The sequence below is a fragment of the Lactuca virosa genome, chromosome 8 (genome assembly GCF_052849685.1).
Source record: "Lactuca virosa cultivar CGN04683 chromosome 8, Lactuca_virosa_CGN04683_v6, whole genome shotgun sequence".
In the NCBI taxonomy this organism is placed as follows: Eukaryota; Viridiplantae; Streptophyta; class Magnoliopsida; order Asterales; family Asteraceae; genus Lactuca; species Lactuca virosa.
Window position 1 is genome coordinate 48,973,922 of NC_136433.1, and position 72,089 is coordinate 49,046,010.

Here is a 72,089-nt window from a genome sequence, read left to right on the forward strand (position 1 = left end):
GGTATTTCGGGATTTTGACAAGTTAATCACATGATGATTGTAGGCAGTTGAGTTGGAGCTACGCGTGGGACTTATCTGATCTTATTTTATCAGTTCAACATTCTTGAGAGATGAGTCTTCTCACCATACCAATGGGTCTAAGGCACCAAGGCCGTCCCATTTTACGATATGTGGAATATTGATTGATTATGCATTATGTTAGTATGACTCTTGCATGGAAGACCTCGGGGGGTTCCCGTGGCAGTAGATTGAGACCATGTGGGGGTCCCCATGGCATTAGTGTAAGACCTTGGAGGGTTTCCATGACATCCTAGTATATTCGCATGTTTAGCTTGTATGATATTCTTGGCAGTAAAGACCATGTGGGGGTTCCCATGGCAGGTAGTTAAGACTACGTAGGGGTTCCAGTGGCAAAAGGTGTAAGACCTTGGAGGGTTTCCAGGGCATCCTTCTATGTTGTATGCATGGCTTATATGGTTTCTGTAGCTTTTATAGCTAATATGGATTATGTGATTATGTGGATTGTGTGGGGTATGCTTTGGAGAACTCACTAAGCGTTAGCTTATAGTTTGTTGATTTGTGTCAGGTACTTCTGAGCCTAAGGGCAAGGGCAAGGCTTGATGGCACGACATGCACTCTCCGGTATTTGTTTTGATGGGACACTCTGATGTTTGAATAAAATGTTAATGTTATGAATTTTGAAAACAATGGTCAATGTTACTTCATATTTTTATAGGAATGTTTGGTTAATTAAAAATGAAAAATTTATTTGAATATTTGGGTTGTTAGAATATGTATAGTTTTACTTTTTTAAATAAGGTTATTTATTTGGTCAACTTTTTAATTTATAAAGAATTTTATATTGGTTTTGTAAAACATGACAGATGTCTCCTAGTGGATGGGTTTAGCAGGTAAAAGCATAAAAGCCTTTTTTGGTATTCAATGATGTGCAAATACAAAACTACCCTTTCATTTGCTAAAAAAATACAAACCCTGAATTACCCTTGCTAATTCTCGGTGGGGCTGGTGCTAACAATTTGTGGGCCCTGTAAGTTTATTAAATTTAGGCCCTAAAGTGTAAAAGAGAATTTTTTTTTTTGATTTATAGGCTTCTTTTTCTATTATTTGTATGTTGAAATATGTTTGTCCATTTTGATTTTAACAGTTTTGGACGAAACTGCCCCTGCATACTATTTTTATACTTAAAAAAATTTGATTTTAACAGTTTTGTTTTGGACCAAACGGCCCCTACATACTGTTTTTCTATTTAAAATTTTTGATTTTAATAGTTTTGGACGAAACTGCCCCTACATACTGTTTTTATAGTTAATTTTTTTTTTATTTTAATAGTTTTGGACCAAACTGCCCCTGCATACTGTTTTTATAATTAAAAAATTGCTTTAAATAGTTTTAGACCAAAATGCCCCTACATATTGTTTTTATACTTAAAAAATTTTGATGTTAATAATTTTGGGCCAATGGTGCGGGTGACCTTCATCTAATTTGTAATGAACTAGTATAAATATGCTTTTATATATATATATATATATATATATATATATATATATATATATATATATATATATATATATATATATATATATATAACGAATAACAAATAAATCAAACATATGTTGATTTCCATATATAACAAATTACAAAAAATATGAAAAAAAATACTACACCATTTGAAAACGTAAAATCACTAAAACATCTATTATGAACTTTGTATTAAAAAAACGTATTGAACACTCATAAATCATACAAAAATAATATATAAAAATGTTTGATCGACTAAGAAAAATCATCAAATTTTCACTTTTTCCTAATAACTGAGGTTATTAGTTTTTTGTATTACCTCTCATCTCAAACACTATTATCGCTTGAAAACAAATTCAATTGCAATAATCATTGATGCGACAAAATTTATTTCCTCATCTCTTCTTATTTAAATCAATCCGACATCCTCATTTTCATGGCCCGAAAAATAATAATTATTTATGCTTATTTGATTCAGAGTATAGTTTTATTACAAAATTTATTCCAAAACATTATTTTAATGTGAGATAATATCAATATCAAAGCATTTCCGAAGAAATGGTTTTGATTAATATATTAAACTTGGGATGTCTTAACTGATACAAAACATAAGCATAAACTTGTTCATTACAGGCCTTACACCAATTTATTATACTAATGGCCTACAAGCCCATTAAATCTCTCAGTAGATTTAAACTCATCATTCATGTGCTTTCGTATTGTTACCTGTGATACAAAGAAACTGAGTGGATCAGGCTTGGTAGCCTGGTGAGCATATATGGTTTTCAACCCACAATAATTAAATCCTTTAATTACATTTGTCATATCAAACAATTAACCAGGTTATTCATTGCCGTTATTCTCACTTTCTGATCCTAAAATACTGATCTCAAGGGGCGTATCATAAGCATAATTGTAAGCAACAAGTTAGACAATACCAATTCGAGGATTCCTTAGCAATGTATGTCAATAAGGCAACTATGAAGGGGATAGAGTACATCATATGAAAATATATTTCATTAACACCTACAAGCTGCGAGCCTATCAGTGTTCCACTGAACTGCCTTGAATAGTCCATGGTCATCATCTATACTCTTGCTAGATGACTACATCTTTAGTAAAATAGTACTATATTAGTCATGGACTCTCATCATGATTTTCATTTTTCATAACCCTTCACTTCCCAATATATTATAAGTATGAAAATACGCATACGCTAAAATCAAGTAAAATCATATTATTTCATATAACACGGATATCATGAATACAAATAATAAGCACATACAACATTTAATCATCTAGATACTTTATATCTATGTGTAATATGAAAGTAACTATGCACTCACTTGTTAGAAGTGTATAACTTGGGATTTGGGCAACACTTCGCCTAACACCTTAGCTTTTCCTTTCAAAAGACCTAAATGTGAATATCACTAAGTTTTAGTCTTATATTCCTTGTGAGTATTATGATAGTCTAGATTCCTTAATCATCCCAATTTCTACATCAAGATCTATTAAGTAAGGAAAAACCAGGTAAGATCATATTGGATGTAGGGTCCATTTGGTATACATAATATACTGTTTGGAAATCTCACTTTAAACACCTCACTAGATCTAGCCTAGACATCACTCATAAATTTTAGCGTGTAATCAATAATAAATTTTATTTACAGGTTCATAATAATGATTATGAATATAAATATAAGTTACACTTGAAATAAGATAAGTGTAGCTTGACTTATAGAGTTTCCTGACAAATGTTAGGAAAGTTTGCAGGCAGAACTCCGACCTGAAAGCTTCTATTTTTTGGACTCTCTGACTTAGGGGTGAGCATTTGGATCGGACTGGCTCTTGGACCGGACCGGTTTCGGAAAATATTGTGGACCGTGGACCGGACCGAATGAGACTTACCGGGTCCATGTTCATGTCCGGGTCCAGGTCCGGGTTTTCCGGTTCTTGGACCCGTTTGGACCGGTACAACTTTATATGCATACGGTACAACTTGTTAAAACGAGTTTTTAGGTTTAATACGACTCGTTAAAACGAATATGTTGTTGGGTTTGATATGTTACAACTCGTTAAAATGTATACTTTTTTGGGTTCGATACGGTAGAACTCGTAAAAATGAATACGTTTTCGTTTATTGTGCCCTTTGGACCTTCCATGATTTTGTCGTTCTTTGGTTAAAGTAACGAATCTTTAATCATCACAAAAGAGTTTCATTGATTCCTAAATAGTTGAAACGACTCCAAGATCCCCGATGAAATTCTTCAACCAAGCTGCTTCCTTTGATTCTTCACTCGATACTATGTACTCTGATTCACAAGTAGAGTCATCCACCGTTTTCTGCTTGGAACTCTTCCACGTCACTGCTCCACTACTCAATAGGAACACCCAGACAGAATGTGAACAAACTCTATCTCTGTCTATATGAAATCTCATGTCACTATAATCTGTCACTCTCAAAGTATCATTGCCATCAAGAACTAAGAACATTTCTTTGGTTCTTTGCAAATACTTTAGAATATTCTTGACTACTGCTTGGATTATCCTAAAATCGACTAAACACGCTCAAAGCATAAGACACATCAGAACGAGTACATGTCATAGCATGCATGATCGATCCTATAGCAGATGCATATGGGACTCGTCTCATGTCATCTATTTCTTCAGCAGTAATGGGACATTGAGTCTTATTAAATTTAACAGTATGATGAATGGGTAAATCCCCATTCTTGGAATTTTCCATACTAAAATGCTTCAATATCTTATCCAAGTATGTACTCTGGCTAAGTCCAATAAGACGCTTCTTTCTATCCCTGTAAATCCTTATCCCAAGAATGTATCTCGCTTCCCCTAGATCCTTCATAGCGAAACATTTCCCAAGCCAAGATTTCACCTCTTGCAAGGTTGGAACATCGTTTCCTATAAGTAGTATGTAATCCACATACAACATTAGGCATGCCACTACACTCCCACTAGCTTTGACATATACACAAGACTCATATTCGCTTCTATAGAATCCAAAATCTTTGGCTTTCTCATGGAAATAAAGATTCCGATTGAGAGATGCTTGTTTCAATCCATAGATGGATTTCTCAACCTTACAAACTCTATCAGGAAATTTGGCATGTACAAAACCTTCTGGTAGACTCATATAGACATCCTCAGTTAACTTCCCATTTAGGAAAGCGATTTTAACATCCATTTGCCATATTTCATAATAATGAAAGGCTGAAATGGCAAGCATTATCCTAATAGATTTAATCTTAACTATTGGTGAGAAGGTCTCATTATATTCAATCAACTGGGTTTGAGTAAATCCCTTCGCAATCATCCTAGCTTTGAAAGTGTGTACATTCCCATCCATACCAATATTCTTCTTGAAGATCCATTTGCATCTTACTGTCTTTCGACCAGGTACATGATCAACCAAGTTCCATACTTTATTATCATACATGGACTGGATCTCACTATCCATTCCCTCTTTCCATTTGGTAGCCTCAGGGTCTGCTATTGCTTCTTTGTAGTTGGCAGGTTCATCTAAATTCACTAATGTATTATCACTGATGAACGTGTGTCCATTTGTAGTTATATGGAATCCATAAAACTTAGGCGATATGCTAACTCTAATGGATCGACGAAGAGGTAAAGAATTGTCAATGGGCTCAACTGGAATTTCATCCTCAGGTTGAGTGCTAGTGTCATCTAAGGTTCCTTTATTGGATGACTCTCGAATTTCTTCCAAATCAATAACACTCCTACTATTCTCTTTGAGTATGAGCTCTCTCTCACGAAAGACTCCCATTCGAGCTACGAAGACCACATTCTCACTAGGTCTTTAGAACAAGTATCCAAAGGATTTCTGTGGGTAACCAATGAAAATACACTTCTTGGCTCTAGGTTCAAGCTTGTCATGAGTTTCTCGTCTTACGAGAGCCTCACAGCCCCAAACCTTGATATGTGCAAGAGAGGGAGCTTTTCTTGTCCACATCTCATGAGGTGTTTTGACAACCATCTTTGTGGGAACAAGATTTATGATATGGGTGGTTGTCTCTAAGGCATACCCCCAAAATGATATAGGAACAGTGAATCGACTCATCGTGGAATGAAACATATCTAACAAGGTTTGATTGTGCCTCTCAGCCATACCATTAAGTTGTGGTGTTCTAGGAGGTGTCAATTGTGAAACAATTCCACATTCCTTGAGGTAGTCGTTGAACTCAATATTAGTATATTTTCCACCTCTATCAGATCGAAACATCTTTATCTTCTTGCCCAATTGATTTTCGACCTCGTGCTTAAACTCTTTGAACCTTTCAATAGTTTCTGGTTTATGTTTGATTAAGTAAATATACCCATATCTGCTATAATCATTTGTAAATGTCACATAGTATCGATAAGCATCTCTTTTGGCAGATCTGAAAGGCCCACATACGTTTGTATGGATCAAATCTAGTAGTCCTTTACCTATTCTTAAACTCTTTATACGATCTTTGTTCTCAAATGTCTTTATATTGACAGATTGGTATTTACGAGATCTTCAACTCTCTTTTACATTGTTTTGGCTAACAATCAACCAATCTAAATTTCGGTTTTTGTGTTGTACATTGTTGTCCTGAAACTTCGAAAAATCATAACTTCCTCATACTAAGTCAGATTTAGGCATTCTTTATATGCACGAGTTCGCTTTTATGATTACTACGACTTTCATTTAGATTATTTGTCCTAAATAATATTTTTTTTCCTAACACATATTTTAGCCCTATTTATTAAGTTTTACTAAACTTTATATACAGATAATACACACGCACACACACAACACACACACACACACACATATATATATATATATATATATATATATATATATATATATATATATATATATATATATATATATATATATATATATATATATGAAGGGTTTTAGGTAAAACAAATAAACTAGAAAAACAATTCCTAAGTTCACATGCAACCTACTTTGGATCTATGTTTTAACTATTGAACATACAACTTTGAATTGCAATACAAGAACCCTAGAGGAGAGAGGCTATTATCGAAAATAGTAAACTAGGGTTTAGGGTTTACATACCTTTCAATTGTTATAGCAAACAATTGATATTCCCTTGATCTTGATCTTGATCTTCTTGGAAGCTTTAGCACCACAAGTGTAATGCCTCTAATGGAGTCACACCCAAACTAGCAAGAAGGAAAGTAGAAGAAGAGAGAGGAGAGGGAGTATGCAATTTCGGACAAGGTATTCTTCCAAAGAATCAGTACACAAAATGTGAGCCAGGAGGCTCCTTAAATAGTTGAGGGATCTAGGGTTTAAGGGAAACCCTAGTTATCCTTTGCTTAGGGCCTAAGCAAACCCAAGGGCCTTATCCAAGCCCCTATGGACGAAATTATTAGGGTTTCCCCTAAAGATTTCGTCCACCCTCTTCCAAGGGGGTTCTAGAGCCTTCCACTCAACTATTAGATAATTGCAAACTAGTCCCTGCACCTTATAATTAATTCTTTTAACCCCAAAATCAATTCTGATTAGTTTCTGGCTAACAATTAATTAAACATAATGATTTCTAATTAATATATTAATCCATTAACATATTAATAAATCATTTATATATATATATATATATATATATATATATTAATTTATTAATCTTATAAATTAATATCTCTCCTTTCATAATTTCCTTGTCCAGTTGCTAGGTTGAGGGCAACCCAAAAGGACTGTGCTGCTGTCAATTCAAGTACATACCAATTATAGTTATGGGCTTAGACACCTAATCCAACAGTCTCCCACTTGGATAAGTCTGTAACTATAATTGCTAGTATGCCTTCTAAATTTGACCAGCAAATTGTAGCTTCCAAAAGCTGCTGCCGAACTCTGACCCAGTCAGTTACGTGTCCTAAGATAAGTGATCATATAACCCTTCGTTCTGCTTGATATCCCCAGACAAAAGACATGGAATGTAATCAATCTGTTTGTCCAGAATCTATGTTTCCCGATTCCTGATTTGTGATGATGTAGGACTTCTAATCGAACACATCAATTTAGTCCTGGCTGGGCCCAGCATATAAGTCAACACCAAATCATCGAGGGGCCCACAGATATCGCTTTTCTTGTTAGGGCAAAAGGAACGAATAAACGTTGACTCATATGCTTGTATCTTTTACTCATCAAATTGTGCATGACAATACGTTTTATAACACCAAGTTACTGATGCGTTTTCGTATCACCAATGCACAACCGACTTGTAAATTACAACTCATATATCTTCGTTTCAAGATTATAAGATATTATCGTCTCAGTATTACTCGTGATGAATTCCATGAAGTGATACTCTGAGCGAGGGTTTATCCAATACTCAAATCTCAATTTCTGAGTACTCATGAACATTGCAGCAATTCTATTGCCATGTCTATCCTTAGACAATCTGCAATCCAATTCATGACAGTCTTAATTCACTACTTACTTCCAAGAGTACGAGCGACTGTGGAGTTTGAATAATCTCATTATTCAGGAAGTAAAACATGCAAAAATGAAACACAATAATAAACAATCGACAAAAGGTAGTAGCCAAACTTATAAATAATACTTTATTATTTAATCACCAAAAGTCAATTACATTTACTTTGTTACAAGTTTCAAAAACTAATCTAACTACTAAAACTAATATCATCTTTCAGTCCTATGCTCCGAGCATGCTGAATATGCTTAGCCCTACTCAGACCCTTTGTGAGAGGATCTGCTGGGTTATCTTCAGATGACACTCTCTTTACTATAAGATGGCCTTCTTCTACTCTATGTCTGATGAAATGGTACTTTCTGTCGATATGTCTGGTCTTACCATGATCTCTTGGTTCCTTTGTCAAGGCAACCGCTCCTTCATTATCGCAGAACAGTTCCATAGGCTCCTGGATGGTTGGAACAACTCCGAGATCCCCGATGAAGTTCCTCAACCAAGCTGCTTCTTTCGACGCTTCACTTGCTGCTATGTACTCTGATTCACAAGTAGAATCAGCCGCCGTATTTTGCTTGGAACTCTTCCAAGTAACTGCTCCTCCATTCAGTAAAAACACCCAGCCTGACTGAGAACGGAAGTTATCTCTATCCGTCTGAAAGCTGGCATCACTGTAACCATCTACTCTCAAAGTATCACTGCCACCAAGCACAAGGACCCAGTCCTTTGTCCTTCGCAAATACTTGAGTATATTCTTAACTGCTATCCAATGAGCTCTACCTGGGTTTCCCTGATAGCGACTGACCATGCTCAAAGCAAATGCCACATCAGGGCGAGTACATGTCATAGCGTACATGATCGATCCGACAGCGGAAGCATAAGGTACACGACTCATGTCATCTATTTCAACATCTGTACTCGGGCATTGAGTCTTACTCAATTTGGTATTGCTCTGGATAGGTAGCTCTCCCTTCTTGGAATTTTCCATACTAAACCTCTTTAGTACCTTATCCAAGTATGTGCTCTGACTAAGTCCAATTAGTCTCTTCTTTCTATCTCTCAATATTCTAATCCCAAGAATATAGGCAGCTTCTCCAAGGTCTTTCATTGCAAAACACTTTCCAAGCCAAGACTTAACCTCTTTCAAGGTTGGAACGTCGTTACCAATGAGTAATATGTCATCGACATATAACACCAGAAAAGTTACTATACTCCCACTAGCCTTGATATACACACAAAACTCATCTTCACTTCTAGAGAAACCAAACTCTTTGACTTTCTCATGGAAGCAAAGATTCCAACTGCGAGATGCTTGTTTCAATCCATAAATGGATTTCTCAAGCTTGCACACTCTATTGGGAAACTTTGCATCAACAAAACCCTCTGGCTGACTCATGTAAACATCTTCAGCCAACTTCCCATTAAGGAAAGCAGTTTTGACATCCATCTGCCAGATTTCATAATCATGAAAGGCAGCTATGGCGAGCAATATCCTAATAGATTTGATTTTAGCCACTGGCGAAAAAGTCTCATCATAGTCAACCCCTGGGGTTTGAGTAAAACCTTTTGCAACCAGTCGAGCCTTGAATGTATGCACATTCCCATCCATGTCTGTCTTCTTCTTGAAGATCCATTTGCACCCAACTGTCTTGCGACCTGGTGCACTATCAACCAAATTCCAAACTTGGTTGTCATACATGGACTTAATCTCGCTGTCCATTGCCTCTTTCCACTTGGAAACCTCTGGGCCTGCCATTGCTTCCTTATAAGTGACTGGTTCATCTAAGTTTACCAGTGTTCTGTCACTTATGAATGTGTCACCATCTGAAGTAATATGAAAACCATACAACTCAGGTGGCACACTCACCCTAGTGGATCTTCTAAGAGGTAATGAGTTATCAATTGGTTCAACAGGAACTGTTTCCTCTGGTTGAGTGCTAGTGTCATCTAAGGTTCCTTCATTGGCTGACTCTTGAATTTCTTCAAGGTCAATAGTGCTCCCACTGTCCTCTTTGAATATGAGCTCTCTTTCAAGAAAGACTCCTCTTCGTGCTACAAAGACCACGTTCTCACTAGGCCTGTAGAACAAATATCCAAAAGACTGCTTTGGGTAACCAATGAAAACACATTTCTCACTTCTAGCTGCTAGCTTGTCGTGAGTCTCTCGTCTTACGAAAGCTTCACAACCCCAGACTTTAATATGTGCTAACGAGGGAACTTTCCCTGTCCACATTTCGTGAGGTGTTTTGGCAACCTTCTTTGTAGGGACAAGATTGAGGATGTGGGCGGCTGTCTCTAAGGCATACCCCCAGAAGTGAATAGGAAGCGAAGCCCAACTCATCATAGAACGAACCATGTCTAACAAGGTTCGATTGCGCCTCTCAGCTACACCATTTAACTGTGGTGTCCTAGGAGGAGTCAATTGTGAGACTATCCCACATTCTTTCAGATAGTCGTTAAACTCGATACTAAGATACTCCCCGCCTCTATCGGATCTAAGTATCTTTATCTTTCTGCCCAATTGATTTTCGACTTCATGCTTAAACTCTTTGAACTTTTCAAAAGTTTCTGACTTATGCTTGATCAAGTAGATATATCCATATCTGCTATAATCGTCAGTGAAAGTCACATAGAATCGATTAGCATCTCTTGTAGTTGATCTGAAGGGCCCACACACATCTGTGTGTATGAGATCCAACAGACCTTCACCTCTTTCACAAGACCCTGTGAATGGTGATTTTGTCATCTTTCCCAAAAGACAAGATTCACACATATCATCTGACTTTAGGTCAAATGATTCCAACACTCCATCCTTTTGGAGTTGGGCTATGCGTTTCTTGTTAATGTGTCCAAGACGACAATGCCACAAGCATGCCTTGTCTACACTATTAGACAAGTCAATATTAAGTACACTATTTCCTAGGCTATCAACACAAGTCACTGTTTCATACACACCATTACAAGGCAAAGCTTCAAACATAAAAACACCATTCTTATAAACAGAAATTGAACCATTCAAATCATTAAAAGAATATGTAAAACCTTGTCTGAACAATGCATGAAATGAAATAATGTTTCTCGTCATCTCAGACGAATAGCAACAATTTATTAAATCTAATCTAACATCATTACTAAGCAGAAGCTGATAAACTCCGATCTTGGTTACTGGTGAAGACTTTCTATTTCCCATGATCAGGTTTATCCTTCCTCGCTCTATCTCCTCACTTTCCTTTAGACCCTGCAAATCAGAACAGATATGAAAACCACATCCTGTATCAAGGACCCATGAACGAGAAGATAATGAGTTATTAGCAGAAATAGTGTAAATACCTGCCGAAGATGGCTTCACTTTGCCATCCTTGATATCTTGCAGATATTGTGGGCAAGATCTCTTCCAATGCCCCTTTTGGTTGCAGTAAAAGCAAACTGCCTCTTTTGGATCAGAAACATGGGGAGTGGAACCATTGGGCTTAGCCTTTGGGCCATTACTAGATGACCCAGCTTGAGCCTTGCTCTTCCAGTTTTGCTTGGGAGGACCTTTCCTCTTTTTCCCCTTTCCCTGTCCAATAGCCAAAACAGGGGCACTCGTAGGTGTGGAGGGTATACTTTTACCCTTCATCCCTGCCTCAGCTGTCTGCAACAAGTTGTGCAATTGGGCCAAGGTCTGCTCAGTATTGTTCAAATGGTAAGTTAGAATAAACTGACCATAACATTCAGGAAGTGAGTTCAAGACCATGTCAATGGCCAATTCCTCATCAAAGTGAATATTGAGCTTGACCAAACGCTCTATGTAGCGTTGCATTCTTTGCACATGTGACACAACTGACTCCCCGTCTTTCATCTTGCAAGCCATGAGTGACTTGACTACTTCGAACTTTTCTTGACGAGCTCGCTTATGGTACTTTTCCATAAGGTCCTTGTTCATCTCGAAAGGCCAGTAGTCCTCATAGTACCTCTGCAGTTCTGGGGACATAGTTGCCACCATGATGCATGCCACTTTGGTAGCATCATCGTAATGTTTCTTGTAGGCAGCAAGATCTTCAGGAGTAGCTTCATTCTCATCAAGCTCTTTGAGCTCCTTTTCAAGAACATATTCTTTGTTCTCGAAACGAAGAGCCATCTTGATGTTGCGCATCCAATCGTTATAGTTTGAGCCATCCATAACGACTTTGGAGCAAATATTGAGCAAAGAGAAGTTTTGGTTGGAGGAGGACGAAGCAGAAGTGTTTCCAGGAGTAGACATCTGAAAAGAAAGAAAGTTTTAGTTAGATTTCAAGATACCTTAATAAAATAACCCAAAGATATAATATCAAGGTTAGGATCCAACTATGAAGATTCACAACTCAGAAATGGGATGCCGAGATCCAAGTGCAAATTTCATAAAGGTAGGTGAATGACGATTCACCAATTCCACCATTAGACGAAACAAACGAAGTGAAATTCCTAATTCTTTTGAGATACATTGAAACTATTCAATGGCATGTTTTAATCTCAGATTATGCTCTTCTATTTGTGACTGGGATGCCGAGGATCACAAACAAGATGTGAATAACCATGCAAATGTGCTTGGTAACCTCATTGTCTTTATCATTAACTATTGATGTGCTGGTAAACCACACACGCTCCATCAAAATGACAATTATGAGATACCCATTACTACTCTTTATTAGTGCCTTTTAGTATGCTGGTTAACCACACACGCTCCACTAACGACCAATAAAGCATAATGTGCAATTTCATGGATTAGCATACTTTTCACATTTTTCCTAAAGTAACTAGAGTTGGGATTTTGAAAATAATGTTCTAGTACTTTCTTTAATATCATTATACTTTTAATGAGAAGTAGTTGTCCTATCAAATCCGTTCTGCTAACGACCCTCCACTAATCAAGGAAGCGGTGGGTGAGAGTGGACACCCATTCAACTACCATTTTATAGGCAGTTTCCTTATACCCCCCTTATAGATTAGCTTCGTGAATGAGGCATACTAACAATTTGACTGACCATATTCTTATACATATATAATATTAAACTTTTAATTATAATATATATATAAGGTGTGTTTTAAAACATTTTAAAACTTCAAGGGTTTATAAATTTCGAAATTTAAGCTATTAAATTTAAATTTAAATAAACCAATTAACTAGATTTAATATTTATCTTTTAATTAACTATTAATCAAATTATTAAATCTTGTAAGGATTATCTAATTAAATTAATCCATTAATTTAATCCTAATCCTTATCCCTCTAAATTTCGAAAAATAGGGTAAGGATAATTATCCAATTAATCTAATTAAGCAACAATTATCCAAAACAAGAAACCCTAAAACTTCTAAGCAAATTTCGAAATTTACAAGGGAGGAGGCTAGGGTTTTCAAAACCCTAACCCTAATTTCGATTAGGGTTCTTTGGAGGCTAGGGTTTTCGAAAAAAAAAACCTTTGATCCAAAACCCTAGAAATCGAAAATTTTGGCCTTTAGGGTTTAATAGCTATAAACCCTAATTTGCAATTCAACAATTGTAGCAATTCAATTTAAAACAACAATGGCTCTGATACCACTGAAGGGTTTTAGGTAAAACAAATAAACTAGAAAAACAATTCCTAAGTTCACATGCAACCTACTTTGGATCTATGTTTTAACTATTGAACATACAACTTTGAATTGCAATACAAGAACCCTAGAGGAGAGAGGCTATTATCGAAAATAGTAAACTAGGGTTTAGGGTTTACATACCTTTCAATTGTTATAGCAAACAATTGATATTCCCTTGATCTTGATCTTGATCTTCTTGGAAGCTTTAGCACCACAAGTGTAATGCCTCTAATGGAGTCACACCCAAACTAGCAAGAAGGAAAGTAGAAGAAGAGAGAGGAGAGGGAGTATGCAATTTCGGCCAAGGTATTCTTCCAAAGAATCAGTACACAAAATGTGAGCTAGGAGGCTCCTTAAATAGTTGAGGGATCTAGGGTTTAAGGGAAACCCTAGTTATCCTTTGCTTAGGGCCTAAGCAAACCCAAGGGCCTTATCCAAGCCCCTATGGACGAAATTATTAGGGTTTCCCCTAAAGATTTCGTCCACCCTCTTCCAAGGGGGTTCTAGAGCCTTCCACTCAACTATTAGATAATTGCAAACTAGTCCCTGCACCTTATAATTAATTCTTTTAACCCCAAAATCAATTCTGATTAATTTCTGGCTAACAATTAATTAAACATAATGATTTCTAATTAATATATTAATCCATTAACATATTAATAAATCATTTATATATATATATATATATATATATATATATATATATATATTAATTTATTAATCTTATAAATTAATATCTCTCCTTTCATAATTTCCTTGTCCAGTTGCTAGGTTGAGGGCAACCCAAAAGGACTGTGCTGCTGTCAATTCAAGTACATACCAATTATAGTTATGGGCTTAGACACCTAATCCAACAATATATACACACACACACATACAAATCACATAATACTCAAATAATTGTCTTTCATTTATTCACAAAAGGTTACAGTCGTCGACTAACGTGAATACATCTTGTATAACTAATGCCTAGCGAGAAACACGAGAGTTACAATCAACAACCCCTTGAAATAAATGGATGTCTTTTGTCAAAAAAACTTACTTACATATAATAATAATAATAATAATAATAATAATAATAATAATATTGGTACAAAATGAGAAAATTAAAAAGTCATTAGTAATTGTTATTAATTTTTAGAACATGAAAAGTCATTTAGTTAATGCCTAATATGCATTACTTATATTATTTTTATTGGAGTACTTAATAAGAAATAAGTTAAAAAACTCTTGAATGGTTGTGATTAATTTGGTTGAAAGTTGAATGGTTTTGAAGGTTTCAATTAAATATGGTGCAAGTATGTGAATATCTTCAATCATATTCATTTGAATGAGCTCCGTTATAAGATTTACTTGGTGAATTCCAACGCGTTAAGCAAGAATAACACTATGTCAAAAATATTAACAAACATGTGTTAAAGATAACTAAGTTGTAACCATTAACTATAATGTAACATCCTGATTTTCAACAAAAAAATTTCATTTATATTGATTCAAATATATCAGAGTATAATTACATTATACGTAAAACATGATGCGAATGTGCGTGTGTATAGTCGAGCTTTGTCCTTCTCATAAATCATGGAAGTACCTGAAAACATTTATAATTAACTAGGTAAGCACAAAGCTTAGTGAGTTCACAAAAATATCCTATACCACAATATATATATATATATATATATATATATATATATATATATATATATATATATATATATATATATATACAGTGCATACACATAATGGCTCACAACCTTTCGCCGATCCACCAATAATACACATAATGGCCTTCAGCATAAAGTTGGCCTGCCCCTTGGCCTTCAACATAAAGATGGTCCGCCCCTTGGCCTTCAGCATAATGCTAGTTCGCCCGAGTCTATTCGCCTTCAGCACGAGGCTGGTTCGCCCTCAAGTTCCTTATAATTTATCAATACATATCTAGCAGACAAACAGTTTCACACAACATGCAACTAACTATGTTGGTCTAATTGCCTAATAACATACTACATGGCAACTGTATCCTAACATACAGATGATGCATACTGGAGTATACAGTATAGTGAGAAAACTCACATGGACAATTACTCAGACGACTATCAGCTATCTTTCGGATGATCCAACTGGCGGGTGACGCGTCTATCAAGTATTAACCCATAATACTATAACTTATTAATATCTATGAAAATATGGTAGAAGTTAGATTCTTCATTAATTCCAAATATACTTTCACGGCTATCAAATAAGGATCGGCCTTACAGGATAGTTGGGAGGCAGGATCATTTCGGCTTATAGCTTTTCTGAAATCCAACAATCAAGCCAACCTTCCCATTTGAGACACCTCTCCCGTAAGTAGACCAATCAGAATATTTAACTAAAAAATGACTAATCTGGTACTTATAGGTTGCTAATAACGACTAAGGATATAAATATAGGTTACACTAAAAGCATAGCAAGCGTAGTTTTACTTACAAGAATATCTAGCGAAAACCGGGAAGTTACCCTAAAAAAGTCGGACTCAAAGTTAGAGAAGGTTTGAGAGAGATTGGGGATGAAATGGTGTGGGAAATGAGGAGAATTCGCAGCTTATTTATAAGGGTCAGACAAGTCGCGTCGTGCCCTATAAAAGGCGTGTCGTGCCCTTAAGGCGACGTTGTTCCTCATTCTTGTTGCTACATTTCGAAATCCGGGTGTCCCACCTTATAGAAGCCTTGCGCACTGCGCGTGCCGATTTAATTTTTTTTCTTCTAAAAATCGTATCTTTCTCATACGATCTCTGTTTTCGTCAGTCTTTATATCCACGCGTGGCTATCGATGAGTACTACAACTTTAATTTAGACTCCGTGGTCTAATTCTCACTTTATTTTTAATTTTATATTTTTAAAGGGCTTAGACTGTTAAAACCCGTGTAAAAATCATAACTACTTCATACGAATTCCATTCTCGATTGTCTTTATATCGACGAAATTGTATTCACAAGATCTTCGACTCTCGTTTACATTGTTTTGGCTACTCAACCAATTTTAATTTTGATTTCTACGTCGCACACTGCTATGTCAAAACTTCGAAAAAATTATAACTTTCTCGTACAAAGTCAGATTTAGGCGTTCTTAATATGTACACTCTCGCTTTTACGATTACTACGACTTTCGAATCGATTACTTAAGCTAATAAGCAACATATCTCCGATTAATTTTTGCTGACACGCTTTGCCATATAGGGATGAACGTGAAACTTCGAAGAATCATAACTTCTTCATACGAAGTCAGATTCAAGAGTTCTATACATCTACGTAAATTGTATTGATGTCTACTACATGTTTATGATGTTTATTTTGGATAAAAAGTAATATATATAATTTAAATTTTATAAACAAACAGTTTATATTGAACTCTACTGTAGAGTGAAAACGGGATGTTACATATAAAATGATAACTCTTATAATAATATAAAAACTCGATATAAAACATTGCCATTATGTTAAATCATATTACAAAAGAGACGTTTATTAGAAGGTTGAAATTAAATATCTATATTGTAATACTTAAAAGAGTAACATGAACACCACTTTGCATTTGTTAACCTTTTTTGGGTTATATTTTTATGTAAAGGGTTTTTGACACAACGTATTTGAGTTTTTAACCCATCTTTATCTTAATACTTGAGGAAGCATTGACTTGTCATATACATCTTCAACCGCCCTTGCATATTATGTCATATTATCCTTGCAAGACTTTCACATTGCACTATTTCATTTCTTTAATACTTTAAATGGTGAATGTCTCAAAAGCTGCTCCTTGAAACATTTTTATTGTTTTTGACAATGGTTACTATAATAAATATAGGTTTGCTGAATTCAGTAAAATAACCCAATAAATCAATGAAAATGTTTATGTGGATACTCTTAGTTTAACCATAAAAAAGAGAAAAAATCAGATGTTGTAATTCATTTATCAGTTGGTTTTTTTTTTTTTTTGAAAATTTTGGTTTTCTAAATTATTTATATGTGATCCAATATAATGACTCGGTACACCGACCATGACATTTATTCTTTTTATTTTCTATTTAACTTTGACTATCTTGTCTTATTAATGTTCCATAAATTCAGTACAGGTGTCAATTTAGCCGTAGGATGACATTATTTACCAAAACAATAAATATTGATAATTGACATTAGTTTCTTATCCTAACTCCTACGTCATCAACCAAAGGGCTTCTAGCCCAGCGGTATCCGGTGTTGCCCTCCCTCCTTGAGGTTGAGGGTTCACGTCCCGTCGTGTACATAAATGACTTTTAGGTGTAGTTTAGGAGTATGTATATATATATATATATATATATATATATCTATATATGTATATATATATGTATATATATATATATATATATATATATATACATACGAAGATTAAAAATATATTGTTAAAATATTAAAAAATATATGTTTAAAATGGTTATGTTATTGACATTAACTTTGAGATAATATTTTTACACTAATTTATATATATATATATATATATATATATATATATATATATATATAATCTCAATTATTTTGAACAATAATATTCATTAACATCAACCCACATTCTTCATTAATAGAATTAAATATAATTATCTATTTAGTATTATTTTTAACAATTATTATTATTGATTAATTATATATTTACTTATGCGATCATTTTCTAATTTCAATAATGATGTTCATTTAAAATACAATTTATTTATAGTTAAATGTAATTTATAATTTGATGTTATTATAATTTAAAATTGTTATTCATTAATTTTAAACCACTTATTATTAATAATAAGTTAAAGAAGACTTTTAAGAAACACTTAATATTATGATTAAAATGTGAAACATACACTAAATAATAAAGTGATAAGATACACAATTTGCATTTCAGAAGAGACTTGCATGAATAATATGACATATCCATGTAATTTAATTTTATTATTTATAATTATTGCTTATTAATTTTAAAACCACTTGTTATTATTAATAAGTGAATTTTTTTTTAAAAAGCACTTATTATTATAATTAAAATGTTAAACGTATACTAAAATATAAAGTGATAAGATTGGCAATTTGCATTTTAAAAAAGGCTTACATGAATAATATGGATAATATGACATATCCATGATATTTAATTAATTATTGTTTTGAAGCAACATGAACATACAAACATGTATACAATAGTTAATTAAATATTATATATATCATATTCCATAACATATGATCGATAACATGAATCTAATCTAATTTTCATTAAAATTTCAACCACAACATACAATGATATTATTAAAAGTATACTTAAATCAAAAAAATACAAAAAAGAATTAGTATATAACAAACTTACAAATTAAAAACTTCAACATAATAACATGACTCGAAAAATTGTTCAAAGCCCTCAAACCAACACAAAAAACTTTAAACTTGTTTTCTTTGTGAATTTTGTATGTGATTTGTATTTGTGTGTCTACTCAAAAAGATTGACATTTTTATAGTAGAGTATCCATTAATTGTTTATTAAATATATTATATAAGTTATAAAACCTTTGAATTGTTAATCATTATTAAGAGACTTTTGAGTGGTATTTATTAAAATAGGAGGTTTCAAATGCATGAGGTGTTTGCAAATTTTTATGGGGGTTTCAAATGTATCAGGTTCAAGAAAAAATGCTAGCTTTATAAGTATGTACTAGGCGAATATCTGCGCGTTGCGCGGAATAAAATTATATAGTTATCCTTTTAGTAATCATATGTCATTGAAAATATATTTGTCATTTATATTAACTAAAAAATAATTATTATTACATTTAGACATTTAGTTAATTTGAACCATAGATAATATAATGCTTACTAAAATCGAATCATTTAATGGTATCTACTCACACTTTATGTGTGTATAAAATTAGTTATATTTCTTATCTATTTTAATTATCTAATGTAATGATTTATTAACTTTAAAGAAAAATTGACGACATTTTAATTTCATGATGATGATTATTTAAATTATCAATCATTGTTTGTGATGTAACATAATTTAATTTATAACTTTATGTTATTTTAACTATTACGTAGTATTATTATAAATTAACTTTAAAAAAACTTAACTGAATTTTAGTTATTATAAAAAATAATTTTTGGAGATCTTTTAGTTAATTTTACTTTTAGATTTATGTTCTTTTATGTTTATTGAATTTAATATTTTCCATTTAACTCTTATAAAAAATATACATTGAGTTTTTTTAAAAACTTTATTTGATATTTTACTTTAAGTTTTAATTTTTACACTATATTTTTAAGTTTGAATGATATATTAATTTAGGCTATGCATTTAACACTATATTGAAGTTATTGATAATTCAAGAAGTCTTCCATTTATAATAATATTAATAGTTAATAACATATTTAAGTTAGAAAGTATATTATAGAGAAATATGAAAAGTTGGGAGTTTCAAATTGATGTGGTGAAAGGAAAAATGCTTCCTTTATAAGTATAGTATGATATATATATATATATATATATATATATATATATATATATATATATATATATATATATATATATATATATATATATATATATTAAGAAAAGAAATATATCAACACACCACAACCTATATACACATGTAATTTTACTACAAATTTCAAGACACATCCACATAATACTCATCTCCTATTTATTTCATTGATTCTAGTCAAATAAACTTGATACTGATTCACACTCCCATCAATAACGCCGACATCATCATCAAGCATGCAACATGTCTCTTGTCTCGCGACTTGTAATATGTTTTAGCTTCTTTATCTTCATCCTTCTAATTCAACATAAATAAAGATGCGCCTTCAAATTACAAAATTTTGTGTTATCAAGTAATCTTTTCCTCCATCTTATGTTTCAAACTCCAGCAACCAAATATACCTATGTGAACTATATACATCTCTATATCAATTCGGTGTTATAAGTATCAATTGAATATTATAAGTTAAAAAACTTTTGAGTTGTAGTGGTTGATTAATTAAAAATTGAAAAGTTTTAGCATTAAATAATGATATAGTTAATTATTAGAAATTTTAAGAGTTGGAGAGTTTCAATTAAATATGATTTAGATAACTTATCTTGAGTCATAATGATATTTAAAGACCTTTATAAAATTTATAGATATAAAGATTTTTGTATATAAGAGGCCATATAAGCTAATCAAATATTCAAAATCTCAAACTATGAGCATGGTATGACATAAGCCATTAACTCTGTAGTTTCCTCTTGTTATTGTTATAGTATACGGCCCATTCCAAGATCCAAGTGTAATACTAGATTTAAGAAGAAAGGGCACACCGGATTTTCATCCGGTTTGAAAAAAACCCATGCTTTAATCCATTTTTTTTTAGTTATTGCTAGAAAAAAAAAGTAAATTTTTATACCCAACAATTATATAGTCTGTTTATAGCTTTATTTTACCATAGGACTATATTACCGTTCTAGATTTTTAGACAACATTTTTTTTTATTATATATATTGGTTTCATCAAAGTTGAAAAGATTTTCAGATCCATATTCTTCTAATCTTCTTTGGATTTGAATTCTTGTTCTTTTAATTGTTCATTTTCTTTCTTCAATTACTGATAAAAAAAAAATAACATATTAACAATTTCTCGAACAATTATGTGATATGCTTGTCGTTTTTAAAGAAACATCTACTTAATTATCGGGTGTTTATTACCCAAAAAAGACCCCATGTTTGCCTGCATCACCTTAATAATTTGCACAATAGTTTTCAAAATTTATTTTACAATTATATCTTGTATTTATACAAACAAACATGCTTCAAACACTAATGTAACACATTTCTTTGCCACTCTCCTTGTTACAAACACAATTATTGAAAATTTAAACATTGAAAGTCGCCCATAGCAAAAGTCGACACCTTTTATTTTTTTTGGGAACCGGCAAATATATTAAAAAGTTACCTCCAGCAAGTAACTAGTGATAACAAGGAGTATAAGAACAGAAAATAAAAATATTTACTAGCAATTAAGGAGGGAAGAAATCCAAGACTTCCAATCTAAACTCCCATTTGATGATCTATGTTTCAACCATGCGAAGACCATAGATTTTGCTATATCAACAATAGCCGCCGGCGAGGTCTTGACTCCTTTGAATACTAATTCATTACGGGCTCTCCAAATGCACCATAAAGCACCAAAAATAATACTACATAACACCTTTTGCTTCTTACGATTTTGTCCCTATTTGCATGCAAATGCCACGATCTCCTTCACAGAATCGAAGTGTTGAGTCACCAGGCCACACTAGTTAAGAATCATATTTATCACTTGTTCCGCCATCGGGCAGGAAACAAGTAAGCGGTTCGAGCATTCCTTATTATTACCACACGCCAAATAGTTCAGTGAGTTAATATGTACTCCCCTTTTGCTTAACTCCATAGCACTCGGGATCTTTCCAAGCCTTGCACGCTACACAAAACACAACACCTTGAATGGAATTAACTTTAACCATGAGAAAACACCATCGCAGACAAAGTGGGGAGCGTGTTCAATTCTTTTCCGCAGTTCATCCATCACAAAAGAGTTTTTAACTGCAGAGTCTGATTCCTAACAAGTATTAGATACGTTCCACCTGATGATCTGCGAAGGGGTTATGCTTAGTTTTCCCAATTCGTGAATACTTTTTGATATATTCCACCATACACCATTTAAAACCATGTTCGATATTTTTTCTGGATGATTTTGATTTAACTTGTGGAGCCTGCTAACCACCTGGGCCCATAGTGAATTTTGATATTTTCTTAATCTTCAAATCCATTTTTCCATCAAGGATAAGCTCAGAGCTCTAATAGAACCTAATCCAAGTCCACCAACATCTTTTGGAGCAAGGATTTTTTCCCAGTGAATACTTCTATTGTTTTGAGAACCTTGCTATATAAAGCACCTCCTTATTTTATTGATTTCCTCCACAACCCCAATTGGTGCCAAGAATATTGAGAGGAAGAAGTTTGGGAGACTACCGAGCACCGATTTTGCCAATGTTATACGGCCACCAAAGCTTAAAATCTTAGCTTTCCACAAGGAAACTTTAGATTTTATTTTATCAATTATCAGTTTCCATGATCTCTTGAGGTTCATATTGGCGCCCACAGGAACCCCAAGATATGTGAATGGTAAGGAAACCAGCTCACATCCAAGGGGGAAAGCCCAACTTTCAACCTCATTTATATTCGAACCCACACCAAATACCCGAGACTTATTAAAGTTTACTTTGAGACCGGATGCCAGATGGAAGCATCTAAGAATTCTAGCAAGGTTTGCTATGTTTCTCGTTGACCATTCACCCAAGAATAAGGCATCGTCCGCGTAAAATAAATGAGAAACAACCCTGTTTGTGTCAGGAATCAAGATACCTTCAAATATTCCTTTTGATATCGCCTCCTTCATTGCGATATTGAGCCCCTCCATTGCAATGTTGAACAAGAATGGAGATAATGGGTCGCCTTGTCTCAATCCTTTTGACATTTGGAACTCTGCGGTGGGACTACCGTTGACAATGACTGAGGCTCTTGCGAATTCCAAGCAACCTCTAATCCACCCTCTCCATTTAGCCCCGAACATCATTTGTTCCATTATCGAGTCAAGATACTCTTAATTGACCAAGTCAAATGCCTTATTGAAATCCACCTTGAAAAGTCGACACCTGATCCACTTCTAGGGTTCAATACTTCCATTAGTTTTCAAAGATTTGAATTTGTGTTTTTTATCGTATTTAAAGCTAGGATTTGCAATATCTAGTCATTTTGTAATTTGAAGTTTAAATACTTTTTTGTAATTTAAAGTTTCTACCCTTTCTGTACCTTCTTTATGGTTATATTTTTTAGTTCAATAAATGAGTTTCTTAACAAGCTCAAAAAACAAACCTAAGCCAAAATGTTTTTCAAAAGCCTACAAAACTTGGCATAAAGTGCATGATAAGCTTCATAACATATCAAAACAACTTGCATACATAAACCTTAATTTAATTACACAATTCATTTTCTTTCTTGTGTCATACAATCCCCATAGTAGTTAATATTTATATATAATTATATATACAAATAGTCAAACATTTAGAAGGTAACAAAGCCCAAAAACTTGTACTTTTACCAATGTCACAATCTTTAAACATCTAAGCCTTCTTTCATCATAATAACAGGATAGATAATTAGATTAATCGATATACCCCTTCTTTACACCAAGCCAAACCCAAATCTGCACAAAATATTATATAGCATTATATTATTTTGAACAATTTTAAATGAAAACAAATGTATGAAGATTATAGCAAATTTAATCATACCTTCAAAAGGATATTATGCATATGGAATATAGCTTTATCTTGCAGGAGTTAATGCTATAAAAAAAGTTTCTTCCTCATTATCATCATCATCACTGATCCATCCATAACAGGGCTTACGCCTACGAACAGGGAGATTTACAGGGGCATTAGTTGCATCAGATGAAGGTCCTGAATGAGGGGCATTTTCGGAACATTGGATGTTAAATTCATGTGCAGAGTGATCATCATGGAGTGTGCTTGAGTGGGCAGTTTTGTCCATGTCCATTGAGGTATCCTCAAGGCACTCATCATTCTCTGTAATTAGCAAAATATTGAACTTTTAACAATTTATGTGGTTATTAATGTAGATGTGATTTTTATTTTTTTGAAAATTTTAACATAAAAATGAGAATTTGACCTGTGTGAATGGTCAACGCTGCATTGTTATTTCCCTCAAAAGATTCATCTTTTGCAGATTCTTCCTTCACCTCTGCCATGATTAATTCAGTTCCAGGTTTCTCTTCTTGTGATGATGCCTCATTCTGCATTCAAACTCGATAACAATAATAAAAAAGATTTTACTACTAAAAAGCCATGAAAACAAATGTTAAGCTATGGCTTTAACGAATATACCTTTAATAAGTTCTGTTTTTGTTCAGACTCTTGTTCATCAAGAATGAAATCAATAACGACTTTGTAGCCATCTTCTTCAATTAATTTCCACCCATCATCACCATACACCTGGAAATTAGAACGAATGACAGAAAGATAAACAAATTTAGATGTAAATTATAAACTTTCAATGCCAAATTGATGCGTTAACACTTGTGCAATTTCAGTGTTTAATCTTCACAAATCATACACTACTCCTTTGTTTTCTCTTTGTTTCTTCGTTCTCAACCCTATTGTTCTTGGTTTGTAATTAGGGTTGATTTTTTTAGAAGCGTATCGTTGAAGTTGCGCAGAAAATTTATCATCAAGGAGAAATGAAAAAACAAAACTCAAAGAAACCACAGTCAAAAAGGTCGCTTTTAAGTCAAAAGTAAAGCGACTATTTTTTCTCTTTTTTGTTTTGAAGATCATAGAATTGATATGTTTGGGTCTCAACGTCAAAACCCATTGCTAATTATCAAAAGCTTGGGAGTTTTCCTTAGTGTTCGTCATCTAAAATTGGGACAAAACGAACGAAAATAAACCCTACCCAATCAGACGAACAAAAACCAAAAATCAGTTTACACGGAACCAAATATAAATCCAAAATTCTCTTATGATCGGGTTTAACAAAGAAAAAACTGAATGCAAGGTCAAAATTTTTTGTAATGGCGAAGAAATAATCTGACCTTGAGAAGATTTTTAACAGTTCGCCTAATGAGTTGCCTTGAGAACCCAAAACAACTCACTTGATCGAGAGCCGCATCCATTCGGGTTAAACCCGTCTACAAATTCAGCGAGACGATCAGCGAAATGTAGAGGAAGAAGAAGAACAGTAGCTAGGAAGTAATGAGAAGTTATACCTGTCTCCTTCTCTTCGGTGCCATTGAAACTGGATGGACAAACAGAGAAAATAGGGAGGCTGGATGTGTGTGTGTTTGAAATTGGAAAAAAGGGGTGAAGTGTTTATGCATGAAACTGGATGGACGGCATGAGTACATATTTCGTCGTGTTTCGGTATTGGGAAAATACATTGCCGAAAATTCTACATACTTTTAACTAAAGTTAAAAAACTATATCCACCTAAGATCAGTAAAAAGAGACTATTTTGGTGAAATAAATTTTGGGATATTGATTAAAAGTAAAAAGAGACTAGTTTGGTGAAATAAATTCAGGGGTACGGATTAAACTAGCCAAATATTGAAATATATTTAATGAAAATCACTCATTATATGGTAATTTGGCAAAATAATCAACTAGTTCCGACCGAGTCATTTCGAATTTGAATCCCGGCCGGTCCAATTTGAAACGGTTTCCAGTGGACTCCTACTTAAGGAAAGTGTAGAATACACACCGAGATACCAAACATCCCTGACTTATTTGACGAAGTAAAAAATGGCGTAAGTCATGATGATTATGAGCTTTTACGGGTTGGTTCTTGCTTTTTTTTTTTGTTTTACGTGTTTATGTGTTTTTATGGATTATTAACTAAAAAACGTAGTTTGAAATGCAAGAAGATACCTATAATATAGTGCTAATTTATATCTAAAGCCTTAGAAAACTATTTCTTTGTGATCAGCGACCCTCTTGTTTAGAAAACTAGAATATGGTATTGTTCCTTGTCTTCAATTGTCATATTAAGTACTCAGAATGAAATATCGTATTTTGGAATGTGAAGAACAGTTTGGTATATGAAGTACAATTCGAAATGTGGAAAACTTCTCGGTTTGGAATTCCTACAACAATCTAGAATGTTGTTTGGGGCAATATTTATTTTTGAAATTAACTAACTTGCTCGATATTCAACATGGCGGTCCGTTCGATGATTCTCTTACTTTTTAGTACAAACTTGCCATTCGTGTCGATATTTTTGGTAAGATATAGTATGAATGTCATGCAAGGCTCTTTTCCGATAGTCGTACTTTGGTAGGTGTCTTGATATGGATGTGAGTGTTGAAGGGAACCATTTGCTTGTGCGTTATATTTTTTTTCAAAAAATAAAAAATAAATACAAACTGACAAAACAAAGTTTTGGAAATATTTTTTGAGATCGGGGACTACAAATTGTCATTTAGAAATAAGGATTTTTATCTAGTTATCGAGTTCCAGTTTGGTCATTATTTCCTGGTTTTGGATTCCAATTATGTGTGTGTTCTTATGGTTGTTTTGAGTGACACGGTAAGGTTGGAATATGTAAGGAATGTATTTGATAAATTTTTTGATGAGTTATCAGATAATGATATGGTTCGAGTGTGTCCGCTCTACTCTTTGGAGAAAGGGTTTAACGGTCAGTTGCTTCGTCAACACTTGAATGATGAGTTTTAAGGGCCAATATCCAACTTTGACGACTTCAACAATTATCATGTCGTTTACCATTACATAATTTTTTAAATGTCATTTGTAACTGTTTTGATGTAATAAATGAGTTTTTTTTATGACACAGATATCCTTAGGGCAGGATAATTTGGAAATAATTGTGTTAGGTTATAGGGTGTTCTAAACGCACGATCATGGCAACAGAAGACTTAACAAATCATGTGTTCATGCAACCTATGAAGATATAAGTTTCATTATAGTATTGCAACTACAAGAGTAATAGTAAAACATAAATACCTTTTTTTGCAGCTAAAAATCTTCTTGCTTGAAATCTTGTTCTTGCCACCTTTTTGAATGAGAGGACACAAACTAGAATCCCTCTAATGGTTCACACCCAAAAACACCAAAAAGCAAAATAATAAAACCATAGGAGAGGGGAGGCAAAAATCGAAAATCTCACAAACCTTAGAAAGGTTAGGATTTTTCGGCTTTGAGAGAAAGGCTAGGGAGGGCCAAAGTTTTTGAAGGTTAGGAGCAATAGGATTTGATCCCTACTACCTTATTTATAAGTTTCAGTTGCTTAATCCCAAAACAACTCCAAAACCCTAAAAGGCTTATCTAGAAATTTCGTCCACCATTATCCCCTAAGGATTTTAGAATGTTGATTGGAGTCGTCCGATCATGGGAGGTACTGTTTGTTGCAACAAATGCTTGATTTGCTCGTTGATTTTCCTTTTCTCGGCTCTACAAATCAGTGTTCTTGTAATTTAGGTGGTTCTGATCATTTTACGATTGCGGAAGTTAGAAGATGTATTGATGATTTCACTTTACCGAATGATATTTTTTCTACCAGGTGGACTAAATATCTTCCTCGTAAAGTGAATACTTTTTATTGGCGCATACGGTTAAACAAGATTCCAACACGGGTTAATCCAGATGATAAAGGCTTTGACTTACCTTCTGTTGTTTGCGACATTTGTAACTCGGACTTAAAAAACCTTTCACATATTCTAATTTCCTGTCAGGTGGTTGCGGAGTTGTGGTGTTTTTTTTGGGCAAATGGTGTGATTTGAACATTCCTACATTTGTGGGGGTCGAAGGTGTTGTGAATTGGATCAACAATGTTTGTTTTTCTTCTGTCAAACATGTGGTTTTGGAGTTTATAATTGTGACCATGCATGTGGTGGATTCCTGGGAACATACATAACGATGTTCTTTTTAATGGTCTTAATATTAGAAGAAATTTGTTGATTGATAGATTGATCGACTATTCTTACAATTGGATTGCGCGTAGCAAAGAAAATTAGTGTTAGTCGGTTGTCTTGGAGGTTAAACCCGATCTTGTTTATTCCCTTTGTAATTTTTTGTTAGCCTTGCGCTAACCTCTCTTTTTAATATATTCAATTGTTCGAAAAAAAAAATTAATTAACTTTTAATCAATTAACATCCAACCTCTTTAATTAATTAATTTTAAAATAGTTTCTAATTAATTTATCAAAACATGACAAAGTTAACTGATTTCTCCTAAATTCTTTTGGTCTTTTAACTGTTTAAATGGGTCTTAAAAATATGACAAAATTGCAAAAATGGTCCTTGTGGTATGCATTTTTTTGGGGTTTTAGTTCAAACCACGACTTTTTTGGATTGACAGTTCTTTTGAGCTAGTTTACATGCAGTTTTGGTCCCTGTCCAAACTAAAAAGACTATTATACCCTTAATGAATTTAGTTTTCATTTTTCTTTCACTTTTTAAAATTATTATTACTATTAAATATAAAATCGGGCCCACCTCTCTCTCTCTCTCTCTCTCTCTCTCTCTCTCTCTCTCTCTCTCTCTCAATTCGAACAAACACTAGACACAATTCCAAATTAGAAACACTAGACACAAGTCCAGATTAGAAAAGGAAATTAAACATCAAAACTTTATGTTCCAGATCCGCCATAGATGAACCTGATTTATGTTCGATCTAGGGTTTCTTACAAATAAAGGGGATCAAAATCAAAGTTATGCGAACGATTTTAGATCTAAAATAGATTTTAGTGTTCGTCTTCTTGAGTCAGTTTAATTTATGGGTTCATGTTCTTGGAGTTCTGGGTTTTTTGTAGTTTGTTCTGCCCTGCCAATATGCACCTCAAAAGCCATCATTGACTGCTCAATATTCGAAGAACACATTTGGCGTTGGGTTGAAGGTGGGGGTAATGGAGTGTGGAGGTCTATTTCAGGCGTCTTCTCCAGTGACACGTGGTTGATCTCAATCTTCTTTTCCGACGACCTGTGGTTCCTCTATCCCGCTCTCTCTCTTACCCTCACTCCTAAATATGCACCATTTATACATCATCGGTGGTGTGTGGTGTTCTTTAAGTTTCAAATTTTAGGTTTGAATATCGATTGAAACCTTTTTGTTGAAAACAAGATTTTGTCCACCTCCATTTATTGTGTTTGTGGTGACGGATTTTTCAGGGTTGGTAGTGAGGGTAATTTTGGCATAAACATCTTGTTTGCGGTATATACAAATGTTTTGAATGTTCTAGCTTGATGAATGTGATATCAAGAACACCAAGGGATGGGTCGGATTTTTTTTATATGAATTCAGGGATTTTGGGGAATGATTGAGATTGTGGTTTTTGGGGTCGGAGTAAATTGACAAGTTCTTCAATGGTTATACAACATATTTCTTCAATGGTGATACAACAGATTGTGGAGATTCCATGAATTCACACCTTGAAAATATAGAAAAAAAATAATCAAGAAATTGTTTCTTCAGATCTTGAAATTACAGAACAATGGCGTGTGCCTTTTGCATATGTTCATAAATAGAAAACTACAAAAGTATTCATGATTAAAGAACGCAACAGATTATGCAGCCTTTCCTTGAAGAACAACAACCAAATGAGCGTTTGAAAACCCATTACCAAGAAGGGCATTTTACGGTGGAGGAGATGGAGGTGGTTAGCAACAGATGGTGGTGGCAGTGAACAGTGATGGACGGTGGAGATGGAGGTGGATGTGTTCTTGAGATTGTGCGTATGTGTTCTTGATAGTGTTAAGTGTGTGTTTTGGAGAGAGAGAGAGAGAGAGAGAGAGAGAGAGAGGTGGGCCCTATAATTTTTATTAATAAAACTTTAAATTAAATAGCAAAACCATAAAAAATGTATCAGAAGGGCATTTTAGTCTTTTCAGTTTTTTGAGGGACCAAAAACGCAACGAAACTAGCTTAAAAGGACCACCAATCCAAAAAAGTCGTGGTTTAGACTAAAACCCAAAAAAAATGCATACTACAGGGACCATTTTTGCAATTTTGTATAAAAATATTACCACTGATTAATGACACTTGACATTCTTTTCCAACAAATTGTACAACAACTTGAAGATAGTATATACGAAAGTTTAGGAACTTATTCATCCATTCAAAGTAAAGAAAAAAACCTCAAAATTTGGCGTACACGGTACGTGGGTTCATATACGCTTTCATGGTAATATTTTTTTAGAGCTTATTTTTTTTAACGTTTTTTGTTTATTCATATCGTGATACATAATTTGACAGATCTGGATTTGGAGACTTTTCCAATTAGCCATGTATTTGGTACCCAACAACCACATATGATCCTTTTAGCCATTACATGGTAAAAGCTTAAACGATTACAAAAGACCAAATATGAGGTGGTCGTTGATGTTGATGTTGATCGGACATGATTATATATTTAAAATGCCACTTTTGCTACATATATGGTGTTAACAATTTGTTTGAAATTGTAATAGGATGATAATAGGCATATAGTGAGGTTAGAGTTGATATCAACGACCGACGTGCCGTGTAGTAGTTTTATAACTCTGTCTGGATTAATCACGATGATTTACCTTCGTCATCAGATAACAATGCATTATCTTTCACACAATCACCTTGGCTTTTCCCTTTATATGTCACACAGAATTTCGCTGTCATATAAGCAGACACTATGAGATGCCGAGACAAAGCCTATCACCATCACAACCATGACCACCACCACAAACTAGACAATCACATATTATATTGAAGGCGACCAAGAAAGCAGATATGAATAAAATCATACTGGAGTTACAGAGGAAACTTTAAGAATGTCAAATACAACTGTTATTTACTTGTCGTACTGCAAAAGTATTACATATATGTATCCTTGTGGTACCTATGATGGTTTGTCGGGTTAGAGATACATATTTTCCATATAGTATATATGTAATTACTTTGTTGATTAGTTAATAATATATAACCATTAACTAACTTTATGTAATACGATATAAATGATATTTTAAACTTATATTTACAAGAGATGTATAATGTTTATAAATATTAAAGTAAAAATTTATACAAATATGATATTTTTAAATTTTATAAAATATTAATATAATATTTAAAAATTAAAGCAGACAAAAATTATATTTTAATTAGATTTTTCAGGGTTTCTCACCAATATTGGTCTAAAGTGGGCTTTTGAGTAACATTTATTTAGTTAGAAAATGAACCCTAAATCCAAAGAAAGTAGCCCACTACCACCACACTCTTCTCCTCGGCCCTGGTTGGTAGTTACCAGTTAGTCCGGCTAATATCACCGACCTCATTTCACCTCCGCCGTAGCGAAAACATGTTGCGTAATTTCCGGCTGCTTTGAGTATGCTTTCTATGTTCTATCAGCCTCCATGCCCCTCTGATTTTCATCATTTCGTTTAAAACCTCATATAAGTTATTTATTGCTATCGAAACCCTAACATAACTCGTCATCAAGTCTATACTCTCTTTTAGTGTTCTTTAAACTTGCTGCAAGGTAGTGATTACAATTATAGCGATAGTGCGATACACCTATACCTTGGCGTTTGAAAACTTGATGTAAGGTAATGATTGCAATCATTTCGTATTTTAATTGATTATGCGTTATCTATGTCTGATTGCTCATACTTGTTGAATGTTGATTGCTTACCACTGAGTTACTTCAGTTGTTGAAATTGGTCCTAGGTTTCATTTTATGTCGTTTATCGTCATGTACGCGTCTGTTCTATGTGCCTATTCTTCTAAGCTGTAATAATTTCTCAGAATCGGAATGGGAGCTCTGAAGAACAGGCTTTGTAGAAGCAACTGAGTGCAAGGATGAAGACACTTCTTACAGGCCGAGGTAAAAATTGCTAACAAATTTCTCTTTTTTAACCACATTATCCTGAGCAAACTCTGTCAAGCATATCATATCAATCATCAATTCATCATGATCTTATCATTTTCTTTTCTATCAACATGAAGCTAGGGTTTATTTGTTAATCACTATTTATGCCTGCTGCAGGGAAATTATGGAACTCTAGTTCAAAATGCCCTGATGTTTTTATTCTATGTGAGAGGTTTCTATCTTCATATATAGGGATTTCAAATCTGCAACAAAGAGCTCTTTCTTCTACAAGTGGCATTAATGAAGAACACATTGAAAAATTCAATGGAAAAAGACAAGAAGTGGATAATGTGTGCCAAATCTTGGAAAGTGGTCCATGGGGAACATCTTTAGAGAAAGCTTTATCCACATACAATGGAAGCACACAAAGTGATTTGGTCATTTCTGTTTTAAGGAAACTAAAAGATGTCAATCTTGCACTAAACTATTTTCAATGGGCAGAAAAGAAAAGCAATCAACCCCATTGTCCTGAAGCATACAATTCCCTTCTCATGGTTATGGCAAAAAGCAACAACTTTGATCAAATCGAACAAGTATTTCAAGAAATGAGTTTTGCTGGTTTTGGCCCTTCTAATACCACATCTGTTGAACTAATCCTAAGCTGTGTCAAAATCCATAAACTAAAACAAGCTTTCGATTTAATCCAACTCATGAGAAGATTCAAATTTCGCCCTGCTTTTTCAGCATACACAACTCTCATAGGAGCTCTTTCAACCATTCATGAACCTGATCTCATTCTCACTCTCTTTCACCAAATGCAAGAGTTAGGCTATGAAGTACACGTGCATCTATTCACAACTGTGATACGTGTATTTGCAAGAGAAAGTAGACTTGATGCTGCTCTTTCTCTTTTAGATGAAATGAGAAGCAAATATGTTGATGGAGATATTGTTCTGTATAATGTCTGTATAGATTGTTTTGGTAAAGCTGGGAAAGTGGACATGGCTTGGAAGTTTTTTCATGAAATGAAAGCTCATGGAATCATGCCTGATGATGTGTCATACACTAGCATGATAGGTGTCCTATGCAAAGCTAATAAGCTCAATGAAGCTATTGAGTTATTCGATGAATTGGAGCATAAAAAAAGAGTCCCATGTGCATATGCTTATAACACCATGATCATGGGTTATGGAATGGCTGGAAAGTTTGATGAAGCATTTAAGTTACTCGAGAAGCAAAGACTCAAAGGCTCAATCCCAAGTGTTGTTGCATACAATTGTATCCTCACATGTCTTGGAAAAAAAGGGAAAGTAAATGAGGCTTTGAAGCTATTTGATGAAATGAAAAAAGATGCATCACCTAATTTGTCAACATACAATATCCTCATAGACACACTTTGTAGATCTCAGAATCTTGAAAAGGCTTTGGAAATTCAAGAATCCATGAAAGAATCCGGATTGTATCCGAATATATTAACTCTCAACATAATGATCGATCGACTCTGTAAGTCTCAAAAACTAGATGAAGCATGTTTAATCTTTGAAAAAATGGATCATAAAGTTTGTCCTCCAAATGGTTACACTTATTGCTCTCTTATAGAAGGATTAGGGAAAATGAATAGAGTTGATGATGCTTACAAACTATATGAACAAATGTTGGATGCTAATGTGACTCCAAATGCAGTAGTCTACACTTCTTTAATAAGAAACTTTTTTAAAGTAGGAAGAAAGGAAGATGGTCATAAGATTTACAAAGAAATGATTCGAAAAGGGATAATTCCGGATTTAACCCTGTTGAACACTTACATGGATTGCACTTTTAAAGCTGGTGAAACACAAAAAGGTCGAGCTTTATTTGAAGAAATTAAGGTTCACAACATGTCCCCAGATGCTCGAAGCTATTCCATATTACTTCACGGATTAATAAAATCAGGATTTTCAAAAGAAACAAATTCAATACTCCATAACATGAAGAAACAAGGATGTGTTTTAGATACACCTACTTACAACACATTTATCAATGGATTTTGTAAATCAGGTCAAGTCAACAAAGCGTATAACCTTCTAGAAGAAATGAAGTCAAAAGGTCATCCACCAAATGTTGTTACATACGGATCCGTGATCGATGGGCTTGCAAAAATAAACAAATTAGATGAAGCTTATATGTTATTCGAAGAAGCTAAATCAAAAGGAGTTGAATTAAACGTAATAATTTATAGTTCTCTTGTTGATGGATTTGGAAAAGTAGGTAGAATCGATGAAGCGTATTTAATCATGGAGGAATTAATGCAAAAAGGGTTGACACCAAATATCTACACATGGAATTGTTTGCTTGATGCGTTAGTGAAAGCGGAAGAAATCGATGAAGCACTTGTGTGCTTTAACTCAATGAAGGATTTAAAATGTACACCAAATGGAATCACTTATGGAATTATCATAAACGGATTATGTAAAATTAGAAAATTCAATAAAGCATTTGTGTTTTGGCAAGAGATGCAAAAACAAGGGGTGCAACCGAATGTTGTGACTTATACCACAATGATTAGTGGGCTTGCGAGAAGTGGGAATGTGATTGAGGCAAATCGGTTGTTTGATAGGTTTAAGAAAGGAGGTGGAATCCCGGATTCGGGTTGTTATAATACTATGATTGAAGGGTTGAGTGTATCGAATAGGGCTATGGATGCTTATTTGTTGTTTGAGGATTGTAGAATGAAAGGGTGTAATGTGTATTTGAATACGTGTGTTGTGCTTATGGATTCGTTGCATAAAGCTGAATGTCTTGAACAGGCTGCGATTGTTGGTGCTGTGTTGAAGGAAACAGCAAAGGCTCATCATGCTTCCAAGTCTATGTAGCAAACAATTAAAATAATTTTTTCGGTTAAATGTTTGAGTTGAGTATTTATAAATTCCAATTATTTAAAGTTTCTTGTTTTATAATTTATATCATAGAAAAAGGAATTTAACCACTTTATATCGTTTATAAACAATTAGCAACAAACCTTTTTGATTGATAAAAATATGAAAACCAGGGTTACCTATCAACCGGAAGTCGTTTGGTTGTTGTTTAATGAGATTTGGTTGATGGTTTCTTGTTTGAATGAAAATATGGAAATTTAGCATCGCTTCAAGTGATTGAACTTAATATTTGGTTTGTAATCTTCATTGATGATCTAATATTGTTGTGGGCTCTCAATGTAATATGTTAAGAGTTGTTTACATTGCCAAGCTAATTTAGACATCTCCCTGTCTCACTTCTTCATCTTCATTTTCATATACTAAGAAAAGAATAGCTTTAATTTCCTTTTGTCATATATCACTCTAAGGCCTTCCGGTATGGAAGGGAAGACTATGCGTGGAGGTTGACGTGGCAAGCCAACATACGCGTAAACACCGCCCCAGGTGCGCGTAGGTGGCTTGTGGCGTAGTGGTATCCATGGACGAAGACAACCAATAGGGAAGGGAGAGAGAAACGGTTGTATATTTGACGGTTTAATCAATTTTTTTTTTTAAAATTATTAATATTTTAAATTTAAATAACATCTTACATTTTTTACCTATATATACTACACATTTTACCTTCATTTTACACTTCTAAAACAAAAAAAATTCTTCTACTTTCTTTATCTTTTCTTCAAAAATGGACCCAAACCAAATTACCACACCCACTCCAAACACTCCACATGATTATCAAACATACATGCAATTGTTGAACTCTCCAATCCAACAACAACATTTATTCACTAATCTTCCATACAACCCATAATTCTTCCAACAACAACGACCACAACAACAATTTATTCAACCCCAATTCACTTAACCCTAATTCCAAGGTTTTCAACAACAAACTTCTCAACAATTCCAAATACAATCATCTCAATCCCAAACTGTGAACCTCGACAACGATAACGATCGGGTCCAAGAAAAACCACAACCATCTCGAAGAAGGCAACCAAAAGCAAAACTTGGAACGAAGAAGAGGAGCAAGCTTTAGCGAAAACTTGGATTTTCATATCATGTGACTCGAGAAGAGGCAACAAGCAATCCGGAGAAAGTTTTTGGAATCGTGTTTTGGATCACTTTCACTTGCTACTTGGAAGGCAAACGGATCGGTCGTACGACACGGTCAACGAAAAATGGCGTGATCTACGCGCGGCTTGCACAAAGTTTAATTACATATTTGAAAATTTAAAAAATATGCATAAAAGTGGTTGCAACGACTTCAACATTTTATCAACCGTGTGCTACCAATTCAAAGTTACAACCAATGGTAAACCATTCGGTCACCAAAAAACGTGGGAAGTTTGCCGTAACGGTCCAAAATGGGTCCTTAATCTGGAGACGTCGCATTCGGACTCGACCACCGGCTACAACAAAAGACAAAGAACTTCTAAATCGGACGCGAGTTTTGGGCTAGACCTCAATGATGACTTTGATGTTGGCGATGCAGAGGGTCTACCGGAAGTCCAACTCCATCGACCACCGGGAAGGGACAAAGCAAAACGGGCGACGTCTTCAAGCGGAAAAGCAACCGCAACTAGCGGCGATGGGTTTGTGGAATCCATAGATAAAACTCTAGGTTTTCTAGAAAAAAATACGAATCAACGGAGGAAGCTCGTCGCCAAAAAACAGCTCTTACCGATCTTCAAATCATAAACACAAAGCCCCAACCGGATCTCGACCCGGAAAATCTCGCGACATTTCTCAAAATCCAACAACAAGTTCGCGATAAATATGGAAAGTAGGTTCTAATATTTATGTTTTAGTTGGTATGTTTTATGTTTTTTTTAAAGTAATTTAGGATAAATAAATACTTTAAGATTTTATTTTTTTTATGTTTTTTAAGTATTTTAGGATTTAAATTTGTGTGTTTTAAAATTAATGTAACATGTTTTAATTTAATGTGTGTTTTTATTTGAATTATTTTTTTAATTTAATATAATAATGTCAAAAAAAATGATGTGGAGTGGTAACCATTTCCAAGGGTCAGTGGTTTGGTAGTGTGTTTGTAGTGGAACTGATGTGACGCTGATGTGACGTCACTTTTTGAATGAGTTTGGTGTGAACATACCCCTTAGCCTAATACAACTCATAATTACTTTTTAATGTGTCAGGGAGATATATTAGACAAATCATCATCACAATTAATGATGTTAAAGTTTTAAATAATAGATTTTAAACTTTTTATAGAAACATTTACTTTTTGTAATTATATATTAAATTTGAAGTTATATCTAACTTTAAAATTTTGGTATATATCTTAATTAATAATTTCTTTAAAATTATTTATTTAAAATATTTGATTAATAATCATACATTTTTACTATAAAAATTTAATTAATTTTTTAACCATAATTCCCACATCTTATAAACTAATCTTATAAACTAGTAAAAATAATATTTTAGTTGCCAATTGTGAACATATTGGTTACAACATGAACCATTTCTAATTATAATAACTGCCAAAGTTATGGAAAAGAAAAGACATTATTTACATATAGTTGACAAAAATAACAATATTAATAATTTTTTTATGCTAACTTTAAATATAATGATCATATTTCTACTCTAACAAGTAAATATTTTTTTTACCACATGTCATATTTTCATTCATTTTGTCACATATCATTTGTAGTTATTTTAAATTAATTTTTATTCCACATGCCATTTTATGGTTTTTTCATTTTCTGAAATTCCACATAATATTTAAATATAATAATTAATGCATATCAATTTTATTAATAGACTTTCTTTTTAATTTCAAAATTACTAAATTAAAGTCTAATTAGTTTCCTTTGTTTATTTGTCTAAATTATTTGTTTAACATGAAAAGAGAAAAAACATTTTAATTTTAATAATTCAATATTTTTCTTACTTTTCTTATAAATTCAAACTTGTCAAATGTTTAGAATTTCATATTTATTTTTTCTTTTAAATAAACTCATATAATACATGAGTCTCACACTTAGTTATTCATTAAAGACGTAAATTTCTTGTTCATCTCCAAATCAATAAATATTTATACATAAGATTAAGTTTTATTAACCCATTTGAATGGCATTGATGGAAAAAATAAAAAATGGGTTAACTCTCCCTCTATGGAAGATCGAGAAACTAAAGTAAGTATTTTATTCATGATTTAATGTAATTCAAGTTAGTCACACGTTGACGTAATTTTCTTTGGCTTTGGCTATAACTAGATCATGTATAGTTTTGGATGTGTTACATATCATGTCCATATAATTTTCTTGTAACCAGATAGAATGACTTTGTTCTTATCTAGAATTAGTGAAAATACTACCCAAGGATTTGATTCTTTACTAATGAAAATACTAACCTAGACAATATGCATGCGTATGCATGCGTAGAACCAATCTACATGGCCATGTAGGCGCCACATAAGTATTTCTCTCACCTCTCACTTCCAACCCTTATATTCCTGAACACTTGGAAATTCATCCCTCTCAACTCACTTACTATAGTATAACTATATAGGCATAACTTACAAATAACCCATGCACAATCTTTCAAGTGATGGAACAAATTAGGAACCCCGTTGAAGCATGGATTTATGCGATACCACAAGGAATGGAATGATCTTCCCTGTGGTAACGATGATACCTCCAAAAAAACCTCCATTCCGCAACCTACTCGGTCTACCCTAACAATAAAGACTAGGAAGTAGGAACATATGATTTTGATTGTCCCTCTTTTACAATTTAAGTCTCTATACTTGTGTATTTTGTCATGTATTACTAACCAATATAAACATATTGATGTGTATCGGTGTGTATGGCTGTATGTGTAGGAATAACTGTGAACCGAAAGAAGGAACATGTTACTTTTGACTTTATCCCTTATTTATAGTTTAAGGTGTGTATGTTTGTGATATGTTACCAATATACACATATGTTTTTTTATATGATTGTTAGTTTGTTACAATTGTCAAGTTGATGTTTAATGTCATTCATGTAATTTTTTTTTTCATATTTAGGAGGATGATATATTTGTTGAATATACCCCTCCATGTTAATCTTGACGACGAATCCGATAAAAAAAGAAGAGAATGTGCAAAATTCCAAGAAAAGGAAACATGAATGTAACATCCCAAAAACAGTGATAAAATTTTCATTTTTAAGTTCATCAATCCCATACATCAAATGTCTCGAAAACATCCAAGATACAAAATATCCAAAACAACAGAGTAAAAGAAATCATAATCGCGGAAACATGAGGGGGAGAACGCTGTGCCAGAATGTCGGGCCCTTCCCTTTCATACTTGCATGTAACTGTTGTTGTAGGAGAACCCGACCAGTGGAAGATAAGTATCCTAACTCCCGCTAAAATCAAGCATATACGCCCTAAGCATATCTTCGAGTGTTTGAATGGTCTGCTCACTCTACCCATCGGTATGGGGGTGGTATGCTGTACTAAAATGAAGTTGAATGCCCAACTCCTCATGAAACTTCCTCCAAAACCTGGAGGTAAAACGAACATATCGATTTGAAACCACCGAAACACGCACTTCGTGCCGAACCACCACCTCCCAAATGTAACGTAGGCCAATTTCTCGGCTGATATACTCTCGGAAATCGGAATGAAATGTGCACTCTTGGTCAACCCATCAACAATGAACCAAATAGAGTCAACCCCACGTGCCATCCTCAGCAACTTTGAGATGAAGTCCATAGTGATCTCTTCTCATTTCAAGATGGGAATGGGTAACGACTGCGTTTTTCCATGGGGTCTCTTGTGTTCGGCCTTGAACTTCCGACAAGTCAAGCACCGCTCCACAAATCAATCTATCTCTCTCTTCATACAGGGCCACCAATAGCTTAACTTCAGATTCCTATACATCTTTGTAGCCCCTGGATGGATCGAAAACTTCGACTTATGAGCCTCTTCTAACATCGTTTGTCTTACCCCACAAGTAGTCGGAACCCAAACCCTCCCACATTGCATTAACAAGCCCCGACTATCCTTGACAAACAATGGAATACCCCCTGATTCCCTCCGCCTTCCAATTTTCCTTTTTCAAACCCTCCACCTAAGCATCTTTGATTATATCTAAAAGTGTAGAAACAATAACCATCCTCATACATAAATCCCTAATAGGTGCACTCCTTTCCTTGCAGCTCAACGCATCGGCCGTAGCATTGGACTTCCCAGGGTGGTATAGGATTTCACAATCATAATCCTTTACCACATCCAGCCATCTCCGCTGCCTCATGTTCAAATTCGACTAATCCATCAAGTATCTCAGACTCTTGTGATCAGTGACGATAGTACACCTAATTCCATACATATAGTGCCTATAAATCTTGAGAGGAAAAACTATAGGCCCCAACTCCAAATTGTGCGTAGGGTAGTTTGCCTCATGAGGCTCCAGCTGCCTCGAAGCGTAAGAAATCACATGTCCCCTCTGCATGTGGACAACTCCCAATCTCGAGACAGACGCATCACAATAAATCACAAAATCATCCATACCCTCAGGAAGAGTGAGAATCAGGGACTCACACAATCTTTGTCTCAACGTCTCAAAAGCTAGCTGCTGATTGGGCCCCCATCGAAAAGTAACATTCTTCTTCGTTAAATGGGTCAAAGGCACAACGATCTTGGAGAAATCCTGGATAATTCTCTGATTAATGACCCGCGAGGCCTAGAAAACTTTGTATCTCCGATGGGGTCCTCAAAACCTCCCATCTCATCATAGCGTCAATCATGGCCGGATCAACCAATTTACCCTTCTGGTTGACGATGTGCCCCAAGAATTGTACCTCGCGCAACCAAAACTCACATTTGGAGAATTTGGCATATAGCTTCTCCCTCTTCAGAATCTCAGACACCTCCGACAAATGATTCTTGTGTTGCTCCTTGGTCTTGGAGTAGACCAAAATATCATCAATAAACACGATCACCGACCGATCAAGCATCGGTCTGCATACCCGGTTCATGAGATCCATGAACACCGCTGGTGCATTGGTGAGCCTGAAAGGCATCATCACGAACTCGTAATGACCATAACGAGTCCTTCAGGCCGTTTTCTGCACATCCTCATCTCTGAACCTCATCTGATGGTAACCTAATCGCAAATCAATCTTGGAAAACCAAGATGCACCCTGAAGCTGGTCAAATAAATCGTCGATCCTCAGAAATGGCTAACGGTTCTTCACTATTAACTTATTCAACTCTCGGTAGTCAATGCACATCCTGTGTGAGCTGTATTTTCAAGAACAGGATCGGTGCTCCCCATGGTGAACTGCTCGTTCTAATAAACCCCTTGTCTAGCAGCTCCTGAAGCTGCATGGATAACTCCTGCATCTCTGGCGGTGCCAACCGATATGGTGCTTTGGCTATTGGGGACGCACTAGGAACTAAATATATCTGAAATTCAACATGTCTCTCGAGAGGCAATCCAGGTAAATCCTCAGGAAATATGTCAGGAAAATCCCGAACGATGCGCACATCACTCAAATTTGTTGTGCCCCTAATGTGGGTATCCGCCACATAAGCCAAAAACTCATAACATCCCTGTTGAAGATATCTCCTGGCCCTCGCTGCTGAATAAACGACCGATCCATGTATCCCCTCTCCACGAATAACCAATTCTCCCCCACTAGGGTTTCGAACTATAACCAACTGGTGCTCATAGTCAATCATTGCTCAATTGAGGCCTAACCAGTCCATCCCTATGATAACCTTCGACCTTTGCAGAGGAATCAGAACCAAGTTAATAAAATATCACTCACTGAACAGGTTAAGAACACACCCCTGATGAATCCTCGAAGCACTCACAGAATGATCGTCGGTGATCTCCACATCCAATAGATAATCTAGAGTCCCCGGGAGCATCACTAAACTTCTTGCTAAGCGCAAGAGATACAAAGGATCGGGTAGCACCCGAATCGAACAAAACATGAGCAGTCATACCATTGACTAAGAAAGTCCATGTACATGATCAGATAGAATATAAGAATAAATAAGGAAAGCAATAAAATATATGATAAGATCACATACCGATAACCACATATGGTGATGCTCGAGCCTCATCGGTAGTCAACTCAAATGTCATACTCTTCACCACAGGTGCCCCCTCCTTGCCATGACAGCCATCGGTGATCCTCAAGGTGGCTTGTTCTGGCGCCTCGGCTGCCCATCCTGATAACCTTGGACAATCGGCTTTTTTATGTCCTGTCTGGTTGCCGTGAAAACAGATCACTAGACTCCGGGAGCAATCCCTACTCATATGACCGGTCTGAACACATCTGTAACAACCCGAACCCATGATCGACATGGCCCACTGTGCGGCTTGCCGCAATGGCTCCGACCCTACTGGCCCCGAGAATGCAAATCCAAAGTCTTGGGCCTCTTAGCCTAACCTACTACTGTCTGTACCTACTCCGACTTGCGCTTCGTCCGAAGCTCCCACTCAATCTCCTGCTCACGGGCCTTCTTAATCATATCATTCAGGGGATTACACCCCGAAAATCTCATAAACTCCCTGATGTCATCCCTCAACATATCATGATATCTCGCATTCTTCATCTCTTTATCCGCAACGTATTACATAACTAACATAGCCCTCTCAAGGAACTTGGCGGTGATCTCCGCTGCATTCTCAGTAGTCTGGCAAAGGTCCTAAAACTCCCCCGCCAACTGCTTCACCTCGATTGTTGGTGTAAAATCCTCCTGGAATCTTCTAACAAATTCCTCCCAAGTGATGGCCACCACAGATACAAAACCCAAAGCTTGGCCAACTTCATCCCACCAGTCACGTGCTCGGTCTCTCAGAAGGCAATATGCAAATCCTACCTTTGCCTCTGCAGGAAAAAAACTCGTCCGCTGAGCATTCTCCATGTCAGCGATCCAACGACGGCTGGAGATGGGGTCCTTAGCCCCACATAACTCTGGAGCTCCACAAGCCTTGAACTCCTGAAACGAGGGAGTCTATGCTCCATCAGCTCTATAATCCCCTCCTTGATAGTACTGGAAATCATAGGGGTGGCCTCCATGATACCGTGGGTAATATCAGATGTGATAAACTCGTGCAACGGCCCATCAATTGGTTTTGGTCCAGTGCCAGAACCTGATCCAGAAGCTCCTCACCGCGTGATCGCCATACCTAACTGAAATACAAACATACAAATGATCAACACACTCATGGGGGAACTTCTATTCCAAAGGCTCTTTAGGATTTCTAAGATAATATTTGTCTCGAGTACAGATCATGTGCTTTCAATAGTACGGTCCCAATAATACCTTCCACACCTATCTATACTTTCCTCAAGGCCCATCCTAAATCCTCTAAGTTACCACACTAAACTCATACACACTATCCTTATGCAGCATACATATCCTACTACAACATTTCCTAAACTCTCCTAGGAATTCTCAACTCAATTGCTCTGCAACACATGGAACCTCAACCAACACTGTGGGTTGCCTTATGCATGAAAGTTGTACACAAAATGGAATCACATAGATTGCCGGATAATGATTCTACCCTAAGTCCACAACTAAACAAGGAACAAAAATGAGGCTAAATCAATCATTTTAGGGCTCTATGAACCTAATCGTATACAACCTTTAAAGCATACACTTAGCAATTAACTAAGACGATATCAATTCCATGTAGGACTTAACATCCAATTCTCCTAGGCTATAAGGCATCACACAAATCATGCAATTCTATCATACGATTCCTGAAGGTATCTCTAGCCCTACTCTAGCATACGATTCATATATCTGGCATACTAATCATAACACATGTATGAGTATTTTTGGGAATCACTTACTTGAGCTCAGCTGATTGCACGCGTCACAACCCCTCTTTATTTTATAAAAATCTTTTAGAAATTTATTTTTCTTTTGAAAAGATTATTATTTCCTCAGTTTGAGTTCTGACACACCCAAAAGTGTGTCCGAATCTCTCAAACCAAGGCTCTAATACCAACTTGTAACATCCCAAAAACAGTGATAAAATTTTCATTTTTAAATTCATCAATCCCATACAACAAATGTCTCTAAAACATCCAAGATACAAAATATAAACATCAGAGTAAAAGAAATCATAATCGTGGAAACATGAGAGGAGAATGCAGTGCCATCACGCCGGGCCCTTCCCTTTCGTATCGGAAGTACCTGAAACATAAATGTAAGCACAAAGATTAATGAGCTTCCCCAAAATACCACATACAACATACACATAAATATAACAACATGTGGCTGTGTCGGGTCTGTATCAACCCCCCATGTTCGTATCAACCCCATGTAACAGCAAGTAGCTGTGTCGGGTCTGTATCAACCCACGTGTTCGTATCAACCCCGAGTCCATAATGAATCTGAGCCAAGATTGGGTCCATGCATATATCATAAAATCATATTATTAATAGTCACATAGTCACATACATCCTACACATACGAATCAGTGGGCCGACATTGGTGCCTTCAACCCACTAGTGTGGCGAGAAGACTCACCTCATAGAAAGTGTTCTACTACTACTTCTCTTACTGACAGAGTACCGCTGCTACACACCACCTAATCAGTCAAACCAAATAAACCCTTAAGCTCTTCCTCCAAAATAGGTACTTGACCAAAAGTTAACTCAGGTCAAAGGTCAAAGCTAACGGCCAACGTTTACTTTGGTCAACCACCACGTCATGGCCACCTATGGCCACGCCCCTACCTTCTAGTAATAGTCAATTGTGATTTTTCCCACCACCATGTTGTGGCAACCCGAGCCACGCCGTGGGCACTGGGTTTTTAGCAGCTTAATGGATTAAGCTGTTTTCTTCGATTCCAAAGTCTCCAAATTTCAGATCTGGTCTGAAACAAAGTCTAGAAGGATAAAGTTTCAAAATTGACCTAATAAGACCATCCAAAAGGTCAAAAACTCAAACCCTAGATTCAAAAGGGGCTAAATATGACATGACTTTCCCCATTAAGCACTTAACCTAAAAGTCCAAAGCTCATATACTCCAAAACATATTCTAATACCTAATCCAACATAAAAGTTGGTGCTTTATAGACATGAATGTACAATGCATGTCTTGAAGCCATAATGATCCAAAAAAGGGGTTTTCCATGGAAATCCCATGCATGGTTCAAAACCCCACAAGCATCCAGATTCAACCCAACAACTATATCAAATGACCCAAAGATCCATAAAGTTGCAAACTTTATGAGATCCTAACACTCTAACCCATAAGAACTTGAATATTTAGGGACAAAAAATAAGATCTAGCATCCTAACATGATAAAAAATGAGTCTTGAACACTTACAAGGGTCCAAAAGATTGCTAACACAAAGGATGAGGACTAGCTTATTGAATCTTAGCACAATTCTTCTTCTTTCTTCCTTATAAGGCTTCAAGAACACCAACAAAGGCACAAAATGAAGGTGGGAGAGATTTAGGGTTTCACATGTCTGATGGAGGCTGAGGGTGAGCAAATCCTATCCTCCTCATTCCTTTAAATAAGGAGCAAAACCCGGAAAATAGCTCACTAATGGTTGTAATAGTTCGTTTTGTCAATGAAAATTGAGTCGTGCATAAAAAATCTTAAATTTTAGGCCCATAGATAGTCACAAGGTGAAGATATGGGTCGTATGTTGTTAGATTGTATACATGGGTGAGGGCATGTGGCATAAAGAACGTTACGAGGGTGACCGCCGATAACGGAACTTCAAACGGAAAGCCATAGAATTTTGAACCTTATTGTCATATAAAAAGTACCAAAACTATCATGTGGCATGTTTGATGTGTCCAAAAAGTCGTTAAGTACATAAGTCAATCCACCCAAGGAATTACAAACTTTAAGAATTATATGAAAAAGAATGGATTAGAAGCGAATAAGTTGTTGTGTGGTTGTTGTCTTAGAGATGGAACTCCACTTACAAGTTGTTGAAATCTTGAAGACCGCCTTGGAGCTAAGAGTGGTGTTGGCGAATATGAAGTTCAAGGTATTAAATTATTTTTTTTACTTTTATTATCGAGTTTTTTTCTTTTCTTTTTCTTTTTATAATTTTCAACTTTTATTTTTCTTACATTTACTAATTTATATTTCTATTTATGATTATATTGAATATATTGAAGGGTTTGTTATAATCCCATCCATCAATGATTCTTAGTTAAAATATGATTATCGTAAAATATAAAAATAAAGAATTCTATATTTTATAGATTTTCATTATACATACGACGATAAGAATATATTTGTTGATTTTCCTAATTTCACGAAAATAAGAATTTCATCTTTTATCTTGTTAATTGAGGCCTCTTGATGAAGAATATAGGAAAAAGGACATATTTTCTATGACTTTTGATTCTTTATATAACTAGATCTTATGTCAACAAAGAAAACCCCATTCGTCTAATTTTAACTCGGATTTCGATAAATTAATTATTTGTTTGATCAAAATAACTGAATTTAATGTTCTAATTTTGATTCAAAGGAAAGAAAGTGTGTAGTTGCAATACCTCACTCAAAACGCTTTTTAAAGGATTATGTGGCACGATTAGATCGAATATGCCATTATGGAATAAATACTCGCCTGCTTGTGAATTTCTTGGTAGATAATTCTTATGCACGGGGTTTAAGAACAGTTCTGGAACATGTAGATTTCGATGTCATAAAAAACGAGGTGAAATTTCTTGAAATATTCAAGATAAAAACAAAGATTATATATTCATCATCTGAATCGTTGGTCCATGTATTTTCCTAGGAAGTTTTAGATGTCGACAAACATCTAAGATTCTGGTCAACAAAAATTGGAGTTTTGCCACATATGTTCGAAAATGCGATTAAAGTATGACAAGTATTTGGGTACAATTTTGCCAAACTCAATGATTACATGTACTTTGTCGTGTTGTTGGATACACAATTTAATTCATCATTTTTAATCATTTTGTTAGATATTTTAACTATACAAGTGTCAACCGTGACATCCGAGTCAACATTTAGCATTTGCGGTCCTGTATGAGATGCGTATGGAACTCGTTTGACAACATTGATAGTGGAGACATTGTTTTGCACCAAATATTGGGTTAGAAAATCAAGAAAATCAACTATAGATGACGTTGACGATGTCTTAAAAGATAATGAGATAGTGTTGGGTAATTACTTTCAACTTTCATAATATTTTTTGTTTTATTCGTTACAAACCCTAAATTAGAATTTTATATACTAACTATTTTTTTGTTTTTATATGGAGATAGAAGAAGCGATACAAACAAAATGGGAAAGAAATGGAAAAGAAACCAAGTTGAATTATTTTTGGTTTTGGAACAAATATACTTAGATTGTTTCTTTAAGTATTAAAAGAATGATGCATATTTCTAATACTTTTAGCTACAATCATGCTTAGTTTTGGACAAAAGGTACTTATTATGTTTGACATATGTTTTGTATTTGCAAAGACATGCTCGGGACAAAAAGGAAGCAAACAAAGAGCTGGAAGCAAGAAAACGGGAGCTAGGACAAAAAGAAGAAAAAAATAGACTTAAAGATAGAGGACCACGATGTGGTGATCATCCACAACGACATGGTAAACGGAAGATTCTCGACTAATAAGCTGACTTGGAGAATACATGATATACACAAAGACCACGACGTGGTTATTAACCACGACGTGGTGATCAGTTATATGGAAACTATAAATATCCGATGATTAGGTCGAATGGGGTGACTTCTAGCCAATTTTCTGAAGAGAATTACGACCAAAAACCCTTGGAAGCTCAGAAGAAGATCGATAATCAATTGGAAATAAAGAGTTGAAGAAGATTTAGAAGAATTCGACCTAGATCCATTAGTTTTCCTAAATATACTTATGTCTAATCTAGTTTGCATGACTTTCGTGTATTTTTCTGCTATTATGAGAGGCTAAAAACCTTCTACTTTTGTTTGGTGAAGATAAAACTGATCCTATAGTGTTGATTTCGATTTATGGATATTAGATATTGATTTTGCTTGTGTTTGATAATTAAACCCTAACATTTTCTAGTTCTAGTTTATATTGCTTATAAATCAGATTCTGTATGATAGTTGATCATTCTAATTGCATGAATTTGTCACCTAGTTGTTTATGATCATTAAATAATTAGAGCTAGGATTAATCACATCTTAGATAAAGTAATTAAAGCTAGTAACTTTAACTATGTTAGAGAGTATAATTAATCTTAATTTGTGCTTGGTTGCTTAACTTGAGCATAGGAAAGTAACTAATATCATTCATAGTCCAATTTGTGCTAATTATCGATTTGGTGTTTAACTTGTGCTTGATCATTGCATGGTAATTCATAAATTGATAAGTTTAGATATTTGATCATAATAGCTAGTTAATAAATTGGTAATCAATATATTCTATCCACTAGAAATCAACCATAGGAGAAGGTGAAATCAGATCTAAGCAGAAGTACTCTTTTAATCTTGAAGTAATTTCAATTTCTTTGTTTGCTTAATTGTTTAGTTGATAGTAATTTGAATTAAGTTCTTCTGATCTTACAAATTAAGTAGCCCCCCCACTTTAAGTTTGTCTCTTAGTTTAATTAGAAGTAGTTAGATTAATTAATTAAATTCTGTTCCCTGTGTTCAACACACGACTTACCTAAGCTATTCTATAATCTGACTATGTACACTGCCTATAGGTGCATAATTTAGTTAAGTCAGTTAGGTTAAAATTTTAAAACAAGTAGGTGCTTTTATACACATAAAGTTTTTGGTGACGTTTCCGGAGAACAACTTATTTTAGTTGAAAATAATTGCTTCTAGTTAATCGATCCTTGTTGTGGGGTAAAAGCCGTAAAAAGTTATTTTTCTGTCCATGCATCCCCTAGGACATAGTAATATCTTACCACGACGTGGGCATTGGTAGTGTTTTTTAGTTTATTTAATTTTATTTCTTTTTTGTTCGTTTTACGTACGTTTTCTAGTTTTATCTTAGCAGGGAAAAATAGGGGACATCACGACCATGACAATGGAAGAGTATAAGCGAGACATATGAGGAACGACAACAGATGGGGTCTTGATCCACCAAAATTCCCAACCACTACAAAGTTCGAACTACCTGGACATATTTTTGGCATGCTAAAGGAACTAACTTTTATGGTAAGGAGCACGAAGACGTTTATGAGCATATAGAAGAGGTGGTGGATATTTATAACTATTTTCATGCACCAAACGTGAGTAAAGATGCGGTGATTCTTCGACTTTTTCCAGTCACACTAAAGAGTGAAGCAAAATAATGGTTAAAATCACTTCCCTTTGGAGCAATCATGACATGGGCTGATTTTAAGACTGAGTTCATAAACCAGATTACCCCTCTTCAAAAGTGGTGAAGCTTAAAAGAAACATACATAATTTTCAACAATTAGAGGGCGGAGTCGCTATACGAAGCTTGGGAGCGTTACAAGAGATTGTTACGACATTTCCCTCAACATGACTTCAATGTGCAACAAGAAATCCCGATATTTTATGATGGAGCTAATGTGTGCACTCGCCAACTTCTAGACTCTCAAGGGCCCATGACAAAGAAGGATCTGACAACAAATAAAGCTTTGATTGACGAATTTGCTAAGAATTCAAGAGAGTATCACAACCCAAAGGAGGATTTCACTAGAGGAAAATCAAGTAAAGATGGACGTCAAGATGCTATCAGTTCAGTAATTGCAAAGCTTGACGCAATGGAAGAAAGGATCAGAAAAATGGGTGGATCAATTCAAGATAAACGCGGAGCTTGTGGGGGACCCCATTATACAAGGGATTGTGAATTAGAGTACAAGAGAGATCGAGATACAAAAGAAATTCAACAACTAAAGCATGATCTCTACCAAATAGAACACGTCCAATCCGAGAAAATATATGCTCTTGAGTCAATGCTATTTAGATTTATGGAAGCTAGCGGAAAACGACATGATGCTACAGATGCAACACTTAAGGAATAATAAGAATCTATTTTAAGCATCTACACATAAGTCGGGGAATTAACAAAGCTTGTGCAAGAAAAGCTACCCGATTCACCTTCAAGAAAAGTCGAGCCAATCCTAATCTCTCAAGTTAGGCTGTTTATACAGAAGAAGATGAGGAATTGGTGCATATGGGGGTCCTTAATTCAATAGAAGAACAGTCTAATCAATCACTTGAAGGAAAAGAAAAAAGAAGAGAAGAATCGTGACTCTGCCCAGTCGCTACAACGTAGAGGCAATAATACCACGTCGTGGGCACTAAAGGAAGATTATGATTTTTCTGTCGTCGAGCCGTATTGACCACCTCTCCCTTACCCATCTCCTGCCAATGTAAATCTGGTGAAACAAGAAAACACGAAGTTCCTTGAGCATGATGAGTTTGAATACGTAAAAGAAGAAGAGTGGGAGGAATAGGAGGAGCCTTTTCCCAAAAAGCAATTGGAAAAGGAAGTGAATTATTCGAAATCTCTAATGTCAAATCTAATGATTTTCGAGGTGTATGCTTTTACAAGACATCCAGATCAAGTCTCGAAGACTGATGAAGAAAAAGAAGAAGAGAGTGATGACTCCAATTTTGAAAAGAAGAACCCTAAGAGAGACACCACAAAAGCTAAAGAAGCAGGAATGAATGGAAAACTCAAGCGAAAGAACAAAGAAGATGTCAACCTAACAATGCAAGAGAACTTGAAAAAGGAATTCAACAAAAGGGTTGCCTACAAATGAGCAAGTTTCAAGATGATGGAGAACGGGGAGGTTACACTTCCACCCGACGCAAGGTAGAAGGGAAGGAGTCCGGATCACGACTCCTAAAAAATAAACGCTTATCGGGAGGCAACCCGATGATTTAAGAGTTTGCATTTATTTCTTTTTGATTTCTTTTTAGTTTTTGTTTTCACTTAAATTTTTAATTTAGTTTAACCGAATGTGATGTGTTTCTCTAGTCTTTGATCTTATTGTGTAGTATTGGACGAAAGTGAAGCAGTGAAGGAGCTTAATTGATGAAGAAGCCGTGAGATTTTTAGAAGATTATAATTAAAGACCATAGTTTTGAATAAGTGTGGGGTTCCCACTTGATGAAGAAAAGAGTTTTGAAGAAATTTTACAGAAAGAAAAGGCCGGGAATGATCTAAAGCCATTAAGAAAGAAAGATGCATTATTTTGAATTTTTAAGGCATTCTGAGAAGACACCACGACGTGGTTATCATCTCCACGTCGTGACATTCGATAGTATCACGACTGCATCAAACCTGTTACCATGACGTGGCATCATTCGACCATGCTGTGGCAATCTTATATTTCGCGATCATGACGACTTCAAACACAACACCACGACGTGGCGTTGCTTTCCCACGTCGTGGCTAAGGTTCAACACACTTTTTGAAGAATGGTTCTTTCGTTTATTTTCATTCGGATCATTTACATTCACAAGAAGAAGGCTTAGAAGTACTGTTTCCAGCCATTATACGAGAAGTCCAAGCTTTACCACATAAGTTTTAGAATTTGATCTCGCCACTACTATCTCAGGGTAGTCTGTTCAAATTTCTCATCTTTAGTTTTATGTTCTTTAATCATTTAAGCATGCAATAGGGACATTGCATAATTAAAGTATGTGGTAGGGGGTTGAATATAGGAATGCAAACATACTAATAAAAATAATGAAAAATGACTAGAATTTAAAAAATTATTAGAAAATTTAGAAAATCTAAAAATTGAATCTAGTTAAAAAAGTTGTTGTATTATTATGTTGAGATCTAGGTTTCTAGCGTTGTGTGGGACGATCCGATGCGAGTTTCGATGTTTATTTGAGCCAATATATGTTATAGTGTATTTGGGGCTTCCCTATCCTAGTGAAATCATGGAACAAAAACACGACCTTGCTTAGTTTGAGGGACATAATATGTTTAGCATCGTGAACCAGAAATGTATCCGGGAGAACTTATGTAGTCATTGTACCTTAGACTAATACCTTTAACCAATAAGAGTTGAAGTTAAGCTCCCTTGCTTAAGCATATTTTTTCAGGATTTTTAGTATTGAGTGAAAAAAGTGAGAAAAAAAGAGAAAAAAAAAAGAAAAATAATTAAAAAAAAGTTGCAAAAGTTTGAGAGAATAAGAGTCTAAAAAACTATGAAGATCAAGAAATACGAAGAAAAGTTCAGATTTCGAAGACTCAAGAATAAGGCAAAATTGCCAAGTTATTATTTTTGTAATTTTTTATTTGTAGGCTATTTTTCCATATGTATGCTTGGGGGCTTAACCAAAAATTACCTTGAGGTTAAGAAAGTTTTTGGGGATGGATTCGGAGGGATGCATAAAATGATAATGTTCAAAAGAAGTGGGGAAGTGTTTATGAAGATTGTGAGTATTTAGGATTGGGGAAATTCTTAGATAATTTTAAACACAAATACATGTGTTGCGGTGTTGATGTAATGTAGAGGGTCAAAATGGATTGTCTTGTGCGATGTTGGTAGCTAGGGTTTTAATGTGATGGTATGATAATAATAATAAAACCAGTTTTGCTTGAGGGTAAGAAAAAACCAAGCGTGGGGTATTTTGGTACGTGCATATTTAATCATGTATTTCATGCATATTTCTAATACTTTTAGCTACAATCATGCTTAGTTTTGGACAAAAGGCACTTATTATGTTTGAAATCTATTTTGTAGTTGGAAAGACATGCTCGGGACAAAAAGGAAACAAACAAAGAGCTGGAAGCAGGAAAACGGGAGCTAGGACAAAAAGAAGAAAAAAATAGACTTGAAGATAGAGGACCACGACATGGTGATCATCCACCATGACATGGTAAACTGAAGATTCTCGACCAATAAGTTGGGTTAGAGAATACGAGGTATACAAGAAGACCATGACGTGGTGACTATTAACCAAGACGTGGTGATCAATTATATGGAAACTATAAATATCCGATCATTAGGTCGAATGGGGTGACTTCTAGCTGATTTTTTGAAGATAATTGCGACAAAAAACCTTAGGAAACTCAGAAGAAGATCGAGAATCAATTGGAAATAAAGAGTCGAAGAAGATTTAGAAGAATTCTACCTAGATCCATTCGTTTTCCTAAATATACTTATGTATAATATAGTTTGCATGACTTTTGTGTGTTTTTCTGATACTATGAGAGGCTAAAAAACTTATACTTCTGTTTGGTGAAGATAAACCTGATCCTATAGTGTTGATTTCGATTTATGGATATTAGATATTGATTTTGCATGTGATTTGATAATTAAACCCTAGTATGTTCTAGTTCTAGTTTATATTGCTTATAAATCAGATTATGTGTGATAGTTGATCTTTCTAATTGCATGAATTTGTCACCTAATTGTTTATGATTATTAAATAATTAGAGCTAGGATCAATCACATCTTAGATAAAGTAATTAAAGCTAGTAACTTTAACTGTGTTAGAGAGGATAATTAATCTTAATTTGTTCTTGGTTGCTTAACTTGAGCATAGGAAAGTAACTACTATCATTCATAGTCCAATTTGTGCTAATTATCAATTTGGTGTTTAACTTGTGCTTGATCATTGCATGGTAATTCATAAATTGATAAGTTTAGATATTTGATCATAATAGTTCGTTAACAAATTAGTAATCAATATATTCTATCCACTAGAAATCAACCATAGGAGATGGTGAAATCGGATCTAAGCAGAAGTACTCTTTTAATCTTGAAGTAATTTCAATTTCTTTGTTTGCTTAATTGTTTAGTTGATAGTAATTTGAATTAAGTTCTTCTGATCTTGCAAAATAAGTAAAAACCCCCACTTTAAGTTTGTCTCTTAGTTTAATTAGAAATAGTTAGATTAATTAATTAAATTCCGTTCCCTGTGTTTCGACACCCAACTTACCTAAGTTATTCTATAATCCGACTATGTATACTGCCTATAGGTGCATAATTTAGTTAAGTCGGTTAGGTTAAAAAATTAAAAGAAGTAAGTACTTTTGTGCACATAAGTTGGAACTTTTATTGATTTTTATATTGGATTTTTTATTAATTTTTGTTTTGGTGTTAATAATTACACAACAATGAATGTTAAACATTCTTAGTTGTATGTTTTGCATATGATAGGAACCTAATAATCAACTTCCAATAATAGATGTACCTTTTTCTGTATGTTCTGAATATTAACTCACTTCATTTAATTAACCTTAATTTATGAGGTGGCTTTTCTGTGTGTCAGGGAAACTAAAAATCAACTTCCAATAATAGACTAAGAAAACGAGGTACCTTTTTTTGATCAGACACAAATTCATATCAGTTGCAAAGAAGAAAAAAAAATTAGAAAGAAAGAAAATTACGTCACAAACTTACTAGTCCTAATTCCTAGATATAACAATCCAACTTACAAATAATAATAAGCTAATGGTTATACTTGTAACTAGAAGTCGTAAAGTAGAAAAAAAATATGATACTAAAAAGCCTAAATTCCATCTCCGGTTTTTGCAGGTTTGGGAACCGAATACCCGAACAGGTATTGTAACCGAATTCATATAGGGCCGGTTCTCGATTCTAGGTTTGGGTCACTTTCGGGTTTGGTCCTAAATGGTTCAGTCCAGGTTTAGAATCATGCCCATCCCTACATAAAAGTATAAATTAATGTTATACTTATAAGTATATACATAAATTGTCTAGTAATGTGATTCGTAATTTTAAATGTGAAGATTTAAATTCAATTTATGTAATGTGATGATAAAGTTTAACTCGACTTGGGTCAACAATACAATTGTGCAATTCTAATTCATATATTTTGTAGAGGTGACAATGAGTTGGGTTGGGTCATAAATGGATTGACCTGTTTAATTAAATGGGTTGAAAATCTCTATCCAATCCAACCTTTTTAAGTAATCGAGTTGAGAATTTCAACACAACCCAACCATTTTAGTAAATATGTTGAAATCGGTTGACCTATTTATTGTTTTTCCAACCCAACGTATTTACTAAACAGGTTAAACCCGGGTCGACTTGTTTAAATTTTCACAAAAAACTCATTAAAAATCAAATAATACATCAAATAAAATTACATACAATTTAAAAGCTATAATAATTATTCAAGTTTGAAAATTATACAACAATAACTTTATAGGCCCCTAACACAAACATAAATACATGTTTACAACCATAAAATACTATAAATGTTTAATTTCTAAATTCTATGCAACTCGACTATCACTTTTACCAACTCAAATTCCAGTAACGGTACGGTTACTGACCATGGTTTTTGATAAATAAAAATAATCAAAATATAATGATCAACTAAATAATATTACTAAACAAATATAGTTTAAAAAATATATAAAATTTTAAGATGGATTGGGGGGATGTAAACGAGTTAAAAATTTTAACCCTAACCCAATCCATTTAATTAAACGAGCTAGACGGGTTGACTCTTTTAATTAAATGGATTCAAAATCTCAACTCAACCTGCAATTTATTGGGTTGGGTTGGGTTCAGGTTGGGTTGCAATTTCAGATTGGGATTGTCACCCCTAATATCTAGTTCTAAAATTGAGACACACTTTCACTCTTTGGCTATACAGACCAATCAATCTTATTGGATATTAGTATAAGATTTTGACCATAATATATGTTTGTACTACCTTACAACTAGGGATAATGGCTTAAAAATATAATATATTTTTTGATTTGTGTACTGAGTTTTTTTTTCCCATATTTGACCATTTAAATTGTTTTTTTCTCACATTCAGTCCTTATAACAGAAAAATGACTTAATAGAGTTATATATTTTTCTGTTTGTACACATTTAATCCTTATGACCGGTTTTTTCAGATTTTTCTCATGACATTCTACATGAGAAAATCATTAATGAGGTGTTCTCATACGTGGCTCGTCCTTCACTTATATTATTAACATAATTCACAAATTGGTCAAATAATGTTAGTGTCTTAGTTTTCTCCAAGAAGAAGATGTATTTGTCTTCGGTTTCATCTATCTTCATAGAAGACAACGAGATTCTTTGTCTTGGAAGTGCAAACTCGAGTTGGGAGTAAGCAATCATAAAAAATCTCATTGTCTTGGAAGTACAAATTCTTTTAGTGACTTCCTTAATTCTTTTTGTCTTGGAAGTGAAAATTCGAGTTAGGAGGAAACAATCACAAAAAATCGCATTGTTTGCTATGGAGATAGATGAAAATGAAGACGAAGACATCTTATGTTTGGAGAAAACTAGGGCACCAACATTATATGACCGATTTGTGAATTAGGTTACTAGTATAAGTGAAGAACGAGCCACATATGAGAACATCTCATTAGTGATTGTCCAACGTAGGATGTCGTGAACAAAATCTAAAGAAACCAGTCATAAGGACTAAATATGTACAAAAGTATTAAGGACTAAATGTGTACAAACAAAAAAATATATTACCCTATTAAGTCATTTTTTCCGACTTAACCTGGCATAGCCGGTTATAAGGACTGAATGTGAAAAAAAAACAAGTTAAATGGTCTAATGTGGACAAAAAAAAGTCAGTGACCAAATGTGTACAAATCAAAAGTATAGTACACTTTTAAGTCATTACCCCTTAAAACTAATGTTTTATAAACAATTTTGTAGTTGAACCGGTCCGTGACCGGTTTCCGATTCAACTTGGTTTTTATAACTCTTATGTATTTTTATTTTCTTACTTATATATAAAACCAAGAATTTGACACCCACAACATAAATCTTTATCATAATGAACTATATTATAAAACAATAGACATAACAATTAATAAATATCAGTCTTCAAGTTGAAAAGGCCGATGTCCGACAAGTGTCTGGTGTGTGTTGACGTCGTGTACAGTAGTGGTGTGCATCACGACATTCGATTTGTGTACACTCTGGATAACATGATCGACCGAGTTGTTCAATTTGCTTTGTAGATTGGTTGTTTTTAATAGACCAAGTGAAATCCAACTATCCAAGTCCAACAATCATCAATCCTTGCTATAAACCCATCGTTAACCACCCTCAACTTCACAAACCATCACCACCACCTCCGCCACCCCTACCAAGAAAGAAACTCCAAGCCGTCACAGTTGCTAGATTCCACTCGGTTCTTATCGCTATCAGAAAAACAGAGCAAACCTTCTAAAGACTCTTGGCCCCAAAAAACCCCTTACGCCTACCCAACTTTATTGATCGAGCTTCAGACACCAATCATTGGTATTGCTAAAGAAACGGCTTCTGTGCAAATTCGAATCGCGTTATACCTCCTTATCAGCCACTTTCATTCACGCTACCTAAACCATCGTACACCACTTGTTTATCACCATCGACCACCATCATTAACCCCTTCCACTTACCTGCAAAAAAAAACAACCACAATCACGACCGTAAACCAACTATTATAAATCATTATCACAACCTATTTAATCGACCTTCAATCATCAACATGTAATCACCACATATAGTTTTCATCATCATGCCATCACAAACCTTCCTAATCAACACTTCCCCCACCGTTTTTACACTTGCAACTCGTAATAAAAAAAAAGAAAAAAAAGAGTCGACACGGGTTGTAATTTGAATCAAAAGGTAGAAATAGATAGTAAGATAATTGTGTTTGCTCGATTAATAAAGAGAAAAAGGGAGATGCTGGCTTCGATCGAGAAAGGAACAAGAAGAAGAGGCTGCAATTTTCAATTTTTATTGGCGGTTGTTGATTGATTGTGAAGGAACGACGAGTAAGTTGGGATACGAAAGAACTGAGGGAAGAACATCCCTTCCGACTTTGTTGCAACGAGATTTGTGTGAGATAGATAAAAAAAGGAAAGAGTAAATATAAAGGTTCTAAATAACGTTAAACATGACTTTGCGGCAATGTCAAACCTCGATATTTTTCGACCCGTGGCATCACAAACCTTCGTAATCAACACTTGACCCCACCGTTTTTACACTTGCAACTCGTAATAAAAAAAAGAAAAAGAAAGAATCGACACGGGTTGTAATTCGAATCAAAAGGTAGAAATAGATAGTAAGATAATTGTGTTTTCTTGATTAATAAAGAGAAAAAGGGAGATGCTGGCTTCGATCGAGAAAGGAACAAGAAGAAGAGGCTGCAATTTTCAATTTTTATTGGTGGTTGTTGATTGATTGTGAAGGAACGACGAGTAAGTTGGGATACGAAAGAACTGAGGGAAGAACATTCCTTCCCACTTTGTTGCAACGAGATTTGTGTGAGATAGATAAAAGAGGAAAGAGTAAATATCAAGGTTCTAAATAACGTTAAACGTGACTTTGCGGCAATGTCAAGCCTCGAAACTTTTTCGACCCGTGAGAGTCATGTTGTTTATAAGGCGTGACTAAAGGCAACAATTTTATATACAATTTATATATATATATATATATATATATATATATATATATATATATATATATATATATTCTACTACTATTAATTTTTATATACATATATAAATTAAGACCACATTTTATTAAAGCTTGGCAAAAAGTACAAGTCTTGGAGCAATGACGAGCTTTTTAAAACCTTGGTAAATATGTAAATGTTACGTAGCAAGAGTCACATCATATTCAATTGATTATGTGGCACATAAAATCGGTTATTTTTAAGTTAGATGGATCAAATTAACATGTTAAAATCCACCTTATGTCTTCATAAAACAACAAAAAAAAGTTTAAAGAGTAATTAGATTAATTTTAAAAACATTATAGAGCTACAATGTTATTTTCCTATATATTTAAAAGACTAAAGGTGAGGAATCTTGATTGACATGTTGTAACATTTTTTTTTTGAAAGTGCATATCTAATTTATTCTTAAACTATTTTATAATTTCACTTATGTCGACATAGGACTTGAACTCTCCGCCTCAAGAAGAAAAAACAACACCAAATATCATCTTTATGCATCAGAGGTTGTACATTAGACATGAAATAAGACTAACTTGGGTATCTACACTGTTATATTCCACAAAATAGAATAATAAAAAGTGAATGAAAATAAAGAAATAGAATATAATTATTGATGGCAACCTGAGAATCCCACTCTCCGCAACAAGATTGATGATGGTCCATCGCATTACAATATGATACAAATGGAAACCTTGAACTTGCCCATATAAGGTACTATATCTCTTTCATAACAATACTAAAAGAAAACTTTATAAATATGTTTCTTATTGTTCTAAAAATATTAAACTTTTGATAAAAGTTGAGATCAAATTCATCTATTTATTGATTGCCAGTTATTAATTATAAAATACTAATCATACTCATGTTGATTGAAATTTTACAATTTTGTTTATTAAAAATATATATTTTAAGTTTTGATTTGTTAGTCACATATTTTTATCAACTTCTCAAATACTTGTATTAAAGTTTTCTATTAGTATTTATTTCACAAAAACCAGTTGTCACAAATATGCTCCAATAAATAACATTTTTAAAACCTTTTTTTCTTCTAAAAGTTAACTAATTATCATTAATACTTCTCTTATTTTATATAAAAACCTGCCATATACTTTATCATCGTATTTTAAAAAAAAATATCATTAGTTGACAACATGACCGTTCTAAACATATATTAGCCTCAAAGCAAGAAGAAAAAAGCCCCTCAATGTCGAATATAATAAAGATTCAATAAAAATAATATTTATAAAAATAATTAATAATATCATCAAAAACACAAATATAGTCATAATATTTATAAAAAAAACAACAAATTTAAAAGAAAATACTTCTTGTAACACTTGTTTATGACATGTATTATTATGTGAAATACTACGAAATGCATTGTCAAAGAGAATGGATTGTTAAGTTGTAAAAAATAACTCAAGTGTGGGAGGGCAACGTACTTTGAAAACACGGCGCGAAACTAAAGGGGAACGAGGCACGAAGGAAAGTACATTTCTATCACTTAAAGTACATTGTGGAGTCGTGACATGACCATGCTGCTGACGCGACACGACGACCGGTGTGAGGCATCAGATACATGGCAAACGTGTGGGACACATGGTGAAAGGACATGATACATGGTATATTTTGGGAAGAACATGGGGATGTAAATCGACCATAAAGGATTCGCAACGCGATGTCGCGCCAGGAGCAAAAATATATGCCATACATGTGTAATTCGGGAAACTGTTTGGGAAAACGGAAACTAGAATTTAGGTGACGAAAATTGGGGTCGAGAGAAAGGTGAACGTTGGAGATACTGCAGGGATACGTGCCACCAAGCGGGTTAAGGTATTCTTTTGTTACATCATTACATAATTATGTTTACGTTGTGTTTTGTAGAGGGTTGTTAGAGCCCATGTATGTTACTAGGGTTGTGGGTATGTAATATTTATCATTATGGGGTCAAACCGTTTGACGGTTATATTATGAAACTAGACGAATTTGGTAACAAATGGTTACTGAGTTTAGTTAGTTGTCATGTAAATATGTAATTGATCTCTATGGTTGATATATCTTGAGATTAGACAAGTTCTATTAAAGTTGATATATTTTTGAAATAGGTTTGGACAAGTGATGAATTAGAAAGCAATGCAGAGCTGGAGACCATAATGATAGTTAGTCTTCACTACTAACCTAACCAGGTGAGTAACCACATTTCTTCTCTAGATAAATATCATATAGACATATGTTTATTATTGTATTGCACTAATTACATGATAAATACAATATTATGATTATTGGAAAATATTATGCTATGAATTTAGTACATGTAGGGTTATGTATAATTGAAAGTTTAGGTGAACCGGTATGATTAATGCTAAAGCAGGTTATTGCTATATAAAGACAAAATTGCAAAAATGGTGCTTGTGGTTGTCAAAATTCTGCAGTTTTGGTTCAAAAAGGTTTGGTGGTGCGTTAGAGGTCTAACTTTGGATATTTTTAGTGATTTTGGTACCTATACACTTAAAAAGATGAATATACTCCTTATATTTGATTTTTTTTTAATTTTTTGTATTTTTTTATCAATTAAAATTAAAAAAAGAGTGCACCCTATCTCTTCTATCTAAATGTCACCACCACCACCCATTGTCAACAAACTTCTTTTCAACCTCCATCTTCTCCTACTGTCACCGCCAGACGCCGCCATCTCCCCCTATTGTTGTCGACTACCATTCTTGACGGAAAAACATGCTCAATGGATTGTACACGGTTCACCATCATCACCACCTCTTCCACACAAATATGGTATTCCACACCTAAACCTAAACAGTAAACCTAAACATTCTTGCGTCACCCAACCCAAACCACCCGTCAATACTGCCGCCCACCGGGGTTCATCTAGATCGAGATACAAATCTATGTATAAACGAAAACATTCAGCGAACCACCACTTGGAAGCACTTGTACCACCCATTACTGCCACCAATCACAATGATTATTCATCACTTACACCCACTTCCGAGGGAAACACACATCAACCACCATAATCAACCATCTTACCTGTAATCACCGCTGGAGTTGAGAAACCATCATCGACCATCTTACCTGCTATAAATCACCATCCTTATACCAACGAATTAAAACCATATCGAAAACAACCACCTTCATCACCCCTGAACGATCGAGCATCACCTCAGTCGAAAACCACTATAGAGCAACACCTCATTGAGCCTCCTTATTCACTAGATGAGAACGTCGGTGGTTCGCCACCACTACCTGAACATTGTTGCCTATCGGAGTTCATCCAGATCGAGATAAAATTTGGATCGAGAAAGCTACGTCCACCACTAACGAAAGGTAAAGCGACAAACACTGGTGGTGGAAGAGGGACAAATCTGTTACGTCGGTCTTGTTTTGCAGATCTGGAAATGGAGGGTTTTTGTAGATGAGAACACCGGTGACATTGACAGATCTATGGATGGTCATATTTTTTAACGGAGTGTAAGGGGTGATAGCGACGAGCGTCGGTGGAGGAAGAGGATGGACCGGAAGGTGGTGGTCCTGCAGTTGGAGGTCAAGTGGTGTTCCGACAGATGGTGTTCCATATGTGGTACCAGTGATGGCGTTGTTGTTGTTGTTGTTATTGTTATTGTTGTGTGTGTGTGTGTGAGAGAGAGAGAGAGAGAGAGAGAGAGAGAGAGAGAATGTGGTAAGAGTATGACTTAGGAAGGGTTTGACTTGGATGATATTTTCGTTTTTATTTTTTTAATAAAAATAATAAGAAATTAAATAAAAAAATAAAAAAGAATTTTGTAAGGGCATATTTGTCTTTCCAATTCGGGTGTGGACCAAAACCACACAAAAATATCAATCATAGGGAACAAAACCACATAAGGTATCTAAAATTGGACCTCTAATGCACCACCAAACCTTTTTGGACCAAAACTACAGAATTTTGCCAACCACATTGACCATTTTTGCAAATTTGTCCTATATAAAACAAGAAGCTGGTTGAGCTCCATTATAAATAAGTTATATAGATTAAATAATTAATCCAATTGTATTGGTTATGGGCAGTGGAATGTTGGTGAATTCATTTATGGCTACAAATAACAGGGAATTTATATAGTGGAGTATTATGATGGAATGTATATCGATAGTTTGGTTAATGACCATTGTATTTTATGAGAGGAGTTTTCCACTATATTATATATGACATTGTATATTTATTGTACAGTAGGATGTTGGTGTATCATTAGTGTATAAATATATATTAGACTAGAGTAGTTTTGTTTGTTAGCCGTAAGGTAGTATGATGAGGTTGTATGCCTCGAATGGGAAGATATCAAGAATGGTATTGTACTGTGAGTCTATATACCTGACAAAGATGGTAATATGGGTGACTATAATACCATCATTTGAGGAGTACGAGTCAATGACATACTTGGTGTTTGTAATGCTATACTTGTTCGTTGTTAGGTTTAGGTGAATGGAATACCATCATTTGAAGAATGCAAATCAATGGCAGACTTAATGTATGTAATGCTATACATGTAGATTGTTAAGAAAGAATTAGTGGTATGCTTGGTGCTTTAATTACAACTATATTAACATTAGTTATTAGTGGTATGCTTAGTGCTGTAAATACTAGTGTGTTATCTTGGATGAAAGTAATAGTTTTAGTGGTATGCTTAGTGATGTAAATACCAATATAATGGAATTTTGTTAGTCATGATAGTCTTGATGACTATAATATCATGGACTAATATAGTGGTGATCTTTGTGACTGTAATACCACGGTAATGAGATTAGTTATTAGTGGTGGTCTTAGTGACGGTAACATTACTGTAATGAGATTAGCTATTAGTGGTGGTCTTTGTGACGGTAACACCACGGTATTGAGATTAATTGTTAATGGTGATCTTGGTGGCTGTAACACCATTATATTGATATCAATTATTAGTGGTGGTCTTGGTGATTGTACCACCACAAAGTTATGAAGATGTATAAATGCTTGTATGTTAGCATTGAAATATGATAGTATCCTTGGTGATCCAAATGCTATATTGTGCGAAAGAATACATTTTAGTGAAAGTTTGTATGGTTGTAATGCTAGTAAGAGAAATGTTGTTTAGATGAAATGGTGGTTTGTGTAGTACTGATGATACCAAGAAGAGGTTAATTGGAAGTGATAGTAGCTAGCTTGGTTATAAGTCTACTATAAAATTTTAATGGTTGGTACAACAACCAAATTAGTTGTAAACATGTTGGTTGAAGCCTTATATACTAATACTCAGGTGTATGTTGATTGATCGAATGGAATATTAGAAGTTGTACGAGTTATGAATATCATGATATGTATTAGTGTGTAACTAATTTATATACTGATCTTATGGTTACTCACTAAGCTCATTGTAGCTCACCATTTTGTTGTGCGTGCTTTTTAGGTTCAGGTAGATTTGTAGAAAGAAATGGAGTTAGTAGCGTCCAACTTGGATTCTTACATAGGATTATTGTAAAATCTTCTTGATAACTACTTGTACTGATTTGTGATACGAATGTACACCAAATTTGTTATAATTCCTGTTTTAAAATGAAAATTTTTAGGTGTTAGTGTATTAAAAAAGTTAGGTGTTACACTTCTTCTAGTTTTTTAGATGCAAAATCATTAGTAATTCTATCAAAATCAATTTTATCTAACATATATTTCTCTATACATAATATTGCCAAACCATTCAACATTTCTTATGATATTGATGACCTTATTTAATGTCGATTCGCAAGGTCGAGTTCGTGATGTTGATTTAGTTATCGAGGATGTTGATTCAATTATCTATTCATAAGGAGCCCATAATTGCCTAATTTCTGCTTCCATCATTCGGTCGTTCGTATTCTTCCCAGAATGCAGACGTGTTTAACTAGAAGCAACCCAATTTGTTTTTTTGGGCTAACTTAAGTTTGGACTAACACTGGGCCCTAAAAAACATTTAGATTATATATATATATATATATATATATATATATATATATATATATATATATATATATATATATATATATAGCCTAATGTTTTTGGCCCCGTTGTAACACTTGGAAATGAAGATGTTCCTAGTTGCCCTTCGGAATTGAAAGAATCACATTTTGGCCCTTGTAAGTAGTACGCGGGGCGTACAACAAGGTACGCTTAGCATACTAGCTGAGAAGCTAGTACGCGGGGTGTACCTCATGTGTACGCTTAGTGTACTAATGGTAGATGGTAGCGGGTCCGAAGCCTCGTACACTGGGCATACAAGGAGTACGCGAGGCGTACGAGGGACGTACGAGGGGGAGATAAGAAACCCTAATTTTTCAATTTGTACCCTATAAAATCCATATGTTAGCCTCTTTTGATCATTTCCTAGCCAACCTCCATAACCTAAAAACCCTAATTCGTTCCATAGCCCATGTTTGGTGATCTTGAGCTCTTATGAAGTTTTTGTGGAGGGTTTTGTATACCTAGAAGGAGAAGAAGAAGCTTGAAGACTTGTTCTTTGGAGGAAGGCTTTGAGATCCAACTTTAGCATCTTCTTTTGGTGGCTTGGAAGGTATAAAGTTCAAACCTTGCCATTTCATTTCATGGATCTACTTCTTGGCACATTTTTGGTCATTTTGTTCCTTTTGGTTGGTGATTGGGAGTTAAGGTCGTTTTGGAGCTTATCTTTGTAGATCTGGATATATTATGGGTTCCTTGGGCATAAAGGTGAAAACTTTATGGTGGTTTTGGTCCCATGCATGTATTAAGTCAAGTATTAAGCTCCTTTGAGCTCTATAGCCCCATTTAGCCATGCATGCACATAAAGTTGGCAACTTTATGTGATTAACCACCTTGGGGAAGTCAGATATGAGTTTGAATCAAAGTCTTAATGGATTAAGAGTTGATTTGGAAAGTTGGCCATGACTGGTGAGTACGCTGAGCGTACAGGCTGAGTACACCCAACATACTCAATAGGCTTGGATTTCTTCATTTTGTGCTTTGGCTTTGGGCTAGGATGGGTTTGGTTGTCTTAGGCCATGTTGGGCTATCTGGATTTTAGGGTTGGGCTATTGAGACTTTATTGGACTCTCTTGGGTGAAGGCCCATGAAAGGGATTGGACCCAATTTGGAAAATTAGGCCATATTTGGGCCTTGGGTACCTTTGTTAGATTTTGGGTTTTTAGGTCATCTAGTTTGAGATTGTATACTAGTTGTCTTTGTGATGCTTGCATGGAAGACCAGGAGGTGGCTCCTGGCACTTGTCTGTAAGACCCAGGGTTTTGGTCCCCGACCTGGCAAGGAAAGACCATGATACGGCTCGTGGCATAATGGCAAAACTATGGTTGACACATAGCACCTCCTATTGCATGTTTGATAAGTATGACTCGTATGTTATGTATGGTATGTGGTATTTGGGGAACTCACTAAGCTTTGTGATTACAGTTGTTGTTTATGGTTTCAAGTACTTCCGTTTCGAAAGGGAAGTGTCCGACTTGATCGCAGCGCATACACCCATATTTTCCGCGACCTTGAGATTTTGGGATTGTACTCTGATAACTTTTTTTATTGTAAAATATCTTTAAGTGTTTAAGTAAATGATCAATGAGTGTTTTGGTTGTTTTAAAAATGAAATTTTTACCTTCGTATTTTTGGGGTGTTACAACCCTAGAGACATAAGCGGTGGTTGACAATAATATTTATAAACATAGGGTGTGTTTTTGGATTTGAGCGGTCTCCCACCGTCTAGACTGGTTGACAATAATATTTATAAACATAGGGTGTGTTTTTGGATTTATGCGGACGCCTACCATCCGGTCCTGGTTTATAATAATATTTATAAACATATGGTGTGTTTTTGGATTTGTAATAGCAATTGAAAAACTAAAATCAACTAATTTGTTTGATTTTATAACCAGCTTTAGATTGCACAGATTTATAATGTTTTCTCTCTAGCTACTTGTTAGTGTTTGTTTTTTAATATATTCACCGCCATTCAAAAAAAATATTTTAATAAATAAGTAAAAACAAAATAATGTCTAATGAAAATGTTTTTTCCTATTGTTTTGAAAAAATTTGAAATTATTTTTTATTAATATAACGTAAGCATCAAAATAGACAAACTTATAGAAAAAAATAAGGGGCTGAACTGATTGTTTTTGAAAAATATTTAAAAAGATATCAAAAAGGTTTTCTCAAATATTATAAATCTTAAAAAAAATACCTATGATATTACAATAAAATGTTTAAATGTTTTATTATATGACAACTTGAATCTAGACCATGAGGGTGGGATCTTGTAACCCATTCCTGCCCCTCTTCTTGTTCACGCATGCTCTAAAGAAACAACCAACAAACTTTTGTCAAAAAGGGGTCAAAGAAAAAGGGAGGTTAGTGCATATAAAACAAAAGTAGTAGGCCTCCATCGACTTTAAAGTAATAAATAAATTCTTGGTTTCCTTTTATTTTAAACAAGACAATCATTCGTCCAAATTTCATGTGAAAATCAAAATGGCATGTATCCAACCATCGAGGATATATAATAATCTTACACAAATTTGGTATATGTCTATATAAATTTTGTTTTAGACTTATAATCCATGACAATGTACTTTGTAAACAACTTTACTGGATAACCGTCCAACCCATAAGGCTAGAGGGAGTGGTGCCACAAAAATTGCACTTCCTTCACTACCACGTAGGCGACACGTCAGCAATTACCACAAAAGTGTGGTTTCATGCAATACCCAAGGAATGGTGTCACACTCAATTTAAAAGGTTTACAAAAGAAAAAGTAAAAAAAACATTTTTTTTAAAAAAAAATCTGACCAATCAACGGTCAATTGGAATGACAATAGGAAGACAGAAACGCTCCCTTGGAGTGCCACAATGCGGTCTCTACCGCACCAAAACCGCAGGGAGGGGGCGGTATTCCAAGCTGATGTGGCAAGGGAGTGCACCCTCTACCACACCCACTCCCTCAAGCCTAATGACATACGCTTGTCCCAAGACCAACAAGGACCGGATGACGAGGTTCAAATATGAAAAAAATGGAGATTTTTTTAATTATTTTTCAAGGGCATATAATGAAAGGTATCCAATGTAAGAAGGGACCAAACAACCCATTTTTCTCTCTAGAATAACTTGCCATTTTAATCTTCATTTTTATTCTTGATGTAATAAGTGAAACTAATGTTAAATTTGTCAAGTTCAACCTAATACTTTCAATGCCTTTCCAAAAATCCGATAAAATTTTCTTGAAGGGAATGAATTTCCTAGCTATTTGGTATGTTGTAAGGTGTGAAGAATATGAGCCTAAAGAGAAGTTGGGTCATTTTCTGAACCGCCACTACCATTTGGCGAAAAAAGCAAAGTTTGTAGCTTTAATGATACCAACCGTAACAATCTTAAAAATATTGAATAAAATGTTATGGTATGTATTTTGTATAAATATATAAAAGGGTAAAAACCAAATGATGTAATGGTGAAATAGTTTGAAATGAACCATGTATACCCTTGTACTTATTGCATTATAACTAGCAATGTAGAACTTTTCAGTAGAAACTTGTGAGAGGAAAGTTGTAGTTCGCTTCAGTATAGTTCCATGGATATAATATTCATCAAAATCTGAGTCTTTTTTACGAAGTTACGCGACTATAAAGTAAGTTAGCTATACTAGGATAAAAGTACATTTTTTAAATGAGCATATTAGAGTGTTACACGGCCATGTAATGACTTACACAGTTGTGTATGTGCATCAGAGTACCTAAACGTGTAAAGGAGAAGTATATTGCTTAAATAAACATATTAGAGTGTTAAACGATCATGTAACGAGTTGCACGATTGTGTAAACACCCTAATATTCTTAAACATGACTTAAATGAAGTAAGTTTTTATTTTGGGACCACTTTGGAGTTACACGATCGTGTAACATTGTTGAGCTTCTAGAAAATACACATAAAAGAGCTAAGTTGGCAATTTACTTCCTCATTTATTTCACACGCTCAATAGAAAGCTTGTAGGAGTGATTTGAGCGTTCTTCACCAAGGATTGAGGCTTCTTGCAAAGTTTTCTCAAAGGATTCAAGAATGAACCATTACAACTTGAATTAAAGGTAATGTTCTCTTCCATTCAAACTTAGATTGACACCCATGATGGAATTGAAAAAAAGAAAGTGAAACCCTAAGTTCTTGCATCATTTTGTGGTAGAAATCTTGATAATGATGATATAATGAGTAATATAATCATATTTACAAGCATATTAGGTTGAGCATATAGATTATGGTGGAAACCCTAAGTCTTCTTATCATCATACAATTCTAAATTCTTTTCTTATCATCGTACAGTTCTAAATTCTTGATAATGGATGAGGTAACAAGTTTATTCATCCGATATACAAGTGTTTTATGCATATAATTTCAAATTATGGTTTGAAGCATGTAAATTGGTAAATTAGTATGAACCCTAATTGAATAAAGGTTTAGGTATATAAATATTATGTTAACGTCTTTATGAATTAAGGCATATAGATAGGTTACTCATGGAGCTTCATTAGTTTTATCCATAAGCGCCTGAAGTAAGATAATTATGTTATTAATTAAGATTTTCATGAAAGTAGGAGATGGGTTAAGCTCTTTTTAAATTCGAAGCATTCTTATGAGCTTAAGATGATGATTGAATAGGAGTTGAAGAAGTGTTGATCAAAAAGCACCAAGTGCATGGCAAGTGTTGTAGTTAGTCTTCACTAACTAACAAGGTGAGCTTTATGGAGATTTTTATATAGGGGTGCATGCCATAATGAATTAAGATAATTTCGGTAAATGACTTGAATTTTATATGTATGATATTAAATTTATTGATATTATGTAAAGTGTTATGATTTTATGTAAAGCATGACTTTATGTGTGATCGAGTCATGAAAAGAACAATGTGATCATGCATCATTGAGTGAACTACATGTAAATTAATAGAATAACACGGCTAGCCTAATTCGTCTCACAAGAGGATTAATGAGATTCTATTAGGAGGTACCTCTCATCACAAAGTAGTAGTCTTTGAATCATGATGCCATGATAGGATGATTTGTTCTCCTATTATGGTCAACAACTAAGGTCACAGAAGGTGAATTGGTCCAGACCCATGATGATATGAAACAATATTGAACCCATAAACATAATGAAAATTAATAGTGAAATGGGACGAAACCCATAAGTTTGTATTGTGTAAGGGCATGTATTGCATAGTCAATTAATTGTCTTAAGTTTATGAAAGTAAAAGTTTTATCAAATGTTCATATATGTTTTGGGCTCAAACCCATATAAATCATTAGAGAATTTTTGTCTTATGCATGTATTTATTTAAATGTCATGTATCTTAGGATCAAGTGCAAAGAATTAGAGAATATGAAGATTAGCAACAATTATTACAAATTGTTTTGTCTTATGTATGTATTTATTTATATATATGTATTTATTTAAATGCCATGTATCCTATTATGGTCAACAACTATGGTTTTGTTTATATCTTTTGTAGCGTTAAGTTTATATCTTTTGCAAGTTATTACAAATTGTTTTACTATGGAAATTTTAGGGATAATGTATTCATAAATATGGTTTAATTCCTGATTTTTTTTAAATCATAGTATAAAAATATTGTAAAGAGATGGGTGTTACACCAACACCACCTGATTTCTTGGGTACAAGTATCTTGTTCCAAGACTCCTAAATATGGTGTTATACGTGCCTCCTTACACAAAGTTTCTTCTAATGTATCATGCGATACAATCACCTTTGATGGTGCTTTAAAGAGGGAGAAATAATAAACATGTAGACTGCAAAGGACATATTTGATTAACGTGATGCTACCACAAAACGATAATAATTATGCTTTGAGATAGGATAGTTTGATGGTGAACTTAATTAATAATAGGACTCCACTTCTTAGATAATTACATGTCTGCTCCTACCGGGAGACCAAGATAAGTGAAATGAAAGGTAGCCGTACAACAATAGAGAAGAACCATGGAGGATATATCACTTAAAGATTCCCCAATCTTGTATACTTTTCCATTGGAAACGTTCACATTGAGATCCTAAACCAATTGGAAGCATCTAAGAATTTAAGCAAGGTTATCATAGTTGCAACATATCCAAATTTCAAGAAAGTTTATATCAACACCATATAAGAGGTGACAAACAATCTGGCTATTATTTTGGGAAGCAAAGCGGTTGAGGACATCAATATCACACAAATTATTTTATCGTAACTATAATCCCCATATAACAAGGATGAAAAGAAACGGGATAAGGGATCCCTTTGCCTAAATTCATCTGAATGTTAAAGTTTTTTGGTGGAAGACGCATTCACTAGAATAAATATACGAGCCGATGAGAGGCAACCCTGAACCCACATCTTCTAAGTATCCTCGAAACATATTTATGATGAAATAGAGTTAAGGTAACCCTAATTCACTTCATCAAATGTCTTAAGTTCACGATTTTTTTTCATCTTTTTGGACCAATTGTAAACTCTATTTAATACGTAAGGTCCATCAATTCCTCCCTAGAGCAAATGCCATCTAGATATCGCTAATGAGGGAACCAATGATCGGTTATATGAAATTAAATTATCATTTATGCTAAAATAAGATTTTTCAAAGAAATAAATTTCATAAATTTTTTGCATTTTGATTCAAGTTTCAAAAAGAAAAAAAATGATTTTATGTCATCTCCAATGATTAACCTCTCAATAACTTATTATTTTTGTCATATCAGCTTTCTACTAACCTTTATTGTAACGCCCGGTTCCTAGTATGTATTTAATTCAAAATTTATTGGTTTTTGTATAGAAACTCGACGAGTTGGAGGCCCCAAACTCGTCGGGTAGGGACGGAAATTGGACGATGGATGGGAAGTCTACTCGACGAGTAGGACTGGCAGAATGAAACCCTAATTTTCAGGGTTTTGCACCCTATTTAAACACTTTAACCTCCAAAGGCTGGCCTCATTTACAACCTTCATCATCCCAAACCCTAAATCACGAAACCCTAAGGCATTGTATGAGCTTGTGAGTCATTTTGAGTGAGTTTTGTGTGTGTTGAAGCTTGTGAAGGAAGGAGAAGCTTGGGGATTCAAGAAGAAGCTAGTAGATACAGAGACACCATTTTATTCTCATCATTGTCTGGTAAGCAAGTCTCAACCTTGCTTAGTGAATTCTTAGATCTCCTTATTATCACTTTATCAAGTTTTTGGTCCAAGAACCATGATCCTTGGGAAATGGACGTCCCAAGTGAGTTTACCTTCATATCTAGAATCATGGAGGGCTTTCATGGCATAAAGGTGCAAACTTTATGGCCATTGAAGCCCCATGCAAGCTTTAGGATGCCATTTTGGCCCTTTAAGGTCCAAAAAGCCATGCATGGAGAGAAAGACAGACACTTTAAGTGTTCATCTAGTCTCTAAGGTTCAGATCTCTGTTTGTACACCCTATCTTGAAGTATAGATGGCTTTTGGATCAAGATCCAAATCTTTTAGAGTTAGGGTTTGAGCTATATATCTTGAGGAAGAGTATTAACGGGTAAAGTTGGAATCTTTACCCTTCTAAGGACATTTCCAGTCTATATCTGAAGTATGGAGCTTAGATCTGAAGATTAGTGACTTAATCCATTAAGAAAGCTTAACAGACTGAAGAATCGACGAGTTCAGAGAGGAACTCGACGAGAT

General features: G+C 34.5%; 2 protein-coding genes and 1 non-coding gene across 4 annotated transcripts; 1 reads left to right on the forward strand and 2 right to left on the reverse strand.

The window, feature by feature from the left end:
- Positions 1-23,570: 23,570 nt before the first annotated feature.
- On the reverse strand, positions 23,571-25,542 carry LOC145133966 (uncharacterized). Its single transcript, XM_079068908.1, has 6 exons — positions 25,449-25,542; positions 25,275-25,370; positions 24,568-24,675; positions 24,353-24,476; positions 23,956-24,249; positions 23,571-23,867 (listed from the first exon to the last, which is right to left on the reverse strand). Exons 1-5 carry the CDS (start codon positions 25,470-25,472, stop codon positions 23,990-23,992), a joined length of 612 nt encoding a protein of 203 aa, XP_078925034.1. The 5' UTR covers positions 25,473-25,542; the 3' UTR covers positions 23,571-23,867; positions 23,956-23,989.
- Positions 25,543-31,435: 5,893 nt separating this feature from the next.
- On the forward strand, positions 31,436-34,935 carry LOC145132643 (Tetratricopeptide repeat (TPR)-like superfamily protein). 2 transcript variants are annotated; one of them, XM_079067508.1, is made up of 3 exons: positions 31,436-31,767; positions 31,967-32,045; positions 32,208-34,935. In XM_079067508.1, exons 2-3 carry the CDS (start codon positions 32,021-32,023, stop codon positions 34,880-34,882), a joined length of 2,700 nt encoding a protein of 899 aa, XP_078923634.1. In that variant the 5' UTR covers positions 31,436-31,767; positions 31,967-32,020; the 3' UTR covers positions 34,883-34,935. The 2 variants fall into 2 exon arrangements, with proteins under 2 accessions (XP_078923634.1, XP_078923635.1); XM_079067509.1 differs by having other exon boundaries at positions 31,436-31,762.
- Positions 34,936-49,359: 14,424 nt separating this feature from the next.
- LOC145134994 (small nucleolar RNA R71) lies at positions 49,360-49,467 on the reverse strand. Its single transcript, XR_013719476.1, has one exon. It is a non-coding gene; the product is annotated as a small nucleolar RNA R71 (small nucleolar RNA).
- Positions 49,468-72,089: the final 22,622 nt, after the last annotated feature.

Excerpts from the sequence above, each read along its gene's own strand:
- LOC145132643 (XM_079067508.1), top strand. The coding sequence starts at position 32,021 with ATGAAGACACTTCTTACAGGCCGAG. Across the intron at positions 32,046-32,207 it reads GACACTTCTTACAGGCCGAG|GGAAATTATGGAACTCTAGT; the intron begins GTAAAAATTGCT and ends TGCCTGCTGCAG.
- LOC145133966 (XM_079068908.1), bottom strand. The coding sequence starts at position 25,472 with ATGGCACCGAAGAGAAGGAGACAG. Across the intron at positions 24,477-24,567 it reads AAAAACAGAACTTATTAAAG|AATGAGGCATCATCACAAGA; the intron begins GTATATTCGTTA and ends GTTTGAATGCAG. Across the intron at positions 24,250-24,352 it reads AGCGTTGACCATTCACACAG|AGAATGATGAGTGCCTTGAG; the intron begins GTCAAATTCTCA and ends TGCTAATTACAG.